General features: G+C 42.1%; 4 protein-coding genes across 4 annotated transcripts in view; 3 read left to right on the top strand and 1 right to left on the bottom strand.

Moving 5' to 3' along the window:
* The first annotated feature begins 14,644 nt into the window (after positions 1 to 14,644).
* Positions 14,645 to 26,254, top strand: LOC135548517 (retinal guanylyl cyclase 2-like). Its single transcript, XM_064978212.1, has 19 exons — positions 14,645 to 15,455; positions 15,703 to 16,001; positions 16,390 to 16,759; positions 16,876 to 16,954; positions 17,085 to 17,199; positions 17,332 to 17,451; positions 17,725 to 17,808; positions 17,921 to 18,097; positions 18,195 to 18,351; positions 18,821 to 18,970; positions 19,169 to 19,317; positions 20,512 to 20,675; positions 20,890 to 21,082; positions 22,285 to 22,459; positions 23,576 to 23,674; positions 24,865 to 24,959; positions 25,179 to 25,264; positions 25,948 to 26,040; positions 26,198 to 26,254. The coding sequence occupies exons 1-18, from the start codon at positions 14,645 to 14,647 to the stop codon at positions 26,030 to 26,032; spliced, it is 3,408 nt and encodes a 1,135-aa protein (XP_064834284.1). The 3' UTR covers positions 26,033 to 26,040; positions 26,198 to 26,254.
* A 4,208-nt stretch (positions 26,255 to 30,462) lies between these two features.
* On the top strand, positions 30,463 to 34,792 carry LOC135548518 (uncharacterized). Its single transcript, XM_064978213.1, has 3 exons — positions 30,463 to 30,558; positions 32,819 to 33,835; positions 33,955 to 34,792. Exons 2-3 carry the CDS (start codon positions 32,828 to 32,830, stop codon positions 33,964 to 33,966), a joined length of 1,020 nt encoding a protein of 339 aa, XP_064834285.1. The 5' UTR covers positions 30,463 to 30,558; positions 32,819 to 32,827; the 3' UTR covers positions 33,967 to 34,792.
* Positions 34,793 to 56,058: 21,266 nt separating this feature from the next.
* On the bottom strand, positions 56,059 to 58,735 carry LOC135548519 (zinc finger protein 473 homolog). The gene is made up of 3 exons (XM_064978214.1): positions 57,766 to 58,735; positions 57,298 to 57,657; positions 56,059 to 57,078 (listed from the first exon to the last, which is right to left on the bottom strand). The coding sequence occupies exons 1-3, from the start codon at positions 58,346 to 58,348 to the stop codon at positions 56,501 to 56,503; spliced, it is 1,521 nt and encodes a 506-aa protein (XP_064834286.1). The 5' UTR covers positions 58,349 to 58,735; the 3' UTR covers positions 56,059 to 56,500.
* Positions 58,736 to 62,006: 3,271 nt separating this feature from the next.
* The window catches only part of LOC135548520 (insulin receptor substrate 1-B-like), a 13,027-nt gene continuing 2,944 nt past the window's right edge, over positions 62,007 to 72,089 (top strand). The window contains exons 1-2 of the mRNA XM_064978216.1: positions 62,007 to 62,447; positions 63,815 to 67,117. Coding sequence (XP_064834288.1) covers positions 62,084 to 62,447; positions 63,815 to 67,117 — 3,667 coding nt within the window. The 5' untranslated portion in view covers positions 62,007 to 62,083. The remainder of the gene's footprint in view (positions 62,448 to 63,814; positions 67,118 to 72,089) is intronic.

Here is a 72,089-nt window from a genome sequence, read left to right on the forward strand (position 1 = left end):
TCCTTATAGGTGTCTTTTGAAAAACTCCAAGTGTGCTGTCATATGCTTTTGTCTGGCTACTTTACCAAAAGGTCCTGATTGGTGGAGTGCTGCAGAGATGGTTGTCCTTCTGGAAGGTTCTCCCATCTCCACAGAGGATTTCTGTTGCTCTGTCAGAGTGATCGGGTTCTTGGTCACCTCTCTGGCCAAGGCCCTTCTCCCCCGATTGCTGTTTGGCTGGGCGGCCAGGTCTAGGAAGAGTCCTGGTGGTTCCAAACTTCTTCCATTTAAGAATGATGGAGGCCACTGTGTTCTTCCTTCAATGCTGCAGAATTTTTTTGGTACCCTTCCCCAGATCTGTGTCTTGGCACAATCCTGTTTTGGCGCTCTATCAACAATGTCTTCGACCTCATGGCTTGATGTTTGCTCTGACATGCACTGTCAACTGTGGGTCCTTATATAGACAGGTGTGTGCCTTTCCAAATCAATTTGATTTACCACAGGTGGACTTGTAGAAATTGAAATTGTAGAAACCTCTCAAGCATGATGAATGGAAACAGGATGTACCTAGGCTCAATTGTGAGTCTCATAGCAAAGGGTGTGAATAATTATGTAAATAAGGTATTTCTGTTTTTATTTTTAATACATTTGCAAAAATGTCTAAAAACCTTGTTTCCCTTTGCAATTATGGTGTATTGTATGTATATTGATGAGGAAAATGTTTGATTTAATCAATTTTAGAAGAAAGCCGTAACAACCAAATGTGGAAAAAGGGTAGGGGTCTGAATAATTTTCAGAATAAACTGTATTCTCGTGAGTATATTGACAAAATTCTAAATAAAACGTACACCGTATTTAAACGGGTGGCTTAAGATAAATATACTGAAAACCCTATTGAACAGAAAATCTGTTGACCAGCAAGTGGGAGGGTTTTCAGCGGTTGAATGAAATTTATTCAGTAGTCACACCTGCGAAGCACACCGATCTAACTTCACTCTCCAATTTACAGTGGCTATTACAGTGAAAGACAACTGTGCTATTGTTTGAGGAGAGTGCACAATTGTGAACTTGAAAATGTATTAAGCAAATGGTACCAAGAATATGCATATCCTTGCTTCAGGGCCTAAGCTATAGAAAGTTAAATTTGGGTATGTCATTTTAGGTGAACATTTAAAGAAAGGGGCAGATCCTTAAGAGGTTTAATAAACCAATTAGGCACATTTGTGCAGTCTTGATACAACATTTTGAACATATACAGCGGGGAGAACAAGTATTTGATACACTGCCAATTTTGCATGACATAAGTATTTGATACATCAGAAAATAAGAAATTAATATTTTGTATAGAAACCTTTGTTTGCAATTACAGAGATCATACGTTTCCTGTAGTTCTTGACCAGGTTTGCACACACTGTAGCAGGGATTTTGGCCCACTCCTCCATACAGACCTTCTCCAGATCCTTCAGGTTTCGGGGCTGTCGCTGGGCAATACAGACTTTCAGCTCCCTCCAAAGATTTTCTATTGGGTTCAGGTCTGGAGACTGGCTATGCCACTCCAGGACCTTCTTATGGAGCCACTCCTTAGTTGCCCTGGCTGTGTGTTTCGGGTCGTTGCCATGCTGGAAGACCCAGCCCCGACCCATCTTCAATGCTCTTACTGAGGGAAGGAGGTTGTTGACCAAGATCTCACGATACATGGCCCCATCCATCCTCCCCTCAATACGGTGCAGTCGTCCTGTCCCCTTTGCAGAAAATAATTCCCAAAGAATGATGTTGCCACCTCCATGCTTCACGGTTAGGATGGTGTTCTTGGGTTTGGTCTCATCCTTCTTCTTCCTCCAAACACGGCGAGTGGAGTTTAGAGCAAAAAGCTCTATTTTTGTCTCATCAGACCACACGACCTTCTCTCATTCCTACTCTGGATCATTCAGATGGTCATTGGCAAACTTCAGACGGGCCTGGACATGCGCTGGCTTGAGCAGGGGGACCTTGGGTGCGCTGCAGGATTTTTAAACATGATGGCGTAGTGTGTTACTAATGGTTTTCTTTGAGACTGTGGCTCTCTTCAGGTCATTGACCAGGTCCTGCCGTGTAGTTCTGGGTTGATCCCTCACCTTCCTCATGATCATTGATGCCCCACGAGGTGAGATCTTGTATGGAGCCCCAGACCGAGGGTGATTGACCGTCATCTTGAACTTCTTCCATTTTCTAATAATTGCGCCAACAGTTGTTGCCTTCTCACCAAGCTGCTTGCCTATTGTCCTGTAGCCCATCCCAGCCTTGTGCAGGTCTACAATTTTAGTCCTGATGTCCTTACACAGCTGTCTGGTCTTGACCATTGTGGAGAGGTTGGAGTCAGTTTGATTGAGTGTGTGGACAGGTGTCTTTTATACAGGTAACGAGTTAAAACAGGTGCAGTTAATACAGGTAATGAGTGGAGAACATGAGGGCTTCTTAAAGAAAAACTAACAGGTCTGTGAGAGCCGGAATTCTTACTGGTTGGTAGGTGATCAAATACTTATGTCAAGCAATAAAATGCAAATTAATTACTTAAAAATCATACAATGTGATTTTCTGGATTTTTGTTTTACATTCCGTCTCTCACAGTTGAAGTGTACCTATGAGAAAAATTACAGACCTCTACATGCTTTGTAAGTAGGAAAACCTGCAAAATCGGCAGTGTATCAAATACTTGTTCTCCCCACTGTATGCAATGGTTCATTAGACCAGTCTAAAACTTTGCACATACACTGCTGCCAACTAGTGGCTAAAAATTGCGCCTGGCCTGGAATAATACATTATGGCCTTTCTCTTACATTAAATTTTTTTTATCAAAAAATGTATTTTTATTTTTTATTATCTTTAACCAGATCTAATGTGTTATATTCTCCGACATTAATTTCACATTTCCACAAACTTCCTTTCAAATAGTTTCAAGAATATGCATATCCTTGCTTCAGGTCCTGTGCTACAAGGCAGTTAGATTTGGCGAAATTTAAAAAGGGTCCGATCCTTAAGAGGACTGAGTAAGGTATGTCTGGATAACAAATACTGAGAAGTACATAAGAAAGGCGAGCGTAGGAAAGGCATTAATTTTCTATGTCTGAATTGGCCCTCAAGTCATTAACCGCCTCCTCATCATCACCTTTGAGTTTTAAGTTTTTAATAAAATAACATTTATTGTGTGCATCTTAAATATATAGTTCACCCAAATTACAAAATGACACATTGGTTTGTTTACCCTGTAAGCAGTCTATGGACAAGGTATGACAGCAATCCATTCTTTGGTTTAATTTCTTTGTCAATGTTTTCGAATGCTAACATTTAAGCATTTGTGGCACAAATCCCATTTAGGTCATGGCCCCGATATTAGCTTTTTGTGCATCATGTTCAAATGCAGTGATTTCATGGTGGTACCGTGGTACTGCAGGTGGTCCGCAATTGTTTGAAAGATTTTGTATTTTTCTTTCAAAAATAGTAAGTTGTGAGTATTAACGGCATTTTAAGCAATTTCACATTACTATTTATAATGTAAATAGTTTATAATAATAACAAGAATAATTGGCATATCTGTTACATTCACTGAGACAATCAACTCTAAATTTGTCCGGCAAGATATTTTATGTGAAACATATCTGCGACTCTGCGATGGTGGTCCTGAAGAGCTTTTGACAGTGATTTGTTGGTCCCCGGAATGGAAAAGGTTGAGAACTGCTGTACAGAGATGGATCAACATCATCTATTGCAGCTGCAGTGATATCAAGATACCTGGATTACACAGTTATATTTCAATTTCAGATTCATAGAGGAATTTGTTTATGATGTATGACCCTGGGAATGGGTAGAACACATTCCTCTATTTTCACCTTCTTTCTCTTCTATCTAATCCTTATTTCTTTCCCTCCCCCCTGAGCCTGAACTGCACACTCACACTCCCACACTGTTAATTATGGATTAAAAGCTAAAGCGGGTTGAGAAGTCAAAGCTTGCCTGTCCTGCTCAGCCCTTCCCTACCCTTCACCTGTTTTCTCTTACCAACTATCAGTCTATATAGTGTATCTGTTATCAGAATGGGTGAATCTCACCCGTCTTCTCACATTCCTCTCAGTCCCTTGCTCCTAGGTTTGGGGCAGGTCCCAGTCCAAAACAGGGGCAGCAACTACTAGGACTAAATTACATGAAGCCTGTGAATTTGCTTGGATTTGTACAAAACAGATTCTAACAAGAGGATTGTAAAAACAAGAGGAACAATTTTAAACTGCTCTGATTTCCCCATCCCCCTTTCTTGGAATACTTTTTATTTTATATTTTCATGCGAAGATACTGTACCTGCTCTATTGCTTAATTTCAATCTCCTCGTCATCTGGATCCCTGCCATTCAAAGACAGAGAGCATCGATATGGCACTGTTATAGACAAACTATTCCAGGTCAGCAACACTTCCAATCTATATGATTTTGTTTTATAATGTTTTAGTACTTGCTGTTTTTATTTCAATACATTCTAACCTAACTTGTATGCTCTTGTGCTGTCTTATAATGCCATTTATAATGTATACATATATCATTGTAAATCTATATATACAATTATAATGTGTTTTTCTTTCATTCAAGGCTCATCTGTAAAAGAGACCATGGTCTCAGTATGACTCCCTGATAAAATAAAGGTTCAATAAATAGTAATTAATTATTCAGTCAGTGGTTAAAATACTTAAAAAGGACTGAGCTTTTCAGGTAAAATTTTGTGAAATTGTTGTGCCCACCTGCATAGGTGTGTGTTCAGTAGGTGCTAATGTTTTCACTCCACAGAGATGGATCAACATCATCTATTGCAGCTGCAGTGATATTAAGATACCTGGATTACACAGTTATATTTCAATTTCAGATTCATAGAGGAATTTGTTTATGATGGATTCAATAATCCTAGTCGCAGCACATTTTTGTTGTACGATCAGTAAAGGTTTTATCACCAAGAGACTTGGTGCAGGAATTTTTATTCTATATTTATCCAGTATTCCTTTCTTATAATGTGTTTCGTATCTCAAATCCTCACAGCTAATGTAATTCACTTGAATGTACTGGATGTCCAGTCATAATTTGATTTAAATACAACTAACATTGGATATGTTTCTGACAACAATTCTGTAAATGGGACCATGAGGCCTGCATCACTTTACAGCTCATGACATCACTACAGCTACTCTCACCAAAATGCCTGATGTTAAGCTGCCTGGAAATGTCATGGAGAGTGGTAACTGAAACAGAAAATGCAGAAACCTGTGTCAAAATGGCACAAAGGAAACTTTTGTTGAAATGCAAACTCAAACACGAAAGAAATACATTTATAATGTAGATTTATTGGTTTAGTGGTTTAGATGGCTTATACTTGTACTCGGGCTATAGCAATATTTTATGGTAACGCATCAGAGCAAGGGGATAGCCTACTGTTGGCCTCAGTACTTAGCCTATTAGCAGGTTCTTAGCCATTGCCATTATTAACTTTTGATGAAAGCCATGTAGCTTAGCTACGGCTTGTGCACTGTGTGCTAGCTGTATTTGCTAGCTGCAATGCACAATAAACAATAACTTTATTGTTGTACACTCAGCCAATTCAGCAACATTTGACTTTAATAGACTAGAGATATTTTGACACTGCTCAGACTTGCTCAGACTTTACTGAGAACCGGTCATGTTTTGTCATGTCAGCAGGGCAGAGTAAAGGATTCACTGAGGACACAGCTGCGGGAAGTAGGGTTGCTGACGGTGATGCATCAACCCGTGAAAAGAAAACATAATAAAAAAAATGTGAAAACAAAAATAGTTTTTCACAAAAGTTTTTCACACTGGTCCTTTAATAATCCTGTATTAGCGGACTGATATAGCCATCTACACCAGTGTCTACAGTGGGGAGAACAAGTATTTGATACACTGCCGATTTTGCAGGTTTTCCTACTTACAAAGCATGTAGAGGTCTGTAATTTTTATCATAGGTACACTTCAACTGTGAGAGACTGAATGTAAAGCAAAAATCCAGAAAATCACATTGTATGATTTTTCAGTAATTCATTTGCATTTTATTGCATGACATAAGTATTTGATCACCTACCAACCAGTGAGAATTCCGGCACTCACAGACCTGTTAGTTATTCTTTAAGAAGACCTTCTGTTCTCTACTCATTACCTGTATTAACTGCACCTGTTTGAACGTGTTACCTGTATAAAAGACACCTGTCCACACACTCAATCAAACTGACTCCAACCTCTCCACAATGGCCAAGACCAGACAGCTGTGTAAGGACATCAGGGATAAAATTGTAGACCTGCACAAGGCTGGGATGGGCTACAGGACAATAGGCAAGCAGCTTGGTGAGAAGGCAACAACTGTTGGCATAATTATTAGAAAATGGAAGAGTTCAAGATGACGGTCAATCACCCTCGGTCTGGAGCTCCATGCAAGATCTCACCTCGTGGGGCATCAATGATCATGAGGAAGGTGAGGGATCAGCCCAGACCTACACAGCAGGACCTGGTCAATGTCCTGAAGAGAGCTTGGACCACCGTCTCAAAGAAAACCATTAGTAACACACTACGCCGTCATGGATTAAAATCCTGCAGCGCACACAAGGTCCCCCTGCTCAAGCCAGTGCATGTCCAGGGCCGTCTGAAGTTTGCCAATGACCATCTGGATGATCCAGAGGAGTAATGGGAGAAGGTCATGTGGTCTGATGAGACAAAAATTGAGCTTTTTTGTCTAAACTCCCTTCCCCGTGTTTGGAGGAAGAAGAAGGATGAGAACAACCCCAAGAACACCATCCTAACCGTGAAGCATGGAGGTGGAAACATCATTCTTTGGGGATGCTTTTCTGCAAAGGGGACAGGACGACTGCACCGTATTGAGGGGAGGATGGATGGGGCCATGTATCGCAGGATCTTGGCCAACAACCTCCTTCCCTCAGTAAGAGCATTGAAGATGGGTCGTGGCTGGGTCTTCCAGCATGGCAACGACCCGAAACACACAGCTAGGGCAACTAAGGAGTGGCTCCGTAAGAAGCATCTCAAGGTCTTGGAGTGGCCTAGCCAGTCTCCAGACCTGAACCCAATAGAGAGTCTTTGGAGGGAGCTGAAAGTCCGTATTGCCCAGCGACAGCCCCGAATCCTGAAGGATCTGGAGAAGGTCTGTATGGAGGAGTGGGCCAAAATCCCTGCTGCAGTGTGTGCAAACCTTGTCAAGAACTACAGGAAACGTATGATCTCTGTAATTGCAAACAAAGGTTTCTGTACCAAATATTAAGTTCTGCTTTTCTGATGTATCAAATACTTATGTCATGCAATAGAATGCAAATTAGTTACTTAAAAATCATACAATGTGATTTTTGTTTTAGATTCTGTCTCTCACAGTTGAAGTGTACCTATGATACAAATTACAGACCTCTACATGCTTTGTAAGTAGGAAAACCTGCAAAATCTGCAGTGTATCAAATACTTGTTCTCCCCACTGTATATGAAAATGGCACATTGAGTACAAGAAAATATATAAAGTAAAAAATATTCTACATGATGACATCTTCAAAAGTTAAAACGTTTTAAAAACAGTGATTTTCAAAGACTATGCGGTGATGTGGGGAGCAAAAAAGTACCCTACCGTTTGCTAGAAACTCGTTGCATTTAAATAAAAAAAATGTAATCCAACCCTTTGATGCCACATAGAAGCCTTTTTTAGGACCTGTCTTCTTATCTTTTTAACAACAGATAATAGAAACATACTTTTCACATGTACACTGGTTTGTTGCTGGAAATATGGAATATGAGCTTGAAAAGTGGTGGAATTTCCCTTTAAAGAAAGAGGAACAGTAGGCCTTCATTTTTTCTGTTTAACAAATACACTACATGAAAGTAAAACTGATAGTGAACGAGAGTAAAAAGCTTTGGAAAGCCTTAAATGAAATTTTGGGCTAAAAGGCTAACTCCGCTCCATCATTCATTGAATCAGACGGCACACTTCATTGAATCACAAAACACACTGATAACTACTTTAATAATTTTTTCATTGGCAAGATTAGCAAATTTAGGCATGACATACCAGCAACAAATGCCAACACTACACATCCAAGTATAACTGATCAAATTATGAAAGACAAGCATTGTAATTTTGAATTCCGTGAAGTGAATGTGGAAAAGGTGCAAAAAATGTTGTTGTCTATCATCAATGACAAGCCACCTGGGTATGACAATAGTAGGATAATAGTGGAAGATATTGCCACTCCTATTTGCCATATCTTCCACCTAAGCCTACTAGAAAGTGTGTGCCCTCAGGGCTGGAGAGAAACAAAAGTCATTCCGCTATCCAGGAATATTAAAGACCCCTTTTGAATTTTCATTTTATAAATTTTAACTTTATTTAACTAGGGAAGTCAGTTAAGAACAAATTCTTATTTACAATGACAGCCTACCCCAGCCAAACCCTAACCCGGACAACGCTGGGCCAATTGTGCGCTACCCTATGGGACTCCCAATCACGGCTGATTGTGATACAACGCAGGATCGAACAAGGGTCTATAGTGACACCTCTCGCACTGAGATGCGCCACTCGGGAGCTCAAAGAGCTGACCAATCAGCCTCTTACTAACCCTTAGTAAACTTTGGGAGAAAATTGTACTTGACCAGATACAATGCTATTTTACAATAAACAAATTGACAACAGACATTCAGTATGCTAAAAGGGAAGGACATTCAACAAGCACAGCACTTACCCAAAATGACGGATGATTGGCTGAGAGAAATTTATGATAAAAAGTTTGTGGGAGCTGTTTTGTTAGACTTCAATGCGGCTTTTGACATTATCGATCATAGTCTGCTGCTGGAAAAACATATGTATTATGACATTATATCCCCTGCTATATTGTGGATAAATATTTACCTTTTTAACAGAGCACAGAGGGTGTTTTCTAATGGAAGCTTCTCCAGCATAATCAAGGTAGCATCAGAAGTTCCCCAGGGCAGCTGTCTAGGCACCTTACTGTAATGCTCGGAAAATATTTGGTAAAAGAGAATGATAGCGGTAAAAGTGGTAAAAGAGGATGATAGCAGTGCCGGTTATGTTATGTGTGATGATTGTGAGGTGCCATACATATTCGACGGAACTTCAAATAACCTCATGGCATGTCAAGGTAACTGTAGCCTACAGTTTAGATTGGTTAAATGGAAACTGAAATCTGGACATTGACTAACCAGAATAACTTATGAATCGACATCCCTGTGTTTTGAGTTTTACAAGTGCTGCTCGCGGTTTAAACAAGAAAACAATAACTGGTTTGATAAAATGAACAAAGTTCTGCGCATGGCCTATATATGAAGGGCCAACATATATCCTATATCTACATATTTCACAGTGAATGCTTTTGTTTATACGTTTTGTGCAAATTAATTGAACATCACCTAATGCATCATAAAAAAATATTTTGCCTATTTAATGCAACCCTTGCTGTTAATAGATTGCAAAGCAGCATACAACTGAACTAAACATTTGGAACAAGTTCAGTTTCTCATTTATTGCCTAAAAAGTCATATCAAGTGCAAGTTAGCTGTTTAGCTCATATCTGAAGGCTTGGGGGGCATTTAGGGCGTCATCTACTGCGGATCGCTAAAATATCCTATTGATTATGATCACACTTTCTCAATTCAAATATAATGGCAACACTATACCAATGATGGTTTGGTATGTTTTAGAAACTTTAGAACCAAGCTCGAGTTGTCAGTGTAGCCTGTTATCGCCTGGATTTGTTGAAATATCTTCACACCTAGAAAAAAACCTTCAGGATTCCTTCATAACTGTCCAATGGTCAACAAAAAAAAGAACGAATGAATTACAGGGAGCAGTTTGGAAAAAAAACACATGCCGTCTGAATCGTCTTCTAGAATAACATATATTCTGCCGTAATAAATACATAACCAATGTTCTCTACTTTTGTCCTATATTTATATTGTATTTTTATTTTTATCCCAGGCCTCTTCCCCGCAGGAGGCCTTTTGCCTTTTGGTAGGCCGTCATTTTAAATAAGAATTTGTTCTTAACTGACTTGACTGGTTAAATAAAGGTTAAATAAAATAAAAAATAAATAGTAATACTAGTCCCGTGAAAATAGGGCTATAGCCTAAATAATAACTCCTGCAGAATTAAGCAACACTTGCAGTAAAATTATAGACCAAATGTTGGCAAAATTTGGATTTGGGAACAGGAGTGGAGAAATATGATTGATTTCTTTCTGCATCTTGAGAGAATGTCTTCATCATAAAACACAATAAAATCTGATAGCATTTCAACCACATAAAATATGCATCGAATGTGAACTGAAATCTAATCAGAAACACTTTGGGCCATTTTCACAGCTTTGTATTTCCTTACAACCGGTCAAGCTGATGTCATTTGGACATCTTGCACAGAAAATCTTTTCGTGTTTGCTCCCCAAAAGGTGATAGAAAACTTTACAGATGTCAACAAGGTTGAAGCATTAATTATACCGATCTATTACATTTTGTTGAGCAAGGGTTTAGTTAGTCTTCTAGGCTAGGGCAACATATAATGACAAAAGAGAAGCTACATGTATCTAATTATAGACCCTGGGAATGGGTAGAACACATTCCTCTATTTTCACCTTCTTTCTCTTCTATCTAATCCCTTATTTATTTCCCTCTCCCCTGAGTCTGAACTGCACACTCACACTCCCACACTGTTAATTATGGATTAAAAGCTAAAGCGGGTTGAGAAGTCAAAGCTTGCCTGTCCTGCTCAGCCCTTCCCTACCCTTCACCTGTTTTCTCTTACCAACTATCAGTCTATATAGTGTATCTGTTATCAGAATGGGTGAATCTCACCCTTCTTCTCACATTCCTCTCAGTCCCTTGCTCCTAGGTTTGGGGCAGGTCCCTGTCCAAAACAGGGGCAGCAACTACTAGGACTAAATTACACGAAGCCTGTGGGTTCAAGTTTACTAACAAATAGCTTACCAAAATGTAAGAAATTATATACAGAAACATATCTAAACATGACAAAAAAAAATTGTTCTTCAGTTTTTGACTGTAGACGATAGCACATTTTCTATGCTTGCGGGTTAGGGTTGGGTTCGGGCCTCAGATATTCACTTTATCACATATAGTCAGGTGGTTGCAGATGGGTTATTAGCAATTGGAGACTTGTGCGGATGAACAAACAGTCGACCACCTACTATACAATGCTATACACGTAAGCTACTACAGCGACTGAAATGACTGCAACACAAAGAGCTGCAGTTAGTTTCAGAATGGGTGGCAAGGAATAAATATTTCAAAAACTAAAAGCTTTGTATTTGGAAGAAATCATTCACTAATCCCTAAACCCCAACTAAATCTTGTAATGAATAATGTAGAAATTGAGCAAGTTGAGGTGTCGAAACTGCCTGCAGTAACCCTGGACTGTAAACTGTCATGGTCAAAAAATGTTGATACAACAGTAGCTAAGATCCAGGAGAAGTCTGTCCATAATAAAGCACTGCTCTGCCTTCTTAACAACACTATCAACAAGGCAGGCCCTACAGGCCCTAGTTTTGTCACACCTGGACTACTGTTCAGTCGTGTGGTCAGGTGCCACACAAAGGGACTTGGGAAAGTTACAGTTGGCTCAGAACAGGGCAGCACAGCTGGCCCTTAAATGTACATTGAGAGCTAACATTTGTATCAAGACTGCACAAATTTGCCTAATTGGTTAATTAATACATTTTCAAGTTCATAACTGTGCACTCTCCTCAAACAATAGCATGGTGTTCTTTCACTGTAATAGCTTCTGTAAATTGGACAGTGCAGTAAGATTAACAAGAATTTAAGGTTTCTGCCAATATCAGATATGTCTATGTCCTGGGATATGTTCCTGTTACTTACAACGTCATGCTAATCACATTAGGCTACGTTAGCTGAACCGTCCCATGGGGGACCCACCGATCATGTGAAGGTTAGGAAAATTACAGTTTGCTCACAACAGGGAGGCACAGCTGGCCCTTAAATGTGCAAGGAGAGCTAACATTAATAATATGCATGTCAATCTCTCATAGCTCAAAGTGGAGGAGAGATTGACTTCATCACTACTTGTTTTTGTAAGACGAGTTGACAAGCTGAATGCACCGAGCTGTTTAAACTACTAGCTCACAGCTTGGACACCCATGCATACACCACAAGACATGCCACCAGAGGTCTCTTCACAATCCCCCAAAATGCCACCTTATGGAACAGCGGGGAGTGTGAAGAGACATATACAGGTACAGGCACATTCATACACACACTAGCACACGCACTCTACACACACTTACATTGTAATATTGTTGTACGGTGGTATTATATATTTTGTATTGTAGATTGTATGTAGTGGTGTAATAATGTTATATTATGTACGGTTTTATATTTTGTTTTATGTGTGATGTAAGTGCCTTAATGTGTTTGGACCTTGGCAGCAGCTAATGGGGATCCCTAATAAATACAAATACTACATACACAAAACAATTTTAGCAAATAGTACTTTTAATTTGAAATGAGCACATTTCATTTGAAAACATTTAGTTTGAATGAGCACTTTTCAGGTTCTAACATATATCATTTTTCCTGTTTTTGTCCACATTCTGATTGTGCCCACATTTTCAGACAGGTGTAAGCGATTAAAAGACTTATTGTGATCTGACTGTGATCAGATCAACCTGACCACCTCCGGAGGTACTCTATGCAGGCACGCAATTCTGTCTGGATAACTTAAAAGTCTAGATGGATCTGGACAGTGACACCAATTAAATCATCATAATCCCGCCTTCTAAAATTATTGACAAGTGGCATCATTGAATTATGGCATCAATATGTTTTTTAAAATAAATGTTAAAAAATATTGATGAAGAATAGCTGTCAAATAATTTGCATACAGGGAGGGACCAGGAAATCTGGTCACAATGCGGACACAGAGGACGGATATGATTTTAATACCATGTGTAGACATATTTCTGAAAATGTGGGCACAATCAGAATGTGGACAAGATCAAGACAAAGGATGCATGTTAGCACAAGTTATAAATGAGGCTTCTGTTAGAAAGTGAGAGGGAAAGGGTCAAGATGGTGACAATTCTCTCTCAAATCCAACCCTAACCCTAACCCTAACTCCATCAGGGTTAAGGGTAAATTCCATTTAAATTCAGGAAATATTTAATTAAAATAAAATAAAATAAAATTGTATTGGTCACATACACATATTTAGCAGATGTTATTGCGGGTGTAGCGAAATGCTTGTAACATTTTCCTACACCCACAATTGAGAAAGGAACCTGAAATTCCAATTTTCCTCTAAGGAATGTCAGTTTACTTCCTGAATGGTCTGGATGTAAGTGGGATTGACCCCAAACCTAAACTCCACAGTTCTATAGACAGGACATAATCTCATAAAAAGTAAGTGATTATCAGATCAAAGTTTATTGATGGTCTTCCTAATCCAGTTATTTCTGAAGTTATTACAGAGTGAGATAGAGGCCACCAGGGAAGGAGAGGCTGACCAAGAGGTCACAGGGGTTGAGTGACTTCAGAGAAAGAGAAAGCGATAGGGACATGGAAGACAGATTAGGAGCCACGTTATTTGGCACCGCTCACACCATGGCTAATGGCCCCCACCTGTGTCAGCAGCTCATCTGATTGCCACTTGCATGTCATGGAAGCTGCCTGGGCACAAAGCTGAGCATTGATTCAGCCATGGTTTCAGGGCACCCTGGTCTGAAGAGACAGATGGACTGAGCTCCGCCAACATCACATTACATTCTGATAATGGGGATAGTCTTTGTCAGTCTTGTTTACCAGTGATTTCTTTTACATCATTACTTTATATGTTCATACAGTATTTATGTTGTCCAAAAGTAGTTTAGGGCTCATCCGCATAATGGTTGTTTTTGCAGTGTCAGAGGTGGAACTGCGTTGGATTATATAGCCTACCTAAAGCGGACATTGCCATTGGCTGCACTGAGTCGCATTAACAGAAATCCCACACAGCCTTGTTTGCAAGTTCGAACAACGGAATGTGAGATGTAGAAATCCTAATAGAAATCCCTATTGAGCATAATTATTTATATTTTGCCTACACTTTCTCGTTCTGCAATTCTAACGTGAGTGGGGCGGGTGTGGCTTCGTGACAATGAGAGCGAGAGCAACTGCTCACCGATTTCGGTTCCAACCCAGTTCCACCTCTAACACTGCCAAAACATCTGCTATGCAGTTGTCTGCTATCGCCAGTTAACGCTTGATCTGATTGAATCTAGACCTTTATATGTTATGTAATTAAACTATATTAATGATAATACAATTATTATGGAAACAGTGCCTTTCTGAGCTTCTGATGGCATTGTAGCTCACTGACAAAGACAGAGCTTTGTCCTAGAAAATTGAGACAGAAGAAAAAAATATGCTTCAATATGTCTCATTTTGTTTTCTCTCACTCATATGTTCCATGGAAGCAGTGATGGCTGGGAATCCAGAGGTGACCTTCACAGCTCTGGGCTAATGCCCTACAGAGTGCTAGGGGGCTGAATCCCTTTCGTACACACACACACTCTTCTGTCACTTCCAACCCTCCATTCCTCATCTGTGGTGTCTGACTCTAGATCGAAGCCCTGTGGGACAATGGCATCTCACAGAAACTCTAGTTTCCTCCTCAACCTCTCCCACCACCCACGATGGACACAAGATCCCTTAATGAGGGAGAGAAGGAGACAAAGAAGGACAGAGGATACAAAAACAATGAACAGTCTGACCCCCGCATCGTCATCTGCGGTGCTACGCTCCAGAAGCTTGTGGGGAAACTGGCTGATGTTACCCCTGCTGATGGCCACCTATCTACCCTGTGAGGCCTGGGGCGCCACTTTCACTGTGGCCATAATTGGACCCTGGACATGTGACCCTATGTACTCCAAAGCCCTTCCTGACCTGGCTGCCCGCCTGGCCACCGCCCGCCTCAACGTGGACCCCTACACTAAGAAAGGCTACTGGTACGACTATACTCTCGTCAACGAGGACTGTAAAACATCCAATGCCCTGGCTCGCTTCTCCTCTCTGGAAGGCTATGGCTCGGCTTTCCTCGGCCCTACTAATCCAGGCTACTGCTCATCGGCTGCTCTATTTGCGAAAAACTGGAATAAGCCCTTTCTGTCCTGGGGTTGCCTGAAACCAAACATGGAGGATGGACAGTATCCCACCTTTCACAGGCCCCTGCCTCTGTCTTCCCGGGTTCTGTTTTCTGTGCTGCGGTACTTCCGCTGGGCCCATGTGGTCATCGTGACGTCAGAGGATGACCTGTGGGAGGCTACAGGACACGAGCTGGCGGCCTCTCTTATGGCCCTGGGCCTGCCTGTTATCAATGTGGTCACCATGGAGCCGGACAAGGATGGACCCACAAAGGCCTTGAAAAGGATTCGGGAGTTAGACCGTGTCAGAGGTGTGTATGCGCATTTGTATTTGGTTGGTCATGTGTGTGTTTGTTTATGTGTGTGCGTGCATGCATGTGTGCGTGTGTGTGTGTGTGTGTGAATGTGTGACTTACTGTCATGTATTCCATTACAACACACTGCCATACTGCAATGACTAATAATGGTCTATTCGAATCCCTTCTACTGTCCTCTACTTCCAACTTTACTACCTTCTTACTTTCCTCATCCTCCATTCTCCCTTCTCTGTCTCTGCAGTGGTCATCATGTGCATGCACTCAGCATTGATCGGTGGTGAGGCCCAGTATCAGCTCCTAACCTCAGCCTCAAACATGCGTATGATAGACCGTGGCTATGTTTTCATCCCCTATGACACCCTCACATATTCGCTGCCCAAGGGCACAAACTTTCATGCTCTGACCAATGACAGCTTGTTGAGAAAAGCCTACGATGGAGTTCTCACCATCACCATGGATTCTGGTGAGAACACTTTCTATGAAAGCTTCAAAGATGCTCAGGAGAAATTTGAGATTCGCACCAGCACTCCCCCAGATCAGGTGAGACATCCCAGAGCACAGCTCCTGAGGCATTCATCTAGTCATCATACATCATTAGCCACACATGCCATGGACATGCAGTACTGTAGCAAGCACATTTGGTTGCACAACAGTCCTACTGAGTTGTAGTTCTTCAGAAACAGGTACCCTTAAGGTATTTGTACCTCTTAAACCTTACAACCAATGTTGTTGGAATGTTTCAGTACTGATGATAATGACTAGTGGTTTGTCAGTGTCTTGGCAATGGTACATTTCTCTATTCCTGTACTCCCTGCTTACCATCATCAAAACTCCTACTGCCAGTCTAAAGAGTCTACAGACAGTCTTCAATAACAGCTGGTCAGATCAATGATTGATACATTATCACCACTCTTCTCCCCTGACCTAGGTGTCTCCATTCTTCGGCACCATCTACAACATGATATATTACATGGCCTATGCAGTAGAGAAGAGTCGCATGGTGGCTGGGCGCTGGGTGGATGGGGAGACCATGCTCCAGAGCGATGGAGGGGTCGACTTTGAGGGCTTCAACCAGCACATCTCATCCGATGAAGATGGGTTGGGGATGCTGGCTCGCTACGTGGTACTGGACTCTGACGGGGGAGACAAACTCTACATGACACACACTCTGGAAGCCCCCCATACCCTTGGCAAATTTGGGGCGGTCAAGTACAATGGGCGCTCCATCCACTTTGCTGGCAGTAGCCCCAGCACAGACTCCCGTTGTTGGTTCAGTCCATACATCACCTGCAGTTGGGGTAGGTGGTCTAGCATTGGGGTCAGTGATGTACCAGTAGCCTATGGTAAAATGAGGTTTGTGTTCCCTCAAACTCTTTCTCTTTATCACTCCCTCGATCCCCCTCTCTGCCTTAAGGAATGGATGCAGGTACTCTCTTCTTCCTGTTCCTCCTGTTCTGTGCGCTGGTTGGAGGTGGAGCTGCCTTTTATATGAAGTAAGTTCAGCTCAAACACAGTGAGGAGTGTGGAAATCAGCTGCCTGTTTTGTCTTCTGTGTTGAACACATGCTTTTGTTTGTAATGAGGTTACTGATGTTTTGTGGTCTTGCCCTTTGTGTCTGTCCAGGAGAGGTGGACAGATTGGAACTATCTTTGGAGGATCAGGGGGAGGAGGAAGGCCCTTAAAAGTAGTCTTGAATCTGGATGACCTCATTTTCATCAATACCCAGACCAGCCAAAAGGTCAGTGTGAGGCCTATGATACCATAAAGGCCCATTTGTGTGTGTGTGTGTGTGAGTTTGTGTCTATTTAAAGTCCCTTATCTTTGATGGACTGTCTATTCTGAAGCCCTTGTAATCTCTCTCTGTAAGTAGAAGCTGAATGAGGACAGTATGATGAACAGTCAGCTGGACGTAAAGACGCCTCGCCACTCAGTGTCGGGACGAAGCTACTTTGGCTCCACCCCTGACAGTTCCAATGTCGCTGTCTTTGAGGTGGGTCACATGTCAATGTGGGGAATCTACTGTAAAACTACTGTAGAACAGAGACAGCAATCCAATATTCAAATGTTTGATGCCCTGCACTTAAGAAATAGTACTAATATGTAACTGGACCAAGTTCATATGTGATGATGCACTCACCCAATGTTGATACTCTTGTCTTCTTGACAAACAGTAATGAACAAAACTATCTCTATTTAGTGTCCTTGTCCCTAATATTTTGTGTTTTCCAGATTAAAAATGGGCTAAACCTGTATATTCCACTAGGGTGACTGGGTTTGGTTGAAGAAATGTCCCAATGGAAACACTGTGTCAAGTGTCAATGATGGCACTCAAAGTATTTTCACCAAGGTGAGTGACTATCTGAGTGAGCCAGTCAAAATAGCAAGACATTGAATCTGTCTGCCACTACACTGTTCCTCTGTCATAACCTACCTCTCTCTCTGTCCTCTCCCTCTCTCAGCTCAGGGACATGCGGAATGAGAATCTCAATCTGTTCCTTGGCCTGTTCCTCGACTCTGGGATCTTTGGTGTTGTGACAGAGCACTGTACCAGGGGCAGCTTGGAGGACCTTCTCAACAACGAGGACATGCGCCTCGACTGGATGTTCAAGTCCTCCCTGTTGATGGATCTGATCAGGGTAAGGAGGGAAACAACTCTCACATTCATAGATATGTCTGACTATATCTCTCGCCTCGTTGTTTAGACTCTGTCTCAATCCTTCCTTCCCCTCCCAGGGAATGAAGTACCTGCACAACCGTGATGTCATCCATGGGCGCCTGAAGTCCCGAAACTGTGTGGTGGACGGACGCTTCGTGCTGAAGGTGACTGAGTACGGCTTCAACGAGATCATAACGACCCAGGGTGTCGACTTTGACGAGGGCAGGCCTGAGGGTAAGTCCACAAGGACACATACACTACACTCAATATATCAGAGCCAGCAAATCCTCCTCCTTATCATTTACCAAGTCGTTACAGGAACAAAAGACACGTGTGTCCGTTTTCCCCCCTGGTCAGGTTATGTGATCACGAAAAACTCATGGTCTTAGTAATGTTCACTCTTATCACCATGATCCTTTTATAGGGCGGCAGGTAGCCTAGTGGTTAGAGCGTTGGACTTGTAACCAAAAGGTTGCAAGATTGAATCCCCAAGCTGACAACGTAAAAAAATATATACAAAAGAACTGCCCCTGAACAAGGCAGTTAACCCACTGTTCCCAGGCCGTCATTGAAAATAAGAACATGTTCTTAACTGATTTGCCCAGTTAAATAAAGGAAAAATAAATAAAATATCCAAATGTTTGAAGGAAGGTGAAACAAACCAACCCCCTCTTGTCCCCTCCCTCCCTGGTCCACCTTGCAGATCAGCTGTGGACGGCTCCAGAGCTACTGAGGGACTCCAGTTTGATGAAGAGAGGATCATTCCCAGGGGACGTTTACAGTTTCGCCATCATCATGCAGGAGGTCATCGCCCGCTGTGCTCCCTTCTGCATGTTGGACATGCCTCCCAAGGGTGAGAACTCATATCAAACAATACCACCATAACCTCATGTCAGATGTAAAAACAAATACAGAAGGATGACCACCATGCCAATATGAACAGTACACTTGTTTGAGATCATAGGAACCACCAAAGGTTTGAAAACACTCAAAACAATGCATCAGAAGGTGTGTGTGTGTGTGTGTGTGTGTGTGTGTGTGTGTTTGACAGAGATCATCAGTAAGTTGAAATCGCCCCCACCACTGTGTCGGCCTACTGTGTCAGTGGATGAGGCTCCACTAGAGGTGATCCAGGTCATGAAACAGGCCTGGAGCGAGGAGCCAGACAAGAGACCCACCTTCGAGGAGGTCTTCAAACAGGTCCTTTACTGTACACAAACATACACAAAGCTACACATATACAGTCAGGTACAAAATTATTGGCACCATTGATAAAGAGCAAAACTACTGCATAAAATAAATAATACAAATACTGAACTATATTGTATGCTAAAAAAATGGGAACATTTTATTATTTTATACTAATACAATTACTCAGAGAAAGATTTTGTTTAACAAGTAATATTTTTTTTCTCAAAATAATAGGGGTCAAAATTATTGGCACCCCTGTTTTCAATACCTTTCAATACCTCACCGTGCGAGTATAACAGCACTGAGCTTTTATCCCAAAAATAATATGAGATTGGGAGGGAGTATGGACCATTCAGAATCTTTACAGATCCTTGATATTCTTTGTCTCCGCTTATGGGCGGCCCTCTAAATTCAACCACAGATTTTCAGTGGGGTTCAAGTCCAGAGACAGATGACCATTGCAAAATGTAGATTTTTGTGGTCAACTAACCATTTCTTTGTGTATTTTGAAGTGTGGTTTTGGTTATTGTCTTGCTGGAAGGCCCACTTGCAGCTAGGTTTCAGCCTCCTGGCAGAGGCAACCAAATAGCTGTGGCCAAATAGCTCTATTTTCATGTCATCCAACAAATGCAAACCTCTGGAGTTTGCTAAACGGCATTGGAACCGGTGCAATAAGAGCTCTTTGGCCACGCACACCGGTAGTGGATTTGACATTGAAATAAGGATGCATAAGCAGAAAAGAATCCCATACCTACTGTAAAATATGGTGGTGGATCTTCGCATGGTGAGGTATTGATAGGTTTTGAAAACAGGGGTGGCAATAATATTTTTTTTGCAAAAAAATTGCAAACATTTTTGAGTATATAATGTAGCTCAGTATTTGTATTATTTATTTTATACAGGAACTCAAAACAACATGCTTTTTGTGACCAACTTTTTATTTAGGTTTGTCATAAAAAAAATATTGAGGGGGTGCGGGAGTTACAGGTACAAAAAAACCATCAAAGAAATGCATATAAAGATAACCCAAACCCATCCCCCCTCAGTCCCCATCCACCTGCCTGCATCCTCCCTCCCCATCCGGAAACTGTGCCTCCTAACAAGAACTCAAAATGACATGCTTTTGTGAACCATATTACAGTAATATGTAACACACCCCCCACCCCCCTCACTGCATGATGTATATTTCCCTTCATCCCTTAGTTCAAGAGTATAACCAAGGGAAAGAAGACCAACATCATAGACTCCATGCTGCGTATGTTGGAGCAGTACTCCACTAACCTTGAGGACCTGATCAGGGAGAGGACAGAGGAGCTGGAGGTGGAGAGGAAGAAGACTGATAACCTGCTGGCCCAGATGTTGCCCAGGTCAGTGCCTCTCCTCTCCTGACACTTCAAATTAAAAGCTGCACATGTTAATTTGCAACATCACATTTTTTTTCATTTTTCTTTTACTGTATTGAGAATATATTGTTTTCATCCATTGGTAGCTTGCCATTTATTCTCTACCTACACTCCTAACCTCCATCCTATCCACATCTGCATCCCTCTATCCACTCCTTTGTATTGTCTAACACAATAGGTCTGTGTGCCTGGCCCTGAAGACGGGCAAGCCTGTGAGACCAGAGCACTTCTCTGAGGTCACTCTGTACTTCAGTGACATTGTGGGCTTCACCACCATCTCTGCACTCAGCGAGCCCATTGAGGTGGTAGACTTACTCAATGATCTCTACACACTCTTTGATGCCATCATCGGGCAGCATGATGTCTACAAGGTGAGAATCCTGTCCTGCTGCAAGAGAGTTGTGTCCAATATTAGTGATGCAATGGAAGCTTGTTCTAGTTTCAATACAAATCCTGGAAGTAAATGGGTGCATTTCTTAGTGTGTACGAGTTTGTGTCACTGACTCCTTTCTACGTGATAAAAAAATAAATAATCACAATTGCGACATTAAAGATATTTCATTTATTTTTTTGAAACTTTATTTTATCAGGGAGTCCTACTGAGACCAAGGTGTCTTTTACTGATTTACATCAATTATAGAAAATACACTCATCAAAAGATGAGTACAAAATGCAACCAGAAAGAAAAACACGGTCATAACAAACTAACACATTCATCAGTAATAAGGTCCTCAATCAGCTTTCTGAATTGCCCTAGAGGCACCAAAACATCACATTTAAGAACATTTTGAAGATTGTTTCACAAATAAGATGCAAGAAAACTAAGAGCTGATGTCCCTAACTCAGTAGAGACCAAAGGACTTTTTGTAAAAAGGCTTTAGAAATGAAAACATAAGAATGTATCAACCTATGTGACAACAGAGGGACAACCAACTTTCTGGTAGAGAATGCAGTGATGAGTACTAATAATAAATAATTAAGTGCAGTGGACTATGATAAACTGCATCTAATGGGTTTAATGAAGTGCAGTGGACTTTGATAAACTGCATCTAATGGATTTAATGAAGTGCAGTGGACTATGATAAACTGCATCTAATGGGTTTAGTGAAGTGCAGTGGACTATGATAAACTGCATCTAATGGGTTTAATGAAGTGCAGTGGACTATGATAAACTGCATCTAATGGGTTTAATGAAGTGCAGTGGACTTTGATAAACTGCATCTAATGGGTTTAATGAAGTGCAGTGGACTTTGATAAACTGCATCTAATTGGTTTAATGAAGTGCAGTGGACTTTGATAAACTGCATCTAATGGGTTTAATGAAGTGCAGTGGACTATGATAAACTGCATCTAATGGGTTTAATGAAGTGCAGTGGACTATGATAAACTGCATCTAATGGATTTAATGAAGCGTCAGCTGCGTTCATATAGATGATGTCGCTATAGTCTAGGACAGATAGGAACATCAAACTGAACAATCTGCTTTCTACTATTTAGCGAGAGTGAGGACCTATTTTGACTATTATTATGATACTATTATATTGATATATAATATTGATTGTGTGTACTTCAGGTGGAGACCATCGGAGATGCGTACATGGTAGCCTCTGGAGTTCCAAACCGGAACGGTAGACGCCACGCAGCTGAGATGTCCAACATGTCCCTGGACATTCTCCACTGTATTGGAACCTTCAAGATGAGGCACATGCCTGACGTCAAGGTCAAGATTCGTATCGGCCTGCACTCTGGTGGGTGACCCATCTCAAATGATTTGTCATATTGATATCCTCTTAATCAGTGTTCATAATGTAGACAGATTGACTGTCCTTTTCTTTAAAGCCATAATTCTTCATTTGTTTTTCAGCCAAACGGTAACCCCACTACTTAGTTTGCTGAAAAGCTGGGTGATAATATAATAATAATAATAATACATGCCATTTCGTGCTTACATGAGGCTGAAGAAATGTTACTCTCAAAATCATAGATGGAGCTATGGATAAAATGACTGGTAATCCATGAGGTCAACTGCTGTAGATTGCAGTTCATGCCTGAGCAACAAAGTCAACAGATGAATTGTAAAATTCAATACATAAGCAATCTACACTTTTGCTATATTATATTGAAAATGAATTGAGAATGAGTACATTCATACAACCCTTGTATTGGAATTCTCTGGAACATGGCATTAACGTCAGAGTACTGGTCAAAAGTGTATTTTTACCTGATCCCCGTCTAGAACATATTCCTGGAACTGTGAAATGTCATCCACTTAGCCCTGTCATCCTATTAGTCTTCGCTGCCTAATGCTTTCTCGTTACTCTACCAACCCTACCAATTCATATGGAGTGTTTTACACAGAGGTGGCTACTTTTAGGTATGAAAAAAGACAACTCAGTAATAACACAATGGCATAAAATACAAATATTCTGACGTCTCTTCTAAAGATTGAAAGGATATTCTGCAATCAAACTGATCAAATGAAGTTCATTTGCTATTTCTTTGCTCCAGAGACTTTTGTGAGACATATTGTAGGCTCTTTGAATAAGTCATGAATCACAAGTTATATATCAGGAATTATGTTGCTTCTGATCTTCATTATTTTATTGAACCTTTATTTAACGAGGCAAGTCAGTTAAGAACAACTTCTTATTTACAATGATGGCCTATCAAAAGGCAAAAGGCCTCCTGCGGGGATGGGGGCTGGGAGAAAAATAGAAAAATAGGACAAAACACACCATGACAAAAGAGACACCACAACACTACATAAAGAAAGACATAAAACAACAACATAGCATGGCAGCAACACAACGTGACACCAACATGTCAGCATGTGTATCATCTGCGTTTGTGTCTGTGTCTATCAGGCCCTGTGGTGGCAGGTGTGGTGGGTCTGACGATGCCTCGGTACTGTCTGTTCGGAGACACTGTCAACACAGCCTCTCGAATGGAGTCCACAGGGTTGTGTGAGTACCTCGCATTCGTTCTTTGGCCAGTCACCAGTGAAATCATGCTGTGTGAGGCCACTAAGGATAGGGACAGGTGTATGGTAGTTTGTGTGCCTGCAACACTAAAGAGGTTTATTATAAGCAGTCCTGACTAATCCTTTAAGACTCTCAGTGGAATTAGTGGGCAAATTCAGGGTTTAAAGGCCCAGTGCCATTAACACCATGATTTCTCTGTGTTTTTTATATACTTACTCACCATGAGACCTTCAGTTTCTTGGCAATTTCTCACATGGAATAGCCTTCATTTCTCAGAACAAGTATAGACTGACGAATTTCGGAAGAGAGTTCTTTGTTTCTGGCCATTTTGAGCCTGTAATCGATACCCACAAATGACGATGTTCCGGATGCTCAACTAGTCTAAGAAGGCCAGTTTTATTGCTTCTTTAATCAGAACAACAGTTTTGTGCATAATTGCATAACATAATTGCATAACATAATTGCAAAATGGTTTTCTAATGATCAATTAGCCATTTAAAATGATCAACTTGTATTAGCTAACACAATGTGCCATTGGAACATAGGAGTGATGGTTGCTAATAATGGGCCTCTGTACACCTATGTAGATATTCCTTTAAAAATCTGCCGTTTCCAGGTACAATAGTCATTTACAAAATTAACAATGTCTACACTGTATTTCTGATCAATTTGATGTTATTTTAATGGACGAAAAATGTGCTTTTCTTTCAAAAACAAGGACATTTCTAAGTGACCCCAAACTTTTGAATGGTAGTGTATATCTAGGGTATTTCTAGAGGTAAGGGGCAACCAGTATTGTAGCTATAGTAAGTAATTACAATTGTAGGTGCCAAAAGAGAACAGTACATCTCACATCTACTCCCACCAAGTGGCCATAGATATGAATTGCTGCACAAAGAGTGTATGGACTCAAAACATGTTCTTGTGAATATATGGGCTCAAACACAATAGATTACCTTGTGTTGCTCTACACTAAATCAGTATATGGTCATCCATATAAATGAATCAAAGTCTAAATATATGTAGGATATGTGAGTGCTGTATGAGTTCATAATGTTGATACTCTTTAGACAAATAACTAATGGTAATTGTTTACATTGAATTTGTTCTGTGTTTGAGTATTTGTAGTCTAATGCTGCCTTTGTGGTTGCTATTGTTGTTTATTATCCCAGCTTACAGAATCCATGTCAACCAGAGCACAGTCGATATCCTGCATGAACTAAAAATGGGCTACAAAGTAGACACCAGGGGCATGACAGAGCTGAAGGTAAATAAACACACACACACACACACACACACACACACACACACACACACACACACACACACACACACACACACACACACACACAGAGAGAGGGAGAGAGACAGAGAGAGAAAGACAAGAGAGAGAGAGAGACAAGAGAGAGAGGGAGAGAGACAAGACAGAAAGACCCAAATTAATCTAACTCACTACTTATTCTGTTATTCCCTATTTCTATTTCAGGGGAAGGGAGTTGAAAACACTTACTGGTTGGCTGGGAGAGCTGGGTTTGACAAGGTTCTGCCCATACCGCCTGACCTTACTCCAGGGTAAGATTTAACATGCCTTCCTGCTTTATTTACATTGTGCTTTATGTTTGGCCTAACTATACTGTCATTGACTCTCAGTCCTGCTGGGTCCTTCTGCCAGCCCCCTTGTCAGTAATACTTATGCAACCCTGTTTGTGTCAAAACAGTTGATTTTCATCTAGCTAAATCACTGTGGATATAGAGGATAAGATGTCAGAAAATAATTGAGAAAAAACTGATAATAATGTGCTGACCCATTTGTCAGATTGCATGGTTGGAACTAACAGTTTTCTAAATCATAATTTCTCATTCTATTTCTATGTGCTGCTGACATGACCATTGTGTCGTGCTTCAGTTCACACGCTGACCCAAATGTACAATTCCTCATCTACCACCTGTTTAATCCATGTTTAATTAATCCGTGTCTCCCACTGCACTACATAATGTGTGATGAACGCTCTGCCTGGTTGGCAGCAAACATTGCTGTAGTGTTTCAACACATTACCCTGGCGGTTGCCTCATTTAGCCCTGTCCACATTTTATAACTGTATTAAGAGTTCAAACTGAGATACGGTTGTCACCAGCGGTTGCTGAAAACAGTTGTCATTGTGGACGGAGCTTTTGTTGCTTCATATGCTGGGATATTCTGAGTGCTCAGTGTGCACTACCAATCGAATAAGCCTTCTTTCTTTGACTTTCCTCAGGGCAAGTAACCATGGCATCAGTTTGGAGGAGATTCCTCCAGATAGAAAACAAAAATTCCTCGACCGGCAGGCGAGGAATAAGTAGCCTGTAAGGTACGCCTGGTTTTCCTATCAAACTCTATATTTACAATTACTTTATTTCCCCAAATGGTTTGTAATGTGAGTGATGTCAATTCAGGTACATACAAATCCATTGTTCTGCATTTACGATATCCTTTTAATTGATAATATATAAGATTATTTTCCACAGATAGTGTGGCCCAGTCCTACCTGTTGGAGTGAAAGACCAGAGAGGTGAATAGAGCAGGTTGGTAGAGAGGAGAGGATGGGTTAGGGGTGTGTCTGACAGACAGTCTGTCGCATCCCCCCATGTGTCCTGTCACGAGTGCTGATCCACATTGCACAAATAAGCCAAAGTTGGAGAGACACTGTCTGTCTTCAACACATTACATTTGTTGCACAGAGCAAAGATATGTTTAAACAAGAGTTTATTAAATGTACTGTAGAGCATATGTGGGAAACAGGAGGGATAAATAAAGGGATATTACAATCATGCACCAAAATACCAAATACACTACAAAAGTATGTGGACACCCGTTCAAATTAGGGGATTTGGCTATTTCAGACACACCTGTTGCTGACAGGTGTATAAAATTGAGCACACAGCCATGAAATCTCTATAGAAATACATTGGCAGTGGAATGGCCCATACTGAAGAGCTCAGTGACTTTCAACGTGGCACCATCATAGGGTGCCACTTTTCCATCAAGTCAGTTCTTGATTTTCTTCCCTGCTAAAACTGCCCCGGTCAACTGTAAGTGCTGTTATTGAGAACTGGAAATGTCTAGGAACAACAACAGTTTAGCCACGAAGTCGTAGACAACACAAGCTCACAGAACGGGACAGCCGAGTGCTGAAGTGCTTAGAGTGTAAAAATTGTCTGTCCTCGGTTGCAACACTCACTACAGAGTTCCAAACTGCCTCTAGAAGCAACATAAGCACAATAACTGTTCATCAGGAGGTTCATGAAATTGGTTTCCATGGCCTAGCAGCCGCACACAAGGCTAAGGTCACCATGCGCAAAACCAAGCGGCGGCTGGAGTGGTGTAAAGCTCGCAACTATTGACCTCTGGAGTAGTGGAAAAGTGTTTTCTGGAGTGAGGAATCATGCTTCAACATCTGGCAGTCCGACGGACTAATCTGGGTTTGGCGGATGCCAGGAGAACGCTACCTGCTCGAATTCATAGTGCCAACTGTAACGTTTGGTGGAGGAGGAATAATGGTCTGGGGCTGTTTTTCATGGTTTGGGCTAGGCCCCTTAGTTCCAGTGAAGGGAAATCTTATTGCTCCACCATACAATGACATTGTAGACGATTATGTGCTTTTAACTTTGTGGCAACAGTTTGGGGAAGGCCCTTTTCTGTTTCATCATGACAATGCCCCTGTGCACAAAGTGAAGTTCAGTGAGATCGATGTTGAAGAACTTGACTGAGCTGCACAGAGCCCTGACCTCAACCTCATCGAACACCTTTGGGATGAATTGGAACATCAACTGCGAGCCGGTCCTAATCACCAAACATCAGTGCCCGACCTCACTAATGCTCTTGTGGCTGAATGGAAACAAGTTCCCGCAGCAATGTTTCAAGATTTAGTGGGAAGCCTTCCCAGAAGAGTGGAGGCTGTTATAGCAGCGAAGGGGGGACCAACTCCATATTAATGCCCATGATTTTGGAATGAGATGTTCGACGAGCAGGTGTCCACATACTTTTAGCCATGTAGTGTATATTGATGTACTGTAGGAGTCTCTGTAGAATGAAAACATCACAGGACAAACATGGGAAGAGACGGACTTCTTGAAAAAAACGTTAAATGTCCATTATATCGTGTACAATATACTGTATTTATCTCTACTTTAATTTGTAGAAATATTGGACAGATTTCATTTTAAACACCCCAACGGTGAATGAAAAGTATTCATACTCAACTATATGACATGCGTATATTAAAATGTAGCATGCACTGTAATGTATCTAACCTGTTATATTTAAGTTTGGTAACGTTGTCTCTCACAATAATACAGTACATCGATCTTAGAAGTTTTTTTTTTTTTACAGATATAAGGTAGACTGTTAAAGAATTTGGTCCAAGGCGTTCTCTGTTTTTTATTTTCTTATTGTCCTTCTTCAGTAATTAACGCCTTCTATTTGTTTGAATGATAATTTAGAAAATTCAACCCATTAGAAAATATAAATTCATATTTTTTTTCACAAATTTGCCAATTGGGACATTAATTGAATAATTTTCAAATCAAATAAATATGTTGCAAAATCACTGTTCCCAGAAATCAAGCTTCACTTCAACAGATTATTAATCAACGTTGACTCATAGATCTAAACTGTTATCTATTGAGACAGAACCATCTCTCTGCTCTTCTCTATCTTTCTGAAATCATGCTTTATTCATGTTTTCACTGTATTTTGTTATTCAACCAAATCCAGGTATGTATGTATAGACACATTTTGTTTTATGGTATTTATATATCAGTACTGTTTTATGGTATTTATATAACAGTATATCCCAATTTTATTTTTTTTAAGAACTGTACATTTGTTTTAACATGAAGTGATATGCATTTTCTTACAACAATGACATTGAATGAGCAATGGGATTAATAAATGTTCCAATGGGAAACATTTGGATGAAAAATATGTAAACCCACATTATAAAATGATAAGGTCACAATCTCAATTCTTACAGGGTCATGTCATTCAAGCTATTTTCTGCTACATATATTGGTTCAAATAGTACAAAATGCAAGGGAATAATAATGGCTGCAGTCATTTTTAGTTTATTTCTACATATGCTACAATACACCTTGGAGTCATAGGGGACTGCTTACAAACCAAGAGCAGGGACTGGAATACACACCAGCTTGTACTGCACATGGTTCCTAATAGGAAGTGAAGTGATTCAAAGGATGAGCTACACGTATTTGGTCTGAAAGATATAGACTGTCTATCAAACCCAAATAGCAATGTTTTATTTGATATTATGATGACTGAATTGTAAATCATGTGGTCTCATTGTGTGTGCTTGTGTAAATAAATAATGCTTTTAGTGATGTCTGAATGTACTTCTTATTTTTTTGTTGTTGCATACAACACTTTTACATACAACAACACGTAACATCTCATTACCAACTGCACATATAAACATGGCCGGAAATCCTTGACCTTTGGCTGATGGTTTTAGGATTTTGAGAAAATCTTAATGTTGAAATGATGGTTCACAGTATTGTGAATGACTTCATACAGTAAAGGTAAAATACTTTAAGTGGTCATGACATGATCAGTGATTATCTTTTCTATATTCTCTGTATGAAACATACATCATTTTAGCTGAATGTCAAAATCCTGGCTGGTTTAAGAAAAGGCATCCCGTGTGAAAGTAACAATATAAAAACACAAAACTATATAGTTTAATCAAAAGGTATAGATAAGGTTTTAAAGATGGTGCTGTTCGGGAAGGCCTATATCATGACTGCACAGTGGGAATAAGCTACATAAAACTATTTGATGAGAGCTATGAATCATACTATCCAGTGAAATTGTAGTATGCCTATTTAGGATGCAGACTGATCCCCACCACTTGGTTTAGTAGAAAGCTGAGGGATAGGGTGGAGGAATATAACCACTCTCAAATTCAAAGACAGAGCGATTGATGCAAGGACTCACAGTCATGAGAGCATATTTACATATTTTGAAGCTATACATTCACTCATCTGAAAGCAAAAACATAAACAAAAGACAATATCACTTTATATTTTCTTTGGATTATAATCGGGAAATTAGGCAGTTGTAGCCCAAAACCATTAGTTTTATATTCTTAAAGAATAAATGGTTACTTATATCATTATCGGAAATTAGTAATACATGTCATAATCAATGTAATAAATTAGTTATTACATTGGTGTGAGTTCAAGATAAATTGTATGGTCATAAAGCGTTACTGATAAATGTAGCATCAACTGAACGCTATTTCTGTTATCTGCCAACGGCGGTAATATATATTCTGGGTTGTAGGATTATACGAGTGATGCGTGATATTGCCCATCCTAATGGAGCGGACTCAATCTGAACTGTACCAGAACCAGGGCACGAAGGCTCCGCCTACTCAGCTGGAACTAGCTCGAGCATTGGTCTGCATTGTGTTATATAGATAAGGATTCCGTGGGAGTGATTTGACTGTACAAAAATTCTGATTGGTTTGAGACTTTATCAGTCAAGGTAGCAGTAGCAAAAGAGGCTTTCAGAGATAAATCATTTGACACAATATATCAACTGTTTCTGGTTACTGTCATTGACATCGAGTGATTAAGCCTGTTATTTCTCGGAAACTAATAGCAGGTGTCATCAACCACGCTCGAAGAGTCAACCATCAAGCCTGGCCTTTTTTCTGTTCGATTTGCTGCTAAACCGAAACGTCTGAGCAATTACTGGTTGATTCACATCTTGTAACACTATTTAATTGCTCACAATGCAGGACACAGCATCGCCAATAAGCAGATTCATTACGCGTTTCACGGATTTCCAGGAAGACCGATAACGAAAGGTAAAACTTGGATGAAGAAATTCATGTCATAGCCACATATTTTCTTGTATGCTACTTCTATTAAGAACAATGATTAATTTGGAAATGTACTATGTTTTGCTGTGTATATGCGCCAGTCGCTCTCTAGAACTTGCTTTAGGCCTATAGCCCAGTGGACTTTATCGGTGTCTAATATACATATTTATACATTGTGTGAAACAGTGTGATCATATGGAAATAATGCAACCGTTCGCCGCTGCAGTTATTGCGACGTGTCATTATGTCTCTAATACAAATCTCGGGTAAATATGTTTTAAAATGGGTATGGAAGTTTTCCAAATTTAAAGGTCCTTTTTCGTTTCAACTATGTATATTTCTGTAGCCTAGTTACTGTTGTGTTGTTGAGCGCACGAGGGCGGGGCCAACCCAAATAAATGTGGGGAGGGAAAAACGAAGACAACAAACCCTCCAAATGTAGGCCACCGTGCGTGACCCAATTCCTCGTAACACAGAGACTGAATATGGAACACGGCGTTCCCCCGCCCCTCGTCACGGCTCGGCACAGTTCCAGGGCAAAGCTCTGTGTTTTACTGTGCCAGGATGGTAGGTTCAATAAAAATGACATTACAAGAAGTAGGTTATCACTATATAACACTGGATTCTAAAGGGATTCCTCATATTGCTGTTATTTCACAGTCTCTACTGATGATGGCAACAAACACACTATGTATTTAAAAGAACAAAATAATAGATTCACTATTGGATTGTGAATCAGAATGTTTAATAGTAGTCAAGTTTATCTTCTCCGTCTTCCCTTGAATCAAGCCATACTTATAAAAGTGAGCAGGGTGAAGAGTTTTGTATTAAAGTATCTGGTTTTCTTTGCTCAAGCAGCTGTGTGACAGATATTTTGTTTTGGGCCCTTGGCAGTGTGATCAGTCTGGCTCTGACCTACTTTCCTCCTAACTTCATACCTGCAATGCTATTAATATCCCTGACATGGGGTTGGAGGAGCAGCACACAGCATATTCAACTGGACCTAGTTTTACCCTTATTATCAGTATCTCATCAACATCTATATGTATTATACAGCTGCCTATAACTATTTCCTATTAATGATTGTGGTCAGGTCAGGACAACCTACTTCAGGGAGCTTCAGCCCTGTTCACGGAGACCAACCCTCCTCTAGGTTTTCACTCCAACTCACCTGGTTCAGCTCATCAACCAGCTACTTATTAGAATCAGGTGTGCTAGATTAGGGTTGGAGTGAAATCCTACAGGACGGTAGCTCTACAGGTACAGGGTTGGCGAGCCCTGGCCTACTTAATACCTGCTACTTCTAAGCACAGGGTTTCCCAAACTCAGTCCTGTTTTGTTTTTTACCTTATCACTTTATACTGAACAAAAATCTAAACAACAATTTCAAAGATTTTACTGAGTTACAGTTATAAGGAGATCAGATATAAGGAAATGATTCAATTGAAATAAATGAATTAGTCCCCAATCTATGGATTGGGAGCCAGGCCCACCCACTGAGGAGCCAGGCCCACCCACTGAGGAGCCAGGCCCAGCCAGTTTCATCAGCTGTCCATGTGGCTGGCCTCAGACTATCCCGCAGGTGAAGAAGCTGGAGGTGGAGGTTCTGGGCTGGCGTGGTTACACATGTTCTGCGGCTGTGAGGCCGGTTGGATGTACTGCCAAATTCTCTAAAACGATGTTAGAGGTGGCTGCAGTTCCTTCAGTCAGCATACCAGTTGCACACTCCCTCAACCCTTGACAGATCTGTGGCATTGTGTTTTGTGAAAAAAACTGCACATTTTAAGTGACCTTTTATTGTCCCCAGCTCAAGGTGCACCTGTGTAATGATCATGCTGTTTAATCAGCTTCTTGATATGTCACACCTGTCAGGTGGATGGATTATCTTGGCAAAGGAGAAATTCTCACTAGCAGGGATGTAAACAAATTTCTGCACAAAAGTTTAGAGAAATAAGCTTTTTGTGCATACAGAACATTTCTGGGATCTTTTATTTCAGCTCATGAAACATGGGACCAACACTTTACATGTTGCGTTCATATTTTTGTTCAGTATACATACATTTGATTGACACATCTAGGAAAAAAAGATGGAGATACATTTAAGTGAAGTAGAGCAAAGTTTTATGAATAACCTCCATTATCCCTCCACAGTAATGTTACTGATTATATTTGGAAATGCTTAAAAAGATTCAAGCCTGATTTTACCAATGTAGGTTATCTTTAATTGTGTTTGATGTGTTTTCAGAGGCCAGCCATGGAGGACAGGAGAATTCTCCCTACAGGGGTAGCAGGTGATCCAAAAACAATGGGCATACCCTTAGAGGTCAAAACTGAGCCGGACACAAAAACCCGTAGGGTCAGAGAGGAGGCACTGCCTACCATACCCATCAGGGTTAAAAAAGAGGATGTCTCTGACGTGCCACTCAAAGTGCCCAGATTCCAGTACGTGGACTTTCCTTCGCTGCACCAGTGCATCCAGCAGCTCACCGTGCCACCCTTGGACAGCTGGCTGGAGGGTTGCCCTCTTGCCCTGGGAAGACCCTCTGGAAGATGTGCCCCTCTCACTTCCAAGGAGAAGGTTCCCAAGTTTAAGTATGTGGATTATCCCTCTTTGCACCACTGCATCCAGCAGTTGTCTGTGCCGCCTCTGGAGAGCTGGAGCTCGGGGTTGGCCAGGCCAGGGAGTGCGGCGTCAGGGGGACCTGGATCCACCACCTCTCAGCCCAGCTTTATGAGGGGGAATCAGACAGGACAGGGAGATGTTTCAGCATCGGCTCAAAAGCAGGACAAGTACACTGCTTTCCCCTTCCCTGGTCCTGACCCCAGTTCCATCCAGTTTGTGAACTCCTCAAACCAGGCATCCCATAAGCCTCAACTGCCTCAGATGTGCTTGAGCAGTCTGCCCCGAGCCAGGCCCGCAGTAAGCTCACAGGAGGAAGTGGCTCGCAATAAGGTGGTGTGTTCAGATCAGCTGTCTCAAAAGTCCTCTAATCCCAAATCTTGGGTTGCTGGAATGAAGCGTGTCAGAGGAGCAGGGCTACTCCATCAGAGTAATAGGAAGTCAGCAGGTGATGATAATTGGCACGCAGACCTAAAGAAATCTCCACAAAGTCCTCAAGAGGCCAAAGTGGAGCTCAGTGACTCTCCTGACCTAGGGCAAGGTTTTTGGAGAACCATCCCAGAGTCTGTCTGCCCCTTTTGCCAAAATATGTTTTCAAATCCAGAGGAATTGCGGATCCATCAGAAGAGTCACAGAGAAAAGGTGAGTCTGTAGTACCTTGAAAAATGTTCTGAATATGTGACAAATCCTTCTTTATCCAATCAAATTGTGTATCAAAGAATGATGAATCTTGTCTCATGATGTTTGTCATATAATTTCAGAAGCCACATTGATGTCTTGACCAAGGACACGTACAGCTGACAACAAGGAATATCTTCACAACTGTGCATCTACTTCAGTACTTACTACACAGGCGTGGATTGTGGCAGTCATCTTCACAAATTATTGGTCACCTGAAAGGGGTCCACTGAGGTGGTTTTGAGTGTTGTATGTTTATCTTGATGACCTACTGTAAGTGAGGGACTACAAACAAACTCCTTTAGCTAAGAGCCTCATTCAGTTTAGGAATTAAATGTGAAATTAAATGTAATAGATTGACCTGCAGTGGCTCTTGATAGTCTTACAACTCTTCATTTACTTATGGGTTAATTTGCCAGGAGGTGGTACACATTAGATTAGATGTAACAGGAAAATCAACCATTTGATGTTTCAATTCAAATGTCAGGAATTCGATTGAAATGCAAAGCAATGCATTCATTTTTGTGCTGCGGTAGTTGAGAATTTAGTTTTAATTTATTTTCCTTAAAAGGGATGCCAATGTTTTCCTGTTTACAAGCTCTTGTTGGTGAAGTTTTGCTTTAAGGCAAAAAACATTAGTAAATTGGGGTATCAGCACCTTGTTCACTGGAGATGGCTGCCTGTTCAGTATTTTTAACATAATTATCCAGCTTTGGATGCCTATAAAACTATTAGCTTTTGCTGCGAAACAACACAGGCTTCTTTATTATTATCTAATGTTTTTATGCTTTGTATTTTGATGTTTCTTTTTTTACAATGGTAATGACATATTATTGCTTGTAATGTCAAGAAATAACTTTACACTTTTCTTAAACTTCGTTTTCAATTGTCTGTGTGCATTAAAGCTTTTCTAGTAAAGATTATTACTCTACTTTCCAGCAAATGCTATACGCATACAAGTGTTATTATTATTATTTTCAGTACATACTATGGTAGCCTACACTACACTGTTCTCTAAACAAAATGCCAAGAAAACATCCATGATTATTAAGCGTTCAACCTTTCCATCAACAACATAATTATAAGACCTGTTAAGACCTGTTAAGACCTAGACTTGGCACTCTGCTACCACTTGCCGTGCGGTAGCAGAGAGAACAGTCTATGACTTGGGTCTTTGGGCCTTCCTCTGACACCGCCTAGTATATAGGTCCTGAATGGCAGGAAGCTGTACATTTACATTTACATTTAAGTCATTTGGCAGACGCTCTTATCCAGAGCGACTTACAAATTGGTGAATTCACCTTATGACATCCAGTGGAACAGCCACTTTACAATAGTGCATCTAAATCATTTAAGGGGGGGGGGGGGGGGGTGAGAAGGATTACTTTATCCTATCCTAGGTATTCCTTAAAGAGGTGGGGCCGTACGCACTATACATTCTGTAGCACCTTACGATCAGATGCCGAGCAGTTGCCATACCAGGCGGTGATGCAACCAGTCAGGATGCTGTTGATGGTGCAACTGTATAACTTTTTGAGGATCTGGGAACCCATGCCAAATCTTGTCAGTCTCGTGAGGGGGAAAAGGTCTTGTCATTCCCTATTCAAAACTGTCTTGGTGTGTTTGGACCATGATAGTTTGTTGGTGAGGAACTTGAAATTCTCGACTCGCTCCACTACAGCCCCATTAATGTTAACGGGGGCCTGTTCGGCCCTCCTTTTCCTATAGTCCACCACTGGCATGGGACCTTCCATTCAAAGAATAGGGATATTCCACTTGGGATGCAATGTTTTACTTACACAATACAACTACAGCTGAGAGCTGTGCAGCAAAAGTTTGATTGATGAGGACTATGCGAAGAAGACCTAAAGTTAAAAGTCTGTCTACTGAAAACCCTCAAAATAATAGATTTTAAGGTAAGGGTTAGGGTTGGGGTTAAGGTTAGGGACATCGCAAGGATCCAGAAAAGGGATCTGGTAACCCAGAAGTAAATTCGGTCAGCTGCATGATTAACTCTGTCTGTGCTTCTGTGTTCATACTGTAGGTGCAGAGGAAAAGGTGAAGCGAGAGGATTTTCTCTGCTCAAAATCCAATAAATGGCCTAGCTGGCTTCTGGTTGGCAGATCATTTGACAGTCACCCAATAGCGCCCGTATTACACTTGGTTTGTTGGCAGGTGCCGCTGCAGCTGCTAGTCACTCAATAACGCCCCACTGGATAAACCGGTGTCAGTGTCAGATCTGACTGCCTAACTAATCTAACTCACTGTTGCGCCGATCTGCATCACAAACATTTTGGAAGCTGTTTCGCTGATTCTCTTCCATAACTCCACCCCATAGTTACTGTTGCTATAACCAGCAGTTACTGTTCCTCATCTGTGTGGGAGCAGTTCATGGGAAAAGGGGAGAGATTGGGCAAAGTACTGCAAGCTAACGTTAGCTAGCAGCTAATTCTGTGGCTATATACTGCATGTAACTAGCTAACTAGTTAGCAACTCGTTTGTTACTGTATAAAATAGTATATGGACGTGTTGATTGTATTCTTTGAACTAATAGCTTCAGCACCTTGGTCAGTTAGTTTCCAGGCCAATAAGCTAGCTAGAAAGTTGTGTGAGCCATTTACAACCTCTAAACACATCATTGGAAAGTGTCAAGTTGTGTGTATATGTCAGCATTTTAAGGGATAAGTAGATAAAACAATACTGAAATCATTCTGGTTGAACACATTTTGGCACACAGTGACAGTGGGAGAACCCCTTAGGCCGCGTTTCATTAGAGTAGGCTATTTGAGTTTGTCCTTGGTGAGACAGTCTTTACAAATACTGCTGGTTTATAATTTGATTAAGTTTGTGCAGGTCCTGTTCTGACTGGAGATGTCCACCTGACTGCCCCTCCAATACCATATTTTGTGAAACAGTAAAACTTGCTTGTGTAACGGATGTGAAACTGCTAGCCAGTTATCGCCTGGGTATGGGCGAAGGGACGGTCTAAAGTTATACTGTTACACTTGACTCAATACTGTCAATGCCGATAGCCCTTGGTATACTGCATAATTACTTTTTCTTTGCAAATGTCGACGGGAAATTCAGAGGCATAATAGCTGATAAGTGTTTAGTTAGTTCATTGCTTTGTCATGCCCATGCCATAGCAATCAGTCTGCACAATTAACAAATAATTGTATTAGTGACCTGTGATAGAGACATTGTTCTACAGGTAACAGTTATTTGTGTCCTTGGAATCACTGGTGTTCAAGAGACATGTTACAATTTACACAACATGTTCAACTAAGTTTCCTTGATAATGGTTTCCAACATACAATTGGCAGAACTTCACTGACGAGCAAGAACATTTTTGTATTGTAATTCTATTTGTAGAACACCTTATTGAACATGTGACTTGTTTCTGGTAACAAAGTGGCAATGTAAATTTGACTGAACAGTTTCGCAATAGTGGATAAGTCTGCCCTCTTCTTCCTCATCAGTACAGTTAGAAACATTAGCAGTAGAATTGGGGACAAAGTGATGTTCCTCCTCTGTTTCTCTCAGCTATGGAGACAGGTCATCAGCCTGAAACATCTGTGAAAAAGGAGCACAACTTATGTATTGGTTAGCATGTGTGGAAACTTAAAACAGAAGAGGTCAGTCTAATGCACCAGGGTAGTCAAGGACAAATTAAGTGTGAATGACACTTTCTGTGTCCCGATTCACCACCCTTCTCCCACACCATAAATTTATAAACATTGAATTGATGTCGTCATTGGCTATAGAGGGAGTTTCCATCATAAAATCCATGACACTGCACATTTTGGGAGATAGGTGGACAATCAGGACTTACGCCTACCCTTTACCCTAAGTCAAAGTAAGCACTCATACAATCACCCTCATGGGCTTAAAAGGAATAGACGGGTGGAAGGAATATGGTGGAACTGCAGTTGGTCAGTGGAACAACTACCTTCTCATAGTTTCCTGAGGGTTGGAACACAAAATAGATTAGTTGAAAGGCACAGTTTCAGGTCTCAAGCAAATTAACTTGTATAGAAAATACTTTTCTTCCAAAGATAACTTTTGTAGCCTTCAAATATCACATCAGAAAAATGAAACTGAATCAGACTATTTCCAGTCCATATCATAGGTCATACCCTTTCAGAGACTCTGGTACTGTCTCCACTGTTAACTTCTTGGTGACAGCGGGCAGTATTTTCACGTCCGGATGAAATGCATGCCCAAATTCAACTGCTTGCTACTCATCCCCAGAAGATAAGATATGCATATTATTAGTAGATTTGGATAGAAAACTGTTTGAATAATGTCTGTGAGTATAACAGAACTTATGTAGCAGGCGAAACCCAGAGGACAAACCATTCAATGGTCAACCAAACCATTCAATGAGTTTGGGAATCCAGATTTCTAAGGGACCTTCTTGCAGTTCCTACAGCTTCCACTGGATGTCACCAGTCGTTAGAAATTGGTTGATTTTTTTCCTTTGTGTTATGTAGAAGTATGGCCATCTTGAACGAGGGTCACTTGAAGTGTACTGTTAGATAGAGACGCGTGACCAGAAAGGTAACATCAGTTTGTTTTCTTCCTGTATTGAACACAGATCATCCCGTCTTCAATTTGATCAATTATTTACTTTGAAAAATATCGAAAGTTGTATTACAAAAGTAGTTTGAAATGTTTTGGCAAAGTTTACAGGTAACTTTTGAGATATTTTGTAGTCACGTTGCGCAAGTTGGAACCGGTGTTTTTCTGGATCAAATGCGCCAAATAAATGGACAATTTGGATATATATATCGACGGAATTAATTGAACAAAAGGACCATTTGGAGTGGAGTGCCAACAAAAGAAGCTCGTCAAAGTTAAGGCATGATTTATATTTTTATTTCTGCGTTCCTGCAGGGTTGAAATATGTTTTCTCTCTTTGTTTACGGAAGTACTACCCTCAGATAATAGCATCGTTTGCTTTTGCCGAAAAGCCTTTTTGAAATCTGACATGTTGGCTGGATTCACAACACATGTAGCTTTAATTTGGTATCTTACATGTGTGATTTCATGAAAGTTTGATTATTATAGTAATTTATTTGAATTTGGCGCTCTGCATTTTCACTGGCTTTTGGCCAGAGAGGTTTTAACAATTGACAATATTTACTTGATATGTATACAAGGCAACGGTAAACATGTCGTCCCCCACAAATGATTCCGTCCCCTTGGGCCAATTGAGATATTGCGTGTGATTAACACATTTCAGTTATTTACTATAGTTCCTGCCTTGGGCCAATCAGTATAATTATCTAAATGCTGGATCTCTATGGCAAGATGCATCATTCCCCCAAGTGCGGACAAGTGCTGTCTGAGATATTGTGTGTGACGAATGTATGAATGGACAGAGACATATCCACAGTCTACTACCCCATTTAATTGCGGGGGACAACAAAACCCTGACTTGTGTGGTGGAAAGTAAAAAACAGCTTAGTATGCCTAATTAAACAGCATAGTATGTAATGAATTAATTTCCTCCACATATCCTCCCTTTTGAGACTAAGTCTCAACCTAATAGGAAATGACCTAGGAGCATTTCCATCAAACAAGCATTAACATGAGGGGAAAGAGGGAAAGTAGAAGACTGGTCACCATGATGGTAGTGGCCTTTAACTTTTTCACACCACCAACATATGGGTGTGATCATTCTACAGTGGTCCTTGCAGCGTACGCTCAAACCAATGTGATTAGAATGCTTATTTAGAACGTCCAGTTTTGATTGGTGCAACAGTCAGCATTTGAGCTGACCACACTGTTTCTTTCACAGAAACATTTTGCACAAACACAGTCCTTATATAGTTATGTCCAGAATGTGACCAGTTTATTTTTGGATGCAATGTTCAGACATTCACAGAAGTAGCTACAACATAACACAATCATCCAAACCGGAAAATGTAGGCTAATTTTATCCTAGCGCTAACAGAGGAAAGATTGACGTAACATAAGCATTCATATTTTCATAACTCTCGGTTGACAGAAACTACAGCAGGAATTAGCTAATAGCAATTACTATATAAAAATAATTACATCACGGGTGAGCTCACCATTGATCTAAATAATTGAGTAAAACACTTTCTAGAAATTGAAAGTAATCCAACGATGGGTTGTATGTGCACGCCACCATGTTTGTTTTTTCTCATCAACCAAAGATAAGAGGAGACAAGATGGGTTTGGTCTGTTTATAGTATGCATGTTGAAGGGGGTGTGTGTTAAGGATTTTTTTTAATCAATTATTACTAATTATGTATACATTTCAATCAGGACTGACTATTCAGAATACTATTATTTACTGTATATTAATTTTCTTTTAATCCTAGTACTGAATATATTGTGTGTAATTATGATCAAGAATTAGAACAATGACTGTCTGTTCCGTGGTAGAAATGAATGAACTTATCAGACTGGCTAGAATGCTTATCTACACAGGAAGACCTTGGCTCAGTCATAAATGATCTAAATTGGTGTGGGACGATGCGGGAAGGCTTGAGAACTATACTGCCATTGTACCAGAGTGGAGAAGAGATGGGACAGTTCGAAAACTAATGAAGTAATTTTCAGTTTATAACCTGTGGTAAATTGTATCGTGTTCAGTACTCTCGAGAATAAACGCTACTGATTGATTTGAGACTGGTCTCTGTCCATTTTATGCAAATAAGGGTCTTACAAATTCTTAGGAGTGGGCAGTGTTTAATTGAACTGGTTAAATAAAACAGAAAGGAATTTAATTCCTGTAACAGTGTGTCGTCTACCATCGTTCACATCCCATCATTCACTTCTGGAAGTTCACCCAAAAAGTGAGTGAGCCCTCCCTCACTTCATTTTGTTATAAAATCCTTGGTCCGACAGACGTTTACGTGAAACTCAGAATGCGTTGTATTTCAACACATAGCTGGAATTAGCTTAGCTCATCATAATCAGTACAACCTTCATAAAAGTATTTTACACACATAATGTACCCATTACAATCTATGCAAGAATCGGAATGCATAATTTGTCACCAGTACTTGAAAACGTGAATAAAACAGTATATAAATAAATAATTACCACACAAAACATTTTCTGATAGTGATGTATCGATACAATTGGCACGTGCCGCCAGTCAATCACATAACCTCTCACTCCCACTCTGAGCAATTCAGTGTTGTTCTTTATGTATGTAGCTAGTGAGCTAAGCTGTAGCATTAGCAATGTCTTTAAAAAGGAGACAACTCACAAATGCAGAAAGATTTTGTACAATTCTGACAAAGTTAGGAATCAGATTCTGACAGTGACAATGAGGAGCTGCCCCCCAACCTTCTAGCCATTGAGAACCCTGAATCTGAGGTCCCCTTGACCCCTGACGAAGCCCGAGGTCCCTTTGAAGATGCTGGTGTTGATGGAGGCAGGCTGACAGTGGATAATGTACAGGAGGTCTGTGGTAGATGGAAGGCTGCCAGCCATTTCCTGGCCCTGCTGTTTGCTTTGATGAGTCCCAGTTTGGATTGGAAAAGCCCCTTGCCATTTCCCTCTGAGGCAGAGTGCTTCATGCTGTTTCTGACAGAGGAGCTGGTGGGAGACATACTAGAGGAGACCAACCGCTATGCCTTGGAGCTGCAGGAGAAGAGAGAGCCAGGAGAGAGGGGGAAACTCGCTAAAAGGGTGACAATCACAATTAGTGAAATGCATACCTTCCTGGTGACAATCCTTCTCATGGGAATAGTAAAACATAACTCCCTAAGAGAATACTGGAGCACAGATCCTATGTTCAAAACTCCCTTCTTTGCCACCCTCTTTTCCCAAGGCTGCTTCCTATTTCTGCTGCGATGTCTGCATTTTGTCAACAAATCTACTGCCGACCTAAATGACCCGCTACACAAAATACGAAATGTTCTTACCAGCTTGACATTAGCATTTGGTAGGATCTTTGTGCCATACAAGGACCTATGCATTGATAATTCCCTGATGTTACGGAAGGGTAGGCTGGCGTTCCACCCAAAAGGCAAAGGTTTGTGGTCAAGTGCTTTGTTATGTGCGACGTGAAGACAGGATTTGTCCAGGACATTATAGTTTACACAGGATCCACCATTGACATCCAACATTAGGAGGGGCTTGGGGTGTCTGGTTCCACGGGGATGACCATGCTGGCTCCTCATCTCGGCTAGGGACACACATTGAATGTGGACAATTGGTACAGCAGTCCCACACTCTTCCAGCAAGTGTTTTCTTGCTGTGTTTTCATCCAGTACTGTTAAGGAGTGAACGCTAGGATACTAAACCTGGCCTCAATCTTTAACTCCAAACATGTCCAGTTCCAGTTATGATATTGGCAAATAATGTTAAATACTGTTTGTGGGTGTGGTTTCTGAAAGTACAGAATACAGAGGAATTATTAGTAATTAGAATACAATATCAGGATATAGCAATAAAACAATATTACAAAGAAGTAACACTGTTATAAAATTGTATTGTCAAAATCAATAATATGAGTCATATAACAGTAAGAAACAGTAACTGTTGAGCTCCACAAGGGGGCAGAACAGAGCGATGCTAAACAGGCCAATTGAAAACAAACCATGGTCCTAAGGCCAGGGTCGCTTCAAAAGACAACACAAGCTAATACTTCTCCGACGCAATTAGCATTGTTTTACAGAGCTAATAGAAGAATGTAGGTAGCTACATAAGCACGATTTACTCAAACACCATAAAGGTTATGAAATTAGGAATGTTACCTTGCGTGTCCGCGGTTATAAGGAATACACACACATGTATTATGCTCCATACATACTGTGAGCTATAGTAGAAACAACATAACGGCATACAGAAACTTTTACAATGTAACAAGGCACTTACTTTGTTAGAAACGCACACATGTTCAAAGTTATTATCATTTAGTAATGAAAACAAGAATGAAGGTGAAGTGGAAAATGCAAAAAAGTTTGTGCAGGTCCTGTTCTGACTGGAGATGCGCAAATGTCTTCATACTTGATCTGCGTGTCACACCCTGATCTGTTTCACCTGTCTTGTGCATGTCTCCACCCCCCACCAGGTGTCTTCCATTTCCCTCTATTATCCCCTGTGTAGTTATACCTGCATTTTCTGTTGGTCTGTTGCCAGTTCGTCTTGTTTTGTCAAGTCTTACCAGTGTGTTTTCCAGTATCTATAGTTTCTGTTTTCTAGTCCTCCCGGGTTCTGACCATTCTGCCTGCCCTGACCCTGCCTGCTGTTCTGTCCGATTTAATTTGCCTTGGATTACTGACCTTTGCCTGCCATTTGCCTGACCCGTTTTGTAATAAACATCTGAGATTTGAGCGCCCTAACTTGAGAGCAGTGCAGATGAACTATCCTGTTGTGTAACTGACATCATGTGTATTAAAAACTCACGCTGGGGCAACCGCTAGAGATATTTGGAAGTCAAGTGTGAAAAGGTTAACTCTACCTTGGGAGCACCATTTACAGAATCGTCGCCGTGGGCATGGCCTATGCACATGCTGCACCATTAACTCAATGTTTTTAGATGGGTGTTATGGATTATCATCATCTCCATCAGACATGTAATCAGGCATAGGAAATTAATCCGGTTTTACTGCACAATTTCTTAACACAAGATATAATAAGCATTATTGCAAAAAAGATAACTAAACCATAAATCAACCAATGGAATATTGTAGCTCCAATAAGACCAAATAATGACTGAACCCATCCAAACGGATTCCAATCGTTGTCTGGTTGGTGTTCATTTGCGAGATCACAGCTGAGCTCTTTCAGATGTTTCACATTTTTCTCTTATGTCATTGGGACAACTCACAATAGCATCTCTGAATTCTTTATTAGATTGGAATTTTCCGTCATCAGGGAAATGCTGCCCAATTTTATCCATGATTAGATTTCTTTTCATATTTGAGCCAGATTTGTAGAATGTTCTCACACTTCTTTAAGTGCCTCTATGGCTTTGCTATAGTTTACCTCTTCTATTCCTACTTTTACGGGAGTGTCAGAGACAATGGATGACATTTCAATGGTGGTTATTTCTGTGCCTCTCTCAACGGTGTCCAGGGTGTTTAGATTTCCTCACTCACGGTTTTAATATATGCCAATCTTAACCATTTTCCAAGGTAGTGATACCCACTTCCCCGGTGAGTAGGTATGGTATTTGTGCCTGTTGATTGGTCATGGCACCTGATAACTTGTATTAAGAACCAATACTGAAGCATCTGCCAATTTACTACTGGAGAATATGGGAGACCTAATGTCTTATACCATTCTCACGCTTCAAATATCACTGTTGTTGACAACACATATTACCAAAATTAGGGTCCATCGTCCATCCATAATACAAATAGAATCTCGTCAATACACACACACTCAGGAAACAAAAACAAACACACTCCCTCAAAATATGTTTTAATCACTCTGTCATTTTACATTTTGTACCCACATGGTAGTTCCTCCAATGCAAATATCCATGTGGGGTTTAAATGTATAGCTGGTTTCCCAATCATAACCAACTGTTCTACCAGTCCACTGATTCAATTATTTTCTTTAACAATGTTTTCTAACCTGCAGGAATGTTTTTCTAACTTCTATCTCAGGATTGTGCACTGGGATCACATAACTTGTAACCATGTCATGTCATCCCATGTCTGCTTCTGTGCTCAACAGAGATCCCCCCTACCCTACTCCAACAGGGCAAGTCGTCCCAGAATTTCTAATTTAATTAAAGATATCTCTGCTGCAACAGAGTTCGTAATTAAAAATTATAGGACTTCCCCTATTAGAAATAACTGAGTTTCTAACTAGGGGTATCTTTTGTGCCAACAAAAGACCTAAAACTACTCAACTGTAGCTAGCCAGCTAACTACCAGCTATGCTAGCGGCCTTCAGCTAACCTTTAGCTCGGAATCCTCTCGCCAGTTCGAACAATGCGACTCTAACCAGAGCATAACGGACCTATTTATTTTTTTATTTTTTATCCCCGGATTCCTGCCGCAAACGGAACATCTGGATCTTCACAACTAGTTATTTAGCTAAACCGCAACCCCGGACGATTACTGCTGGCTAGCGCTTCCACCCACTTAGCCTGAAGCTAGCCCCGCCAGAGCACCTGTGCTACCTCCGTAGCATACTCCTGGGCTACAATACCTACCACCGTAGCATACTCCTGGGCTACAATTACCGGACCCACGACCGGTCTATCGATGTCACCGCATGAAGAGGAATAAACAGACTCACCCCACCGCGACGTCCCCCAAAGGCTAACTCTCTAGCCCTTGCTATCTCCCTGCTTGCTATTTCGGCCTGCTAACTGCTCCCTTGTTTAGCCCCGGCCTACTAACTGTTAGCTTGTTAGCACAGGCCTGCTAACCGTCTGAATCGCCTCGTCCCAAACACTCACTGGACCCATATTTACTCTCTTTATCTCTTTCCGATTTTTAATTTGTTTATACCTTCTGGTAACCTGCCTCACCCAATGTGATACGGAATCGCTATTATTTTTAATTTTTAGAACACACTCAAGAACCTCCAGAAGCTAACTAGCTATCTAGCTACAAGCTATTTAGTCATTGTTAGTTTTTTTTAAAGCTGGATAACACTCACTAATCCAGCTTCCCTGCCCCCTGGACACTGATCACTTGGCTACATAGCTGATGCACGCTGGACTGTCCATTAATCACGGTACCTCATTCTGCTTGTTTATGTTTTATCTGTCGGCCCCGTTGCCTAGTCAACGCTATTTTACCTGCTGTTGTTGTGCTAGCTGATTAGCTGTTGTTGTCTCACCTACTGTTTTAGCTAGCTTTCCCAATTCAACACCTGTGATTACTGTATGCCTCGCTGTATGTCTCTCTCAAATGTCAATATGCCTTGTATACTGTTGTTCAGGTTAGTTATCATTGTTTTAGTTCACAATGGAGCGCCTAGTTCCACTCTTCATACCCCTGATACCTCCTTTGTCCCACCTCCCTCACATGCAGTGACCTCACCCATTACAACTAGCATGTCCAGAGATACAACCTCTCTCATCATCACCCAGTGCCTGGGCTTACCTCCGCTGTACCCGCATCCCACCATACCCCTGTCTGCGCATTATGCCCTGAATATATTCTACCATGCCCAGAAACCTGCTCCTCTTATTCTCTGTCCCCAATGCTCTTGGCGACCAGTTTTGATAGCCTTTAGCCGCACCCTCATACTACTCCTTCTCTGTTCCGCGGGTGTTGTGGAGGTAAACCCAGGCCCTGCATGTCCCCAGGCACCCTCATTTGTTGACTTCTGTGATCGAAAAAGCCTTGGTTTCATGCATGTCAACATCAGAAGCCTCCTCCCTAAGTTTGTTTTACTCACCGCTTTAGCACACTCTGCTAACCCTGATGTCCTTGCCGTGTCGGAGTCCTGGCTCAGGAATGCCACCAAAAATTCTGAGATTTCCATACCCAACTATAACATCTTCCGTCAAGATAGAACTGCCAAAGGGGGAGGAGTTGCAGTCTACTGCAGAGATGGACCTGGAAAGTATGACATTACTTTGCAGGCTATACCCAAACAGTTCGAACTACTAATTTTAAAAATTACTCTCTCCAGAAATAAGTCTCTCACTGTTGCCGCCTGCTACCGACCCCCCTCAGCTCCCAGCTGTGCCCTGGACACCATTTGTGAATTGATAGCCCCCCCATCTAGCTTCAGAGTTTGTTCTTTTAGGTGACCTAAACTGGGATATGCTTAACACCCCGGCAGTCCTACAATCTAAGCTAGATGCCCTCAATCTCACACAAATCATCAAGGAACCCACCAGGTACAACCCTAACTCTGTAAACAAGGGCACCCTCATAGACGTCATCCTGACCAACTGGCCCTCCAGATACACCTCCGCTGTCTTCAACCAGGATCTCAGCGATCACTGCCTCATTGCCTGTATCCGCTACGGAGCCGCAGTCAAACGACCACCCCTCATCACTGTCAAACGCTCCCTAAAACACTTCTGTGAGCAGGCCTTCCTAATCGACCTGGCCCGGGTATCCTGGAAGGACATTGACCTCATCCCGTCAGTTGAGGATGCCTGGTCATTCTTTAAAAGTAACTTCCTCACCATTTTAGATAAGCATGCTCCGTTCAAAAAATGCAGAACCAAGAACAGATACAGCCCTTGGTTCACTCCAGACCTGACTGCCCTCGACCAGCACAAAAACATCCTGTGGCGGACTGCAATAGCATCGAATAGTCCCCGTGATATGCAACTGTTCAGGGAAGTCAGGAACCAATACACGCAGTCAGTCAGGAAAGCTAAGGCCAGCTTCTTCAGGCAGAAGTTTGCATCCTGTAGCTCCAACTCCAAAAAGTTCTGGGACACTGTGAAGTCCATGGAGAACAAGAGCACCTCCTCCCAGCTGCCCACTGCACTGAGGCTAGGTAACACGGTCACCACCGATAAATCCATGATTATCGAAAACTTCAACAAGCATTTCTCAATGGCTAGCCATGCCTTCCGCCTGGCTACTCCAACATCGGCCAACAGCTCCGCCCCCACCGCAGCTTCTCGCCCAAGCCCTTCCAGGTTCTCCTTTACCCAAATCCAGATAGCAGATGTTCTGAAAGAGCTGCAAAACCTGGACCCGTACAAATCAGCTGGGCTTGACAATCTGGACCCTCTATTTCTGAAACTATCTGCCGCCATTGTCGCAACCCCTATTACCAGCCTGTTCAACCTCTCTCTCATATCGTCTGAGATCCCCAAGGATTGGAAAGCTGCCGCAGTCATCCCCCTCTTCAAAGGGGGAGACACCCTGGACCCAAACTGTTACAGACCTATATCCATCCTGCCCTGCCTATCTAAGGTCTTCGAAAGCCAAGTCAACAAACAGGTCACTGACCATCTCGAATCCCACCGTACCTTCTCTGCTGTGCAATCTGGTTTCCGAGCCGGTCACGGGTGCACCTCAGCCACACTCAAGGTACTAAACGATATCATAACCGCCATCGATAAAAGACAGTACTGTGCAGCCGTCTTCATCGACCTTGCCAAGGCTTTCGACTCTGTCAATCACCATATTCTTATCGGCAGACTCAGTAGCCTCGGTTTTTCGGATGACTGCCTTGCCTGGTTCACCAATTACTTTGCAGACAGAGTTCAGTGTGTCAAATCGGAGGGCATGCTGTCCGGTCCTCTGGCAGTCTCTATGGGGGTGCCACAGGTTCAATTCTCGGGCCGACTCTTTTCTCTGTATATATCAATGATGTTGCTCTTGCTGCGGGCGATTCCCTGATCCACCTCTACGCAGACGACACCATTCTATATAATTCCGGCCCGTCCTTGGACACTGTGCTATCTAACCTCCAAACGAGCTTCAATGCCATACAACACTCCTTCCGTGGCCTCCAACTGCTCTTAAACGCTAGTAAAACCAAATGCATGCTTTTCAACCGATCGCTGCCTGCACCCGCATGCCCGACGAGCATCACCACCCTGGATGGTTCCGACCTTGAATATGTGGACACCTATAAGTAGCTAGGTGTCTGGCTAGACTGTAAACTCTCCTTCCAGACTCATATCAAACATCTCCAATCGAAAATCAAATCAAGAGTCTGCTTTCTATTCCGCAACAAAGCCTCCTTCACTCACGCCGCCAAACTTACCCTAGTAAAACTGACTATCCTACCGATCCTCGACTTCGGCGATGTCATCTACAAAATTGCCTCCAACACTCTACTCAGCAAACTGGATGCAGTTTATCACAGTGCCATCCGTTTTGTCACTAAAGCACCTTATACCACCCACCACTGCGACTTGTATGCTCTAGTCGGCTGGCCCTCGCTACATATTCGTCGCCAGACCCACTGGCTCCAGGTCATCTACAAGTCCATGCTAGGTAAAGCTCCGCCTTATCTCAGTTCACTGGTCACGATGGCAACACCCATCCGTAGCACGCGCTCCAGCAGGTGTATCTCACTGATCATCCCTAAAGCCAACACCTCATTTGGCCGCCTTTCGTTCCAGTACTCTGCTGCCTGTGACTGGAACGATTGCAAAAATCCCTGAAGTTGGAGACTTTTATCTCCCTCACCAACTTCAAACATGTGCTATCTGAGCAGCTAACCGATCGCTGCAGCTGTACATAGTCTATTGGTAAATAACCCACCCATTTTCACCTACCTCATCCCCACACTGTTTTTATTTATTTACTTTTCTGCTCTTTTGCACACCAGTATCTCTACCTGTACATGACCATCTGATCATTTATCACTCCAGTGCTAATCTGCAAGGTTGTAATTATTCGCCTACCTCCTCATGCCTTTTGCACACAATGTATATAGACTCGCCTTTTTTGTACTGTGTTATTGACTTGTTAATTGTTTACTCCATGTGTAACTCTGTGTTGTCTGCTCACACTGCTAAGCTATATCTTGGCCAGGTCGCAGTTGCAAATGAGAACTTGTTCTCAACTAGCCTACCTGGTTAAATAAAGATGAAATAAAAATATAAAAAAATAAAAAAAAGTGCACAATATGTTCCCAGAACAGAATTTTCTATGATGTTTGAAAGACAATCAGTCTCACCCTTAAGTCCGTATGTTCGGGATGGCGTATCCGTCCACTAACGCTCCCTGCCGGGTTCGAGGCAGGTCCCTTTCTGCTCCACTTAGTGTGGGCTCCCTGAGCCGCGTCTAACGCAGCCTCTGCGCGGAGATAACCTCGGTCACCCCGGGAACGAACAGTAGACGGAGTTAGCCATCCTATGTCTTTGCCAAATTGTGATGGGAATTCTAACCAAAAGAAGAGAGACTGTAGATTTCTTCAAACAGTAAGATTTGCAACAATGAGATTTGCAACAATGGAGAAATCAATAATTACTCATATAGTTCAGAGTTGAATGCCCAATGGCTCTCTCCTTTTATAGAAAGTACATCCTCGTATCTATGTGACAGTTAGCAGATGTGCATAAACTGTGCCAGTGAACAGAGTTGTAAAAAGTAGTTTAGCTCATCTGTGCAGATCAAGATAGCTGATATCGCCACCATTCTATGTTCCTCCCTGCAATTCCCACATAGCTAAATTCCTGGCGATTGTAAACACAGGTCACATACTGCGGTCGTACGCAAACGGCTCCTAAATCTGTACACTCGGATTTATGACTAAGTCACACAAGACAGGTTTGTAACAGTAAAAAAATACTAGGATATAACAACGTAAAATTCTTTAAGTAAAAAACAGCGTAGTATGTCTAATTAAACAGCATAGTATGTAATAAATTAATTTCCTCCACATTTGCAACAAGCAACATGTCATATACAAGAACTCAGTGGGAGAGGATGGGACTACAATATGAATAGAATTAAATGTCATGCCATAGAGTATCCCGTATATTCTGTTGTTGGCATAGAGGTGGTTGAGAGAGCACACAAGGGCTACATCCCAATTCTCCACCCTTCTCCCTAAGTATGCACTTCTTGTCATGAATTGAAAAGCATAGGATTGGTGTAAGCATTGAAAGGAGGGCGTTTCCATTGCTAAATCCATGAAAAAAAGTATAGAAGTGCACACTTTGGGAGAAGGAAGAGAACCTGGACACAATTCAGCAACACAATGTAAGCCCAACTCATTTTAGTACTGCCTATGAGGAGAAAGAGTGTTTCACACACAGTCTGTTCACAGTGTGTGACACTGTGACACATGATGTGTCTTTGGGTTGCACAATCAGTGCCAAGTAATGACTTACAAAGACTTGGAATCATAGAGTTAGATACAGTACAGAATCTATACCTGTATGCTTGCAAGCCCTCTACCTCCTATCTATCCAAGCAGTAGTACTTAATATGGGACACCATGTTACAGGGCCGGCGAATCAGTTAGACAGGCCTTTGAATTCCACATTTTTCACGGGATCTCCTATGTGCGCACGACAGTGAAGAACCACCGTACGTGTTAAGCTAAAAGAAACCAAAAAATGTGCATGTTATTTTGGCATTACTTTATGCATATCAGTTTGCAAACAATGTAAAAACATGAATAATAATCCTTGAGTTAATAAAGCCGCATACAAACATGGAGGCGTTTCAGCCTAGCTCAGTGTGGTGGAGGGGCAGCCATCAAAAGCACAGAGTGTAGCTGTTATTAATTTTCTCTAGTTGCACCATGATTGGCTCAGTGTTCTGTCACTCATGGGGACACTACATCACTGCAGAATCTTCAGGAAGAGCTAGGCAGTTCAAGCCCCCTTGGGTGCTGCCATTGATTTACATTAGAAGTGCTCATCCACGAAGGCTCAAGGTCATTGGCCATAGATATAATGATGCCAAATCACATTATATCTAAAGGTAGCTTTGATTGGACTGATCATATCAACATCATACTTTCAAAATCTTATCTAGCAAGGTAGCTAGCTAGACAAGCAGTCATCGTCATGAATACGCTTGACAATCTACTGGCAAATCCTTTTCAATCCTTGTCAAATGAAGAGAAATTATAGATAAAACGTATCGGTGCTCATCGCCATTGGACATAAACCAACAAGTCGGAAATCCTAAATTCAACAATGAGTGGTTTGGAAGGAGCCAGTGGCTAACTGCAAAGCAAAGCAATCACTATTTTGCTTCCCCTGCTTGCTATTCAATGAGAGAGTGTGTGGTCCAAGTCTGGGTTTAAGTATTTAAAACATCTGTCTGAAAGAGTCACTTTTCCAAGCTTAAAAGGATAAACATTCACACGCAACACCATGGGACAGATAAGGTTGAATAGATTGGCCAGCTGTCAATCCAGCATGACTTCTGCCGTGTTCAAAACAACTGGGAACTTAGAAATCAGAACTTGGAAATATCTAACTTCGGTGTATTGAAGACAACTGGGAACTCGGGAAAAAACTAACTCAGACTGGGAAAATATGCTTTGAACGGTCATCCAACTTGGAATTCCAAATCGCGAACTCTGGTCTCTTTCTAGAGCTCTGACTTTAAGACCTGAAGATCACTGACGTCATGATTCAACCTTGTTTTTTCTGAGTTGCCAGTTATCTTGAAAGTACCATATATCTAGAGAATGCCAAACTTTAATGACAAAGTGTGCCCACAGAAGGTCTGCCACGCCACCTTCCTGTTCAAGTGAGCACAGCACAACAACGGTCCAAAAATAAGCCTATGTCTTCCTGTATAAATTATGTAATATGCCAGGGATATATGTATACTGTAGCTAAGACAGTAATACTAAGTGTATGTTGTGTAGTAAGCTGTTAGTAGCCCATGTGTCTCACCCTAAGCATTTAGTCCCCCTCTCCCTCTCAGATATTAGCTTATAGCCTACAGTTCTGACTTGGTGGTGCACGTTAAATAAAGGTAAAAAAAAAAGTTTTATTCTATAGCCAGTTTTAGAAAAATGTCATCATCGAATATTGTAAAAGCTTTCATTGTCTGCTTGTATGCCCCTGTTATTTATCCTACATTTCTGACTTAGTGTAAAGGGAGAATACTGCAAGAACGGCCCATGTTCTGAATTCTGTCACTGTCCATTTCAAAAGTGCTGAGCAAATAGGCATATTGTCTGTCTGAGCTCGCTCATTAATGTTTTAACCAAAACTATGGCTTGCCTCGTCCTCTCATCGTCCCCTTGTTATATTGCCTATATAGGTCTGTCTCATTAGTATCTAAATCATATTTTTATGCAATGTTGGAATGATGCCTTTCTTTGTTTTGCTTATTTTGTTTATTATAATTAGCTCATATGCTTTTCTCCACAAGGAGGGGATACTATAACGTTGTTTGGTCTGTAACCATGTTTTCCAGAGAAAGTTCAGTAATAAGCCCATGTAATTAAAGTTCAAATTCAATTGCCTGTAAGTGGATATTCATGATTGTTCCCTTCCTTTTTTGACCACATATGCATAATAATAATAATAATCATCTCGATGTGGTAACACATGGCACATCTAAATTACCCTGCAGTAAACGCCTCAACATCTTGCTGAATTTATCTGAACCTAACACCGATCTGAATTTCTGTCGGTGTCCAGTTTGAAAGTGCTGAACAAAGGCCTATGTCGCCGCAGCTCGTTTGCTTGCACTTGCTTATACATTGAGCTTAGTGTTAATGGATGGCATACCTTCACTTCGTCATCAGAGTGTGCAGCTGAACACTATGCTGGAAACACTCGGTTTGTTATTTTAACTAAAACACAACCAATCTTTGTTAAATATAAATGCCAAATTTGTTTTTGCATGGATTACGGAACGCGGTTAGCTTTTAACAGCTAGGACCGCTATTTCTTTTCCCGGAATCCCGTTTAATTGACAGGTTAAAGTTTGCTCGAAAGAGCCGCTAAACTAGCTAAGCTGCTAACATAGTCCCAGATGAGTTTTCCAATGGAGCCCTCTTTATCTGGAGAAGTAAATTAACGGTTCCAGCGCTATAGGAGCTCTATCTACTACATTTTGTTTCGGGACGAACTGGATCACAGATTTCCAATGCAGCAATTGTTTGCTTGCCGAGGATTATAGGCTTGATGTGGCTTCCTTGATCACGCAGGTCGCCAGCCTACGTAAGAAACTGGGGGAAACGTAGTGGAATATTTACCTTTTCTACGCCGTTGGGTTGACGGCGTTCGCGCATGTTGGATGCATCTATGTCTTGTCGTTTGTCATTATCCAACTGACCGGTGTTGCCCGGAGTTTGTTCGCCAGGGGCGCCAGTTTGTCATTATCCGACTGACCGGTGTTGCCCGGAGTTTGTTCGCCAGGGGAGCCATCTTCTGCCTCTCCTCCCCCATCGGATAGTGGAGTCGAAGGAGCACAACAAGAGGAGCATGGCAATCAATGACGGTCGCATGTCGTGAGCCATGGAAGACCGCATCCTCCTGCAACGTAGTCTCCACTCCCAATGAGAAATTGATGATAAAAAGATTGTGGGGGCTGCTTTGTTAGACTTCAGTGCGGCTTTTGACGTTATCGATCAGTATTTTGCTGGAAAAACGTATGTGTTATGGCTTTACACCCCCATGCTAGATTGTGTAAATAGAGTTACATGTCTAACAAAACACAGAGGGTGTTCTTTAAGCCCAGACTTGGACCACACACCCTCTCCACTGAATAGCAGTCCAGTGATTGCTTTGCAATGCTTGCAGTTAGCCACAGATTCCTTTCAAACCACTCATTGTTGAATTTGCGATATCCAACTTGCTTATGGCCGATGAGCACCGATTCGTTTAATCTATCATTTTTCATTATATGAAAAGGATTTTCCAGTATATTGTCGACTTGATTCATGATGATGGCTGCTTGCTAGCTAAGATTTTGAAAGTATGACGTAGACATGATCAGTCCAATCAAAGCTACGGTAGATGTAACATTGATTTGACGTCATTTTATATGAAGCAGGTAAGTCTTCTTGGGTGGGCACTTCTAATGTAAATCTATGGCAGCACCCAAGGTGCTTGAATTTTCAATCTCTCCCAAATCAAATATTATTAGTCACATACACATGGTTAGCAGATGCTAATGTGAGTGTAGCGAAATGCTTGTGCTTCTTGTTCCGACAGTGCAGTAATATCTAACAAGTAATATAACAATTCCACAACTACCTAATACTCACAAATCTAAAGGGATGGAATAAGAATATGTACATATAAAAATATGGATGAGCGATGACCAAGCGGCATAGGCAAGATGCAACAGATGGTATGATATACATTACATACATATGAGATGAGTAGTGTAAGATATGTAAACATGATTAAAGTGATGTGTTCCATTTATTAAAGTGGCCAATGATTTCGAGTATGTATGTATGTAGGCAGCAGCCTCTGTATTAGTGATGGTTGTTTAACAGTCTGATGGCCTTGAGGTAGAAGCTGTTTTTCAGTCTCTCAGTCCCAGCTTTGATGCCCCTGTACTGACCTCGCCTTCTGGATGGTAGCATGGTTAACAGGCAGTGGCTCGAGTGGTTGTTGTCCTTGATCTTTTTAGGCCAATATTATTTTTTTGTTCTTTGAATTAGTTAATTATATTCATTTAAATCTTTTGATTATTCATATCTTCATTTTTAAATATTTTTATAAAAAGATTTGGCTCCTCTGATATGCGAGCCGGCTCCCAACGTTCACCTACAAGAGCCGGCTCTTAGAGCCGACTCGTTCGCGAACGACCCATCACTAATGTAAATACGTGCTGTTTCAGCTGCCAGTACCACTTCTGTTGAATCTGCTTACAGTCCAGTGAGGAGTGCAGGAAATATGAGGAGCTGTACTAGTCTCTGTTCTGCACTAAACCCACAGTAGGCAGGCAGGTGTTCACCACGTAGCACTGGTTAGTGGCGAGATCACTCTGGATTTCTTACATACTCTTATTTGATTTCTTTATCCTGCTCTAGAGCTAAAACAATTTAAGCTTTGAACACGAATCCATCTTTAAAACATATAGACAGCCCCAACATTTTTGATAGCATTTATACTTTTTGAAATACATTTTTAAAAATAATCTCCAGTGGATTTCAATGGCAATAAAGGGGCCATAAACTTTAATGGAAAAATCAAATGAAGACTTTGAAGGAACTGTAAAATCCTTAACTAAAGCTGAATCCTACATGTACAAATTACCTCGATTAACCTGTACCCCCGCAGAGTGCTGCAGTGGTCTAAGGCACTGCATCTCAGTGCTAGAGGCGTCACTACAGACCCTGGTTAGATTCCAGGCTTATCAAAACTGGCCATGATTGGGAGTTCCATTGGCCCAGCGTCATTAAGGTTTGGTTGGGAGGCCGTCATTGTAAATAAGAATGTGTTAACTGGACTTCCCTAGTTAAATAAAGGTTAAATAAATAAGAATATAGCCTTGTGATTGTTACTTTAATTTTTTACTTTAGTTTATTTAGAAAATATTTTCTTAACTATTTCTTGAACTGCATTGTTGGTTAAGGGCTTGTAAAGTAAGCATTTCACAGTATGGTCTATAAGTTGTATTAGGTGCATGTGACAAATAAAAATGGATTTGAATCAATGAGGAACTCCCAGATCAGTACAGTAGTTGGCAGTAATGCTCCTTTTTAGACTTGACCCTGTTATTTACATAGCTGTTATTAGCCAATGCTGTTGTACATGACACTAGAATCATAGGAACAAAATGTTTGAAGATCATGTTTCTGTATTGCAAATGTGATTGATATGACAGAATACATTCAGCAAGAGATAGACAAAGGATGTATTTGTTTTGTGGGATTTTAATACAGAAACATGTCAGTTGGCAACAGTAAAATAAGTAAGCCATCGTACAAAACACTAGCTGAGTAAATGTGTATGGGAACAGATTGTCATATTTAACAGGATATTTCAAGCTGGACATTTGTCGATACATTTACATTTAAGTCATTTAGCAGACGCTCTTATCCAGAGCGACTTACAAATTGGATACATCATCAATGATGCACCTCACCTTGTATGAACCACATCAACTGTGCTGCACTCAAAGTTCTACTCCCTTTGCCCCCAATTTGAATTATTTCTGTTCCTTCCGTTAAAAGACACAGACTAAATTTCTTTTAACACGTACAGTAAGCTAATACCATTTTTTTTACCACTCTCTCTATATCCCCAGTGCTTTCCTTGCTTCCTGCTTTTCCTTCCATTAGTCTTTCATGAAGACCTTATCAGCCGACCCCTCCCATTGAGTGAGTGCGCTGGTGAAATCGCAGCCCCCCACAGTTTCGGAAAGTTTTCCCACACTGGCTGCAGGTGTAGGGCTTCTCTCCTGTGTGTATGCGGAAGTGTCTTGTGAGAGCCCAAGAGTGACGGAAGCGTGCGTTGCACACTGTGCAGGCATAAGGCCTCTCTCCAGTATGAATACGCTGATGGATCTTCAGGTGCTCCATGCGGTTGAAGTCTCGACCACACAGGGAACAGTGGTACGGGCTCCGCCCAGGGGGGTAGAGGTTGCGCTTGGGGAGCTTGTTCATATCCTTCGGGTGAACAAGACTACGATGTCGCCGCAGCTCCTCAGACAGATGGAACTTCTCTCCACAGATCTTGCAGATGTGCTGTGCTGCAGCCATGTTGTTCACTTCATCTATCTGAGGGCTGTACATCTGGTGTGAGTGAGAGGTGGAGGCCCCAGCAGTCTCTCTGGGTGGGTACTGCTGCTTACCAAAGCCTGCATGGAGACCTGTGGCTGAAGAAGACGATAGGATGTCCAAGTCTGGAATGTCTGGGTTGAAGATTGGGGAGTCCGCTACAAAGTCAAATGAGAGAAAATGGATTAACCACTTGAAAAATTATTGTAACCTAACATGAGGTCAAATCCAGTTACTACAGAACTCTTTGGGCTGGTTTCCCAGACCCAACTTAAGGCTATTCCGAGACTAAACATTCTCTATTGAAATAGATTTTTTTGTTGTCCGGGACTAGGCTTAATTTGTGTTTGGAAACCAGTATGTAGTGAGGGACTTACATAGAGAGTGGCTAGTGGAGGGGGTGAATGAGTCTGGATCCCTGTGAGGGAGCTGCAGTGCCTCCGGCCTCCAATCCTCCAGCAGCCTAGTTTGAGCCAAGGAGAGACTGTCTGGACAGTAGTCCTCTTCTCCTCCTTCGGTGTGGGGACCAGAGTTCCTATTGCATCCCAGGTCTGCAGACTCCACCTTCACTTCAACCAGACACTTCACCTCTGCATTCTTTGTGGTAACTTCAGGGAAGGGATGGCTGTCAACTGTGGATGTGTCATGTCCTGCGGTTGTCTCTGTGCATGCTCGGTTAAAATGTTCAGCATCTTCATGGGTGTCTGAGTACATGTTTGGGAGAACCGCTTTAGTCCCTGTAACGAAATATCGATAAGGAGATCATGCATCATAGCTTTGTGGAAACAATACAATACATTTAAAATGTGAATAGTTCAACAGTAGTGAATGACAGTCCAACTTACCAGCTGCATCTCTTTGACTTAAAGTCGACTTGCCCAATAAATCTGGTTTAATATCTTGAGTGCAGATACGACCATCCTCACGGATCTCACAAAACGATTCGTTAAGATATGCAGGGATATCAGCAACTTCTGATTCAAATCCTCCATACCTATCCTCAACATTTTTTGTATGAAGAGACTGATTGGATTCATGAACCCCATGCTCTCCTTCTCTTCCTGATTTGATTGTATTTTGTGAGACGTTTAGAGAATTCAGCTGCTGATGAACCTGTTGAATTCTACTATTGGTACTGGCTTTGTCCCCTATTATTGATTCTACTTGACGTTCCTCTCCTCGCGCTGCACATAAATCCATTTCGGCTGCTTGCAAGCGAAACTTTAGTGACTTATTGTCCCGCAGCGTCTCGTGCATTTGATCCCGCACGTCCCTCAACACTTGGCCGACTAGTTTTGTAACCTCAACCACCGCTACCTCCACTGCTACTCCTAATGCATTTTGTATAGTAGCAGTCAATTCATCCTGAAACGAAAATGATAATTCTGCTACCAACGCCGTGTTTGGAGGACTCACGTTTGCCGACATTTTCGTGTTACCCTCGAACAAATTCTGACCTCAAGTCATGAGTTATTAATAATACTAAAGTCCAGAGATGTTTTCAAACAAGATAGCTAGTGGCTGCGTATTTTAGCTTGTCCTGTATGTTAAACAACTGGCTGAGTGCATCTGGAAGTGTGCCCACGTTTGTTTGGTGAAAGCTGCTAACTCCCACCCCTTGCCTCTGACTGAAAGCTGTCCCTCTGCTTGTTTAGTTCACTTACCTAGCAAGTACATAATTTAGTCTGTAGCTAACACTTAGTTACAAAATAATTGAAAACTATAATTTCAAGTGACATTTAAAGAATTGTTGCATGCTTTCCAGTTAGCATCTTTCCTTGAATAATAACGGAAGTTTCTTCTTCCTGTTTGCTGTTAGGGCCAACCGTTGTCTATACCTTCACGTTGTAGCCTATACCAGCAATATATTTCAATAGACTATATGATAGATCATATAAGTAGAATACGTTTAACATAAACTCAGAATGTGTAATATAGATGTTGGATTGTGTTTTTATCAAGTCGTGTGAAATGCATTGAATGAAAAGCAACGCAATGTTAAACTCTGGCTTGAGTGTTTGTTGGCCATCTATTTCAAATCAAATGGTCATGTTCGAATGGTTAGTTACCACAGCCACAAAGTCATGACCCCCCCCCCCTCCCCCACCTATTTCTACAATTTCCCTTCTTAAAAAATGATTTTAATCCTTGACCATAACCGTAACCACACTGCTGACCTTGTGTCTAACCTTTTAATACCAAAAATCTACTTTTTGTTTTCATTAATTTTTACGATACACTTTGTGGCTATGGTAACTAGTGGAAACCGCGAGTACGAGATCGCATAATACATCCTTCCTTTCCTACCCTCCTTGAAATGACGACTACTGGCAAATCAGAGTGAGTAAATCATTAGTGTAATCATAGGTGGTGTATCATACCTTTTTTAGACAAAATGCTATTATTGACTGTATGACTGATTGATAGATGAGGAGGATGATGATGAGCAATTGATGTTGTTGCTGCTACAGTAGTACGCCTAAGGTTATTGTTATCATTTTCCCTCATTGACTTTTCTTACATTTCCTTCCTCCTTGCCTAATGTTACCACGTATTTTAGCAGTGGTGGAAAAAGTATCAAATTGTCATACTTGAGTAAAATTAAAGATACCTTAATAGAAAATGACTGAAGTAAAAGTGAAAGTCAGCCAGTAAAATCCTACTAAAGTATTTGGTTTTAAATATACTTAAGTATCAAAAGTAAATGTAATTGCTAAAATGTACTTAAGAATCAAAAGTAAAAGTATAAATAATTTCAAATTCTTTATATTCAGCAAACCAGACGGCACCATTTTATTTTACATTTTTTATTTAAGGATAGCCAGGGGCATGCTCCAACACTCTTGATAAGTGTGAATTAGACCATTTTCTTGTCCTGCTAAGCATTCAAAATGTATCAAGAACTTTTGGGTGTCAGAGAAAATATATGGAGTAAAAAATACATACTTTTCTTCTGGAATGTAGTGAAGTAAAAGTTGTCAAAAATGTAAATAGTAAAGTGAAGTACAGATACCCCCCAAATATGTTTACTTAAGTACTTTACACCACTGTATTTTAGTGATTGCAAAGATGAGAGCAGAATTTCCTATGATATTAGTTTGAATTCCTCTAATTTAGCAATTCTTAAGGCGAAAGGGGAATGGAATTCCAAAGAGTCAACAGGCCTCTCACCTGCAGCCACACAATGACACAGATCATTTAGAGCTGTTCAGAGCAAGCGGTCAAAATGCCTACAGGGGTGTCAAACTCATTCCATTAATGGTCAAGTAGTGTCTGGTTTTTGTTTTTACCTTTCAATGAAGACCGAGTAGGCAACTAGGTGAGGGGAGTTATTTAGTAATTAGTGATCTTAGTCATCAATCAAGAACAAGGGAGTAGCGAAAAGCCATAGACACTCTGCCCTCCGTGGGGGAAAAAGTAAGTCTATGGAAGGGGGTAAGACCCATGAGCCTCCTAGGTGTTATATTGAAGTCAATGTACCCAGTGGAGGACAGAAGCCAGCTGTCTTCCAGCTACACTATGGTGCTACCCTACAGAGTGCTGCTGAGGCTACTGTAGACCATTGCAAAACAGTGTTTTAATAAATTATTTAGTGATGTGAATATATTTAGTATAGTTCTATCTAAAAAGGAGAATTTTTTTTAATGTTTCACTGTTTTTAGTTTTTTTATGAAATTCACAGAGGATGGTCCTCCCCTTGCTTCTCTAAGAAGCCTCCATTGATAGACAAACAAAACAAGGATAGCAATTCAAATTATGTATATAAAAAAATAATAAAAGGGAAACACTGACATTTATTAAGAACTAAGTTATTGCAGGGACATGTGGTGTGGGAGAGCCATTGTCTTTACACTGTACCACTCAGAGGGGGTTATTTGATGTAGACATCCCCCACACTACCTCCTGGAGGTAGTGTGGGAGACATCTCTTATTAAAGAGAGGTTTGTATCTAGATCGTTCTCTTTACACTACCCAAGTGTCTCTCCTGGACATAGTTTGTCTTCAAAAGTTATGTAGTGTAAAGAGGCCCTTAGCCTGTTGGACCTAGGTGGACAGGGTGTGAAAACCACCCTGTCCACGGACGTGGTGCTGAAGAGCTGACCGCAGCGCTGTTCATCCTCATGGTGCTGAAGCGTTGACCGCAGCGTTGTTAACATTTATGACGTTGAAAAACTGACGTGGCGCTGTTAACGGCCGTGGGTGCTGAATCAGCATCGATCTTTTTTACTTTCAGCGCTGACTACCGTGCAGGCTGCTTGATGTATAGCCCAAAGAATGTGCAAAACCCATAAAACCCATACAGGGAGTGACCAACAGGTGTCGCAAACGCTCTGATGAAAACATGATTGAATAAATCTGTCAATGGTCAGAAGCGATACCGCATTGAATAATTAAAAAATGTTCGGTATGGAAATTGAATTATATGACTCACAAAAATATAATCCGTAGATGTCTGGTCTTTTTTTCTCCTTTTGACTAGTTAAGGGGTTTATTTCTGTAAGTACATATAACGGCTAAATAGAACATGACTTAGCCTAATTGGCTAACTTGGATATTTATTGATCAGTCCATCGATGGTAAAACATGCGATCACTGGCTTGTGATAGCCTAAATAAAATAGCCAATATTTCTGTTTTTTTAGTAGGCCTACAGTAAACAAGAACCCGAGATCCTGTATTTTATGATAATTAACCTTAACTGAACGCAATGTCCTTTCAGTTTTGCCCCACTATCAATCTCAAGACCCACACTGTCATTTGACTGACGTTTCAATAGAAGTGTGCAGCAGATGAACATGCATAGAGGAGCATCAATGTGACAGTCAGTGCAGAGTAGTAGTAGGCCAGGCTACAGTAAACAGACGGAGTAGGAGTGGGCATAATACTCCATCCAGCAAGCAGCATAGGCTGGCTATAGGGACCAGTGCAGGCGTCACTCACCGCATGTGCCAGTCTGTGTGTGTTCGCAGACGTGGGAAAAGGTTGATTTATAGAAATAACACATGTTCAAATTAGCTCGCTTTTTCTGAACGCACGCGCGTTGGATGCTTCACTATATGGAAACGATGAGAAGGAAAATAGTAATGTGGCTATAAGAAATGAATAACCTGCTCGTTTTAGTGGGGGTGATTTTAAGCAAGCAAAACAAGAGACCTGCCTAGTAATGGAGAACGAGGCTGCGGAGCTGCTACAGCAGCAGCAGCAGAGCTACGAGGACGTTCGGAAAAGCGGGTATCTCCGCAAGCAGAAATCTATGCACCGGCGATTCTTCGTTTTGAGGGAAGCCACGGAACAGGGCCCTGCCCGTCTAGAATATTATGAGAATGAGAAGAAATTCCAAAGCAAGTCACCTGTCCCGAAAAAAGCGCTGAATCTGGAGACTTGCTTCAACATCAACAAGCGGGCGGATTCCAAGAACAAGCACATGATAGTGATGTATACCCGTGGGGAGAGCTTTGCCATTGCAGCAGACAGTGAGGAGGTCCAGAATGAATGGTACCAGGCCATGCTGGACCTTCAGTGGAAATGTAAGCCATAGTACAAGGGTTTACTATACATGCTCCATTTTCCCCTTGCGCGTTTAGTCTGCATGGGCCAATGTTGGTCTAGCCATTCTGGATTGACATCCATTTGACATTTACATCTGTAACGCGACATCATGTTAATGTATCCTTTATAGCCCATCACACGTGTGATGCTCTTTGTAGTGTGTGTGTATATATATAGTACATTGAATACAGAATATTGCTATTATAAATCAAGATATGAGCAGGTGCATAGCAGTTCAAATGGGGTGGTGGACCACTGCTGCACGCGCTCTGTCTCAGCAGTATAATAACCATCATAATAATGTTTTTCATCATTTAAAATTTCCTGCATGTTACCCTACAACATTATTGCAAACGTGCATGAACCAGCATATGGAATTGTTGTATTCTTATTTGCGACCAAATAGGCTGCAGGACGCCATCATTCATAGCGCATAGTCTAGGCTACTGCAGAGGATGCAGCCGAATAGTCCGCTGTATGTTTTTATTTTTCTACACATAACTCTGCACGTCGTGCGCATAACCTACATTTTTGTGCTATGGCGTTGGCTGGCATGGGGGAGAGCCGCAGCATCTCCGTGTTTTCATTTGGAAACGGGTTTCTATTCGTTTCCGTCGTGTTTAAAGTAGGTTGTTATGCTGTGACACTAACTCCCACTGCTATCGTTTCAGTAGTAATATGATATAAAAAATAATATAATAATAATTGTAATAATGTGGCACATCATTTCCTCAACATTACGTTTGTCTTTATTGTAAGGGCGTATATATTGTATTTTCTATTTATATAGGCATATGCAGTTGGGTCGTTCCACTAATTGGGTACCTTTTAAGGAGTGTAACTTGGTCCCAAAGACGTTTGATTTCACCTAATTTTAACATCGTCAAGGAGCACATGTTCAACTTAATAAGAAACGTTTTCTTCCATCTCAAGAGGTTAAAATTTAAAAAATGACTATATTAAGTGCTTATTAAGTGCCAAACAAATCAACAGGGTTGACTGTAACAGGGTGTCAATTAAAAATGCAAAAGGCACTCATTTCGTTGAACAGCCCAATTTAAGATACACTATAGAGAACAAGGCTACACTAACACATATGTTGGTTTCTTGAGGGGAGCATGAATGTTGCAGCGTTCCTAAATGTGCTGTATGTGCTACAACTGACATTCCTTCTGACCTTGATACTATAGGAATATTGTATACAATATTTTGGTCTCCTGTCTGTCAACCGTCGTAATGTTCTGTCTCTCTGTGTGTCTAACTCTGTCTCTACACTGTATATCTCTTTGCTTAGTTTTTTGTCTTGCTGTGTATTGATATGTGTCTTTGTTGTCATTCTCTGCAGGTAAAAGCCCAGAGAATTGTGGCAGTGGTGGGGAGTGTGGACTCCCCTCTCCTCCAGGCCCAGCTTTTAAGGAGGTGTGGCAGGTCAAGGTGTGGCCTAAAGGGCTTGGCCAGGCCAGAAACCTAGTGGGCATCTACCGGCTGTGCCTGACCGACAAGACGGTCAACTTCGTCAAGCTCAACTCTGACATGGCCACCGTGGTCCTACAGCTGATGAATGTGCGTCGCTGCGGCCACTCTGAGAACTTCTTCTTCATCGAAGTGGGCCGCTCGGCCATGACGGGGCCTGGGGAGTTCTGGATGCAGGTGGAGGACTCGGTGGTGGCCCAGAACATGCATGAGACCCTGCTGGAGGCCATGAAGGCTCTGAGCGAGGAGTTCCGCCAGCGCAGTAAGTCCCAGTCTGTGGGAGCTACAGCTGGAGGTGGCACCGCCTCCAACCCCATCAGTGTCCCCACCCGCCGCCACCACCCCAACCTACCCCCCAGTCAGGTGGGCTTCGGCAGACGATCCCGGACCGAGACCCCTGGAGCAGGTGGGGCCAGCTGCACCAGCACTTCACCCACACCATGCAATGGATTTCCCAGGGCGCGTACAGCCAGCATCGGGGGAAGGACGGAGGAGGGTGGAGGTGGACCCAAGGGGGCATGGGCAAGTTCCAGTCCCAGCCTGAATGGATCCTGTTCCACTACACCCACCCTGAGACCCAAGCCCACCAGAGCTCCAACCCCAGCTAAGATCACTCTCAGCCTGGCCCGCTACACCCCCAACCCAGCCCCCTCCCCAGCCCCAAGCCTCTCCTCCAGCTCTGGTCATGGCTCAGAGTGTGGACTAATTGGAGGGGCAATGGGAAATGTAGCCATTTGCTCTTACACCCGTGTCCCTCAAAGAGTCTCTGTGTCGGGCTCCCCTAGTGACTATGGCTCCTCAGACGAGTATGGCTCCAGCCCTGGAGAGCACTCCCTGCTTGTCCCCAGTCTGCCAGGAGGGTCCCATGGGGGGATGGGACACCATGCTCATGGAGAGAGCTCTTCCAGCTACATAGTGATGGGCCAGAGAGAGAGCCTCCCTGGGACCCATCAGCGTCCTCAGGGCCGCAGGATGCTGCGCCGCTCCTCCAGCAGGGAGTGTGAGGCAGAGCGCAGACTCCTCAGCAAGAGGGCCTCCCTGCCTCTGGCTGCCCACGAACGCCTGGCCCCTCATAGGAAGGAGGAAGAGGATGAGGACGAAGAGTACACTGTCATGTCGCAGAGTATTAGCAGGGATGCCTTTGTGTCACAACGTGGATCAGGGGGCTCGGCAGCAGGGGGCTCGGCAGTGGCAGTCGTGGTTGGGGAGACCCGGGCGAGGGCTGATGGGGTCCGAGGAGAGGTGGGAGGAGGAGGAGGGGCACCAGTGGACAGTGGCTACATGGCCATGTTACCCGGAGTGACAGCTTCTCCTGTTTCCCTCACTCTATCTGTGGCCGTGTCTGACGTCGGTGCCAAACCTGGGGCTGATGATGAGTACATGGCCATGACTCCCAACAATAGTGTGTCTCCTCCCCAGCACATCTGCCTGCCTGTCTCAGAGGGCTACATGGTCATGTCCCCCAATAGCAGCTGCTCCCCAGACTTGCATGGAATGGCCATGTGGGGGAGCAGGGGCAGCATGGAGAGCCGAGCTGGCAGTGACTACATGAACATGTCTCCTATCAGCATCCGCTCAGCTTGCAGCACACCCCCCTCCCAACCTGAACAGAACCAGTTACAACCCAAGATGGTCTACTCCTACTTCTCTCTGCCACGATCCTACAAACACACACTCTCTACACGCTTCGAAGATGACTTAGATCAAGGGAAAAGAAAGGAGGGGGGTCATCACGACCATGACGGTCCTGGAAATCGGGGTGGACAAGTGGGCTACAGCAAGAGGGACACAGCCACAGTTGGCCCTGCAGGAGGCTGTCAACTCTCCCTCTCCTCTTCCTCCTTCTCCTCCAGCTCAGCTAGCAGTGAGAGCCTGGATGATAGGCCCAAATCAGTGGCAACAGGGGGAGGGCTACGACTAACAAGAACAGGGACAGGGTTCAGAGATGGCGGTTTCAGGAATGGGGGAGCACGCTCAAAGGACGGATCCTACCAGCAAAAACGTGCATCGCATGGCCCAGGGGGACAGCAGATGAAGCCTCGTCCCCTCAATGTGTCGGTGGACATGTCTAAAGCTAACACTTTGCCAAGGGTTAAGGAGAATCTCCTTCCCACAGTGCCTCAGAGCCCTGGGGATTATGTCAGCATAGTGTTCAGGGGTGGTGACATGCGGTGCAGGAGAAGAGACCAGTGGGGGCCAGAGCATGGACTGTCAGTGACCCATGGAACCCAGAGGCCCCTGCACCGTCCAGCCCTCTGCCACAGTGGCTCCACCAACCTCCCCCGCAGCTTCTCTGTACCTCTGGCCACCTCCGCTGCCTCTGCTGAGTACGTCAACATGGACTTGGGGATGGGGAACTCCCCTTGCCCATCCCCCCGGAGCCCCGTTAAATCACCTTTCAGCCTGCCCCCAGCCATCGCCCCGAAGCCCCGAGTTCTGGCCCGTAGTAGGCCCTCTCCTAGGGCAGCAGAGGGCAATGTAGGTGGGCATAGGGCGGCAGTGCCAACAGACTTACCCACATCATATACAGACTACACAGAGATGGCCTTCAGCATGGGTTCAGGGCCTAACCCTGCAGCGCCTGCCATGCACGCTGCCCAAAGATCATCAATGGAGCAGGAAACAGGCTTGGTCTTTCCCTCAGAAAAGTCCTATTCATCTCCTGCCCAGAAGCAAAGTAGCAGGCTGGCCAGAGACAGGGTTGACAGGGGCGACCAACTGGGACGGAGACGCCACCGCTCTGAGACCTTCATCATGACTCCTCCCTCTCTCCCCTTCCACCTATCCTCCTCAGGCTCCTTGTTCTTGGAGATTGCCCAGGCAGCACCGCCTCATCGGCACGGAGGGCTGGAGGGGGGTTCACCGTGGGAGAATGCACAGGCAGCTATGTCTCAATGTGCCATTCCTGCTGCACCCGCAGCCCAGGCTTCATCCTCTGGGTCTGCTGAACAAGGTCTTAACTATATTGATCTGGACCTGGCCATTAAGGACAGCTCTCAGACTGGACTGGAGGGGGGAGCCACCGTCCCCCACAACGTCTTCACATCTGTCCACAGTGGGTTAGTTGGGGGAGGCATGACTGGTTTGCGGAACAACTCTGGCTATGCCAGTATTGATTTCTGCAAATCAGAGGAGTTGAGAGCACATCATCAGAGCAGCAGAAAAGATGTAAAAGGTAAATGTACTCTATCTGTTTTCACCAAATGCACACAGAAATGGGTATGTTAGCTATCAAAAATATGATCAGTAGTAGAAATCTTTGTTATTCTGTGTGATGGAATACATTTCTGGCACACAATTGCTTCAGTGTTGGCTGGCCTCCTAAAATGACTGCTTGAGTTGAAAAATACATCTTATTTCACCATCAGAGTTTGCGAGGGTATTTACACATAGGGAAGCATGTACAGTTTTCAACCACTCCACAAATTTGTTGTTAACAAACTATAGTTTTGGCAAGTCGGTTAGGACATCTACTTTGTGTGTAACACAAGTAATTTTTCCAACAATTGTTTACAGACAGATTATTTCACTTGTCATTCACTGTATCACTATTCCAGTGGGTCAGAAGATTATGTACACTAAGTTGACTGTGCCTTTAAACAGCTTGGAAAATTCCAGAAAATGATGTCATGGCTTTAGAAGCTTCTGATAGGCTAATTGACATCATTCGAGTCAATTGGAGGTGTACCTGTGGATGTATTTCAAGGCCTACCTTCAAACTCAGTGCCACTTTGCTTGACATCATGGGAAAATCAAAAGAAATCAGCCAAAACCTCAGAAAAAAAATTGTAGACCTCCACAAGTCTGGTTCATCCTTGGGAACAATTTCCAAATTCCTGAAGGTACCACGTTCATCTGTACAAACAATAGTTACCAAGTACAAACACCATGGGACCACACAGCCGTCATACTACTCAGGAAGGAGATGCGTTCTGTCTCCTAGAGATGAACGTACTTTGGCGCGAAAAGTGCAAATCAATCCCAGAACAACAGCAAAGGACCTTGTGAAGATGCTGGAGGAAACAGGTACAAAAGTATCTATATCCACAGTAAAAATAGATCTATATCGACATAATCTGAAAGGCCGCTCAGCAAGAAAGAAGCCACTGCTCCAAAACCGCTTTAAAAAAGCCAAACTACGGTTTGCAACTGCACATGGGGACAAAGATCGTACTTTTTGGAGAAATGTCATCTGGTCTGATGAAACAAAAATAGAACTGTTTGGCCATATTGACCATCGTTATGTTTGGAGAAAAAAGGGGGAGGCTTGCAAGCCGAAGAACATCATCCCAACCGTGAAGCAAGTGGGTGGCTGCATCATGTTTGAGGGTGCTTTGCTGCAGGAGGGACTGGTACACTTCACAAAATAGAGGGCATCATGAGGCAGGAAAATTATGTGGATATATTGAAGCAACATCTCAAGACATCAGTCAGGCAGGAAGTTAAAGCTTGGTCTCAAATGGGTCTTCCAAATGGACAATGACCCCAAGCATACTTCCAAAGTTGTGGCAAAATGGCTTAAGGACAACAAAGTCAAGGTATTGGAGTGGCCATCACAAAGCCCTGACCTCAATCCTACAAAAACTTGTGGGCAGAACTGAAAAATCATGTGTGAGCATGCAGGCCTACAAACCTGACTCAGTTACACCAGCTTTGACAGGAGGAATGGGCCAAAATTGACCCAATTTGTTGTGGGAAGCTTGTGGAAGGCTACCCGAAACGTTTGACCCAAGTTAAACAATTTTAAGGCAATGTTACCCAATACTAATTGAGTGTATGTAAACTTCTGACCCACTGGGAATTTGATGAAAGAAATAACAGCTGAAATAAATAATTCTCTCTACTATTATTCTGACATTTCACAATCTTTAAATAAAGTGGTGATCCTAACTGACCTAAGACAGGGCATTTTTACTGACTATTAAATGTCAGGAATTGTGAAAACTGAGTTTAAACTTGTTTGGCTAAGGTGTATGTAAACTTCCGACTTCAACTGTAACACCAACACTCCTTCTCAAATGACCTCAAACAAACCCTGTCACCTTTTTGTCCATCTCTGAGAGGTTGTCGAGACCAGTGGTTTCCAAACTTTTATAGTCCCGTACCCCTTCAAACACTTATCCTCCGGCTGCATACCCCCTCTAGCACCAGGGTCAGCACATTCGCAAATGTTATTTTTTGACATCATTGTAAGCCTTCCACACACACAATATACAATACATTTATTAAACATAAGATGAGTGTGCGTTTTTGTCACAACCCGGCTCGTGGGAAATGACAAAGAACTCTTATTGGACCAGGGAGCAAATAATAACATAATAATAATCAATCATTTTGCTCTTTTTTAGCCATCTTACATATAAAACCTTATTTGTTAATCGAAAATTGTGAATAACTCACCATAGGTTAATGAGAAGGGTGTGCTTGAAAGGATGCACATAACTCTGCAATGTTGGGTTGTATTGGAGAGAATCTCAGTCTTAAATAATTTTCCACACACAGTCTGTGCCTGTATTTAGTTTTCATGCTAGTGAGGGCCGAGAATCCACTCTCACATAAGTGCATGGTTGTAAAGGGCATCAGTGTCTTAACAGCGCAATTTGCCAAGGCAGGATACTCTGAGCACAGCCCAATCCAGAAATCTGGCAGTGACTTCTGATTAAGTTCAATTTTCACAGAACTGCTTGTTGCAAATTTCGATGAGGCTCTCTTGTTCAGATATCGGTAAGTGGACTAGAGGCAGGGCATGAAAGGAATAACGAATCCAGTTGTTTGTGTCGTCCATTTTGGGAAAGTACCTGCGTAATTGCGTACCCAACTCACTCAGGTGCTTCTCTATATCACGTTTGACATTGTTCGTAAGCTTGAGTTAATATGCACAAAAACAAATCATACAGTGATGGAAAGTGTTTTGGAAGCAAGAGCCTCTTCTGGACGCTGCAGTGTACCCAAGTGGTGTCGGGAGCAACTGCTTGCACACGCGTTACCACTATGTCTCCCTGTCATAGCTTTTGCACCATCAGTACAGCAGCTACGTTTGGCTACATACGGACCGTTAGTGTAACAGTTAATGTGATTGGATGTTAATTATTTGACTAGGCTACCTGTATATGACATTGTGTGGTTATTTCGCTGAACACTAGATGGCTTAATTTTTATTTTTGGCCCGAGTAGCCTCGTTTCACTGCCAAAAATAAAAATTTATATTTATATATATAAATATATATATAAATATATATATATATATATATATATATATATATATATATATATATATATATATATATATATATATATATAAATAAGAATTCCTTCATTGGATTTGGTTAGAATATATAGACATATATAAATATATATACATGTATATAAATATAAATATAAATATATATATTCTAACCAAATCCAATGAAGGAATTCTTATTTCTGTAGAAATGTACACAAAAGAGTTTAAGAGTTCATGTTTTGTTGTAACCCTTACCCTCTTAGCAGCCGGAGGATTGCCTTTCTAAAAGCTTGTGTTACTGTTGTAAGGACACCATCTTCTACAGTGTATACCGCTGGTGTAATTAATGAACACTTCTCAGGTCAAGGAGAGCCTTTGGGTGATGCACCGTAAGCCGTGAATAAAGAACTGAAGTGGAATACAGGTTAGGTTACATGACATCATCCTTTAGCATTCTTCAATCGGATGACTGAAGTTGAACCATAAACTATGACATGTCTGGTGGTCAGCAGGCTGTACATCTAACCATACCCTGACCAGTGTCAGTGGTCTTCGTCACCTGTGGTAGAGATTGTTTGCTGTCAGTGTATGTCAAAGGATTACTCATGAGCCCTGTGTCAGCAGCATGTACACAGTGTGTTACAGAGCCTCGAGAAAGGAGCCAGGTATTTTGGGTTCTTTGATTTTGCTTACGTCAAAGGAAGTCCTATTCCTTTTGTTTCCTTAGTGATGCCAATGAAAGTGTTGTTGTTTTCACTCTGCTCCCCCTCTCTTCTCCTCTCCTCCCCATTGCCCAGTTCTACTGAGCACATTCTCTCTTTTTAATTTCCTCCTTGTTGTGAAACCATTTCCTTAACCCCAAGGTGCTTATCCTTCAGTGTGTGATTGAACAGCCCAGTCAGCTCTTGTGTGGTAACAACAATCACCAAGCATAAAGTGGTTACTCCTCTTAGTACAATGTTCAGTTCCTCACCCAGCCAGATACACTTGATTTATGGATCTTTGTTTTTGCCCTAAAGCGTTCAGCCATGTCTGATGTGTACATTGGCTTCCCGTCTGTGAGAAGTGTTGAGCTGCCTTCCAGGCTGAGATTTGTATAGCTGCCTGCCAGGCTCAGGGTTGTCTATAGAGAGTCTTTCGTAATCACAAGTGGGCGTTCAGAGAGTGAAGCCAATTGATTTGTCTACTGGTAATGAGCCATTTCAGATGGGTGGAGGTGGAGGGGTCAGGATTGTGGCCAGGTGTTTGTGTTGATGTGTGGGTGGCTTGTTGGCTTTAGACTTTCACGTGGCAAACGCTGTAGGATGTTTTTGTGTGTGTGTGTGTGTGTGTGTGTGTGTGTGTGTGTGTGTGTGTGTGTGTGTGTGTTATATAGAAATGGAAGCCAGAGTGTATTTATATGATCCAATGACTGGAGAATTTATGTTTATCAAAGGGAACAAAACTGCATTGCAATGGAGGAAGATGCAAGAGGTGAGAGAGGTTTATGGATTAACATTGTAATCTGTCCACTCTGGTTGAAGGTATACAGTTTATTAGGTACACCCATCTAGAACCTGGTCAGACCCCCCTTGCCTCCAGAACATCCTGAATTCTTTAGGGAATTCTACAAGGTGTCGGAAATATTCCACAGTGATGTTGGTCCCTTCTAACAGAGTCATGTTTTGGAGGACTCATGACTCCTGATCTTCGCCTCGCCCGATTCCGTAGGGGAGTTGCAGCGATGGGACAAGACTGTAAAAATACCAATTGGATATCACAAAAGTGGTACAAAGTACACAAAAAAATGTATTTAAAAAAATGGAATAGATGGTGGTACATTTATGCTGTGAACAGCCCGTTCCATCGCATCCCAAAGGTGCTCTATTGCGTTGAGGTCTGGGGACTGTGCAGGCTGCTCAAGTACACTAAACTCGCTGTCATG

The sequence above is a fragment of the Oncorhynchus masou genome, chromosome 11, assembly GCF_036934945.1.
Source record: "Oncorhynchus masou masou isolate Uvic2021 chromosome 11, UVic_Omas_1.1, whole genome shotgun sequence".
Lineage (NCBI taxonomy): Eukaryota > Metazoa > Chordata > Actinopteri > Salmoniformes > Salmonidae > Oncorhynchus > Oncorhynchus masou.

What these genes read in the sequence shown, in the direction of transcription:
- LOC135548519 (XM_064978214.1), bottom strand. Translation starts at nt 58,348, where the DNA reads ATGTCGGCAAACGTGAGTCCTCCAAACACGGCGTTGGTAGCAGAATTA. An exon ending in AAGTCAAAGAGATGCAGCTG is followed by an intron (nt 57,658 to 57,765) that starts GTAAGTTGGACT and finishes ATTTCGTTACAG; the next exon opens with GGACTAAAGCGGTTCTCCCA. An exon ending in CTCCACTAGCCACTCTCTAT is followed by an intron (nt 57,079 to 57,297) that starts GTAAGTCCCTCA and finishes TTGACTTTGTAG; the next exon opens with CGGACTCCCCAATCTTCAAC.
- LOC135548517 (XM_064978212.1), top strand. Translation starts at nt 14,645, where the DNA reads ATGGCATCTCACAGAAACTCTAGTTTCCTCCTCAACCTCTCCCACCAC. An exon ending in TCGTATCGGCCTGCACTCTG is followed by an intron (nt 22,460 to 23,575) that starts GTGGGTGACCCA and finishes TGTGTCTATCAG; the next exon opens with GCCCTGTGGTGGCAGGTGTG. An exon ending in AATGGAGTCCACAGGGTTGT is followed by an intron (nt 23,675 to 24,864) that starts GTGAGTACCTCG and finishes TTATTATCCCAG; the next exon opens with CTTACAGAATCCATGTCAAC.
- LOC135548518 (XM_064978213.1), top strand. Translation starts at nt 32,828, where the DNA reads ATGGAGGACAGGAGAATTCTCCCTACAGGGGTAGCAGGTGATCCAAAA.